At 43.0% G+C, this 67,560-nt stretch overlaps 4 protein-coding genes and 1 long non-coding RNA gene across 5 annotated transcripts in view; 1 reads left to right on the top strand and 4 right to left on the bottom strand.

Annotated features, from left to right (window-relative positions):
• The first annotated feature begins 7,646 nt into the window (after positions 1-7,646).
• Positions 7,647-25,241, top strand: LOC116987488. Its single transcript, XR_004415720.1, has 3 exons — positions 7,647-7,664; positions 11,643-11,644; positions 25,160-25,241. It is a non-coding gene; the product is annotated as an uncharacterized LOC116987488 (long non-coding RNA).
• Positions 9,758-12,114, bottom strand: LOC116987487 (immunoglobulin lambda-1 light chain-like). Its single transcript, XM_033043551.1, has 3 exons — positions 12,054-12,114; positions 11,584-11,928; positions 9,758-10,187 (listed from the first exon to the last, which is right to left on the bottom strand). Exons 1-3 carry the CDS (start codon positions 12,100-12,102, stop codon positions 9,865-9,867), a joined length of 717 nt encoding a protein of 238 aa, XP_032899442.1. The 5' UTR covers positions 12,103-12,114; the 3' UTR covers positions 9,758-9,864.
• Positions 25,242-27,573: 2,332 nt separating the features above from the next.
• LOC116987486 (immunoglobulin lambda-1 light chain-like) lies at positions 27,574-30,064 on the bottom strand. Its single transcript, XM_033043550.1, has 3 exons — positions 29,952-30,064; positions 29,482-29,826; positions 27,574-28,126 (listed from the first exon to the last, which is right to left on the bottom strand). The coding sequence occupies exons 1-3, from the start codon at positions 29,998-30,000 to the stop codon at positions 27,804-27,806; spliced, it is 717 nt and encodes a 238-aa protein (XP_032899441.1). The 5' UTR covers positions 30,001-30,064; the 3' UTR covers positions 27,574-27,803.
• An 11,251-nt stretch (positions 30,065-41,315) lies between these two features.
• Positions 41,316-57,114, bottom strand: LOC116987482 (immunoglobulin lambda-1 light chain-like). Its single transcript, XM_033043545.1, has 3 exons — positions 57,009-57,114; positions 43,947-44,291; positions 41,316-41,968 (listed from the first exon to the last, which is right to left on the bottom strand). Exons 1-3 carry the CDS (start codon positions 57,055-57,057, stop codon positions 41,646-41,648), a joined length of 717 nt encoding a protein of 238 aa, XP_032899436.1. The 5' UTR covers positions 57,058-57,114; the 3' UTR covers positions 41,316-41,645.
• A 7,844-nt stretch (positions 57,115-64,958) lies between these two features.
• The window catches only part of LOC116987165 (immunoglobulin lambda-1 light chain-like), a 2,816-nt gene continuing 214 nt past the window's right edge, over positions 64,959-67,560 (bottom strand). Inside the window, exons 2-3 of the mRNA XM_033043040.1 lie at positions 67,258-67,560; positions 64,959-65,317 (exon numbers count right to left, since the gene is read on the bottom strand). The exon at positions 67,258-67,560 is cut by the window's right edge and continues 42 nt beyond it. Coding sequence (XP_032898931.1) covers positions 64,995-65,317; positions 67,258-67,560 — 626 coding nt within the window. The 3' untranslated portion in view covers positions 64,959-64,994. The remainder of the gene's footprint in view (positions 65,318-67,257) is intronic.

Here is a 67,560-nt window from a genome sequence, read left to right as displayed (position 1 = left end):
TAGTCATCGTACCAGTTTCACTGTCGTCCCGGTGAGTTTCATTGAATGCATGGTAGACAACAATGCTGGAGAAACTCCGCGGGTGAGGGAGCATCGATCGAGCGAAGGAATGGGTGACTATTCGGGTCGAGACCCTTCTTTAGACAAATAAATTGAAGGCATAACTCGCTATCACCTTGCCCACCGCCAACAATGCAGCTCCACCTTTCCTTGATCACCGTTACTTTTTTTGCATATCTTTCATTCATTTGTTCTATATGCACCTCTGTATCACCGTCTATATCTCTCGTTTCACTTTACCTGGCTCAGTCTGAGGAAGGGGCTCAACCCGAAGTGTGACCTATTCCTTTTCTCCGGAGATGCTGCCTGACCCGCTGAGTTACTCCGGCCCTTTGTGTCTATCTTAGGTTTAAAGCAGCATCTGCAGTTCCTCCCAACACAAACATTGACCCACTGTGGTTGAGTTTTACTAGGGGGGTCTTCACTCTTGACTGGGGTGTGAGCTGCCAAGCGAAATATGAGGTGCTCTTCCTCCAATTTGCGCTGGGCCTCATCCATTGTCAGAGTGAGGCCCACTTACCTGGCAGGGGAATGACCGTGATCAAAAAGGCAATTCTGCCTGGAAGAGTCTATCCCATTCGATCCAATTTGAGATACCAGCTACCAAGCCTGATGTGTTCAGCATTCTTCCCCTGCACAATTAAAGCATGGAATAGTCTTCACCCTACCATAGAAACATAGAAATTAGGTGCAGGAATAGGCCATTCGGCCCTTCGAGCCTGCACCGCCATTCAATATGATCATGGCTGATCATCCAACTCAGTATCCTGTACCTGCCTTCTCTCCATACCCTCTGATCCCCTTAGCCACAAGGGCCACATCTAACTCGCTCTTAAATATAGCCAATGAACTGGCCTCGACTACCCTCTGTGACAGAGAGTTCCAGAGATTCACCACTCTCTGTGTGAAAAAAGTTCTTCTCATCTCGGTTTTAAAAGATTTCCCCCTTATCCTTAAGCTGTGACCCCTTGTCCTGAACTTTCCCAACATCGGGAGCAATCTTCCTGCATCTAGCCTGTCCAACCCCTTAAGAATTTTGTAAGTTTCTATAAGATCCCCTCTCAATCTCCTAAATTCTAGAGAGTATAAACCAAGTCTATCCAGTCTTTCTTCATAAGACAGTCCTGACATCCCAGGAATCAGTCTGGTGAACCTTCTCTGCACTCCCTCTATGGCAATAATGTCCTTCCTCAGATTTGGAGACCAAAACTGTACGCAATACTCCAGGTGTGGTCTCACCAAGACCCTGTACAACTGCAGTAGAACCTCCCTGCTCATATACTCAAATCCTTTTGCTATGAAAGCTAACATACCATTCGCTTTCTTCACTGCCTGCTGCACCACTTTCAATGACTGGTGTACCATGACGCCCAGATCTCGCTGCATCTCCCCTTTTCCTAGTCGGCCACCATTTAGATAATAGTCTGCTTTCCTGTTTTTGCCACCAAAATGGATAACCTCACATTTATCCACATTATACTGCATCTGCCAAACATTTGCCCACTCACCCTATAGTTACCCAACCAGACGCAACTACATTTAAGGTAGCTCTTCTTCTCCAAGGGCCCTTTTTTGCTTAAGTCCACCCTCCGCCACCTCCAGCTTAAATTCCATTTGGAATATTTTGGAGAACCAAGAACCAAGAACCAAGAAGAAGAACACATGACTCCCGGTGAAGCCTTGAACAACTTACTTATTCCTTCTTCTTATGTTCCCGGTTTGAATTTGGCAAAAGAGAGACACGTGACAATAATAATAAACTACAAACAAACATAGCATATTAGTTTCATCAGAAATATGATGCAAGCCACTTGCTTTGTTGTTGGACAGCTTGTTCATGACATGATACACCTCATGTGACATAATCATCACTGAGCCATTACTCTCAATATTGTCCACCCTATACAAATCACCTTGGACACAGTTGAATAAAGTGCTATTGTCACATTCTGCCCTCTCCTCATTCTCATCCACTTCACCTCCCAGTAATTTTCCACCGGTCCCTCCATCTCCTCACCTGCCTGCCTGCCACTCCCCTCTCATCAGCCCAACTCTCCTCACCTGTTGCACTCAGTTGCCTCTGATCACCAATTAACCCGGTATATAGACTCTCCTCACCGTTCACACAATGCCAGATTGTTCTCAGCCTTCATGCAAGACTCTCCAGCGATTTCCCGACTTCCTGCCTGGCTTCGACTCTCCTTTCGTCTGTCCCTCGCTGGTTTGTTTGCATCGTGTGTTGGATCTCCTGGTTACCGGACCTTCCGCTACCCCGACTACGTCTCCTGCCTGCCCCTCTTCGGAACCCTCGCTCAATCCTGAGCCTCTGTGTGAGTACGGTGTACCCATTCCTGTGTTACTACTCTGTGTTACAGTATCGTAATGAAGTTCGTTACCAACTATACCTGCCTGATTCTGTGCTGCTATTGGGTCCAAGCTATACCCGTTACAGCTATAATGTTGTCGCCATAACTCCGCGATATTAGCTGTCCCGGAGATTCCATCCACAGTGCATGGTAGAGATGTTTTGTAACTGTTAAGAGCTCTCACGTCTTTCCAAAAATCAGTATCATTGTTACTTAGCAGCTTCTTAGTCATGGAATCAGCCCTCATAGTTTGCTCATTTTTACAGATGAAGCGAACAGCATACTTGTATCTTGTATTAGTGAGCTTCATTTACTCAAACACATGTGTAGAAAACTGGATGAGGTCCTAAAGAGGAGTAAAAAGATTTGGGGGAAAAAAGTTAGGAAAAGGGAATGGGTCCTGTGGAGAGAATATAGGGAGTTCAGCAAAATATAACGAAGAGCAATGAGGTCCCACGGAGTGTCTATGGGGAGTTAGGTAAAAGGTTAAAATTCCCACCTGGTGGGTGGTAATCTCTAGATTACTACAGTTACCACGTTAGTGAGGGTAGCAATAGGAGGATAGGACAGATGAATGTACGACTGAGGGGTTGGTGCAGGGGAAAGGATTCAGATTGTAGACCATTGAGATTTCTATTGCCGTGAAGGCGACCTGCACAAGAGGGACAGGTTGCACTTGAACTGAAGGGACACCAACATCCTTGCAGTGAAGTTTGCTCGTACTACTGTGGATAATTTAAGATGGAATGGACAGAGAATGGGAACGAAAGGAGCAAGTTTGCAAATGGAAAGGCTGACGAGAAGTGGAGGTTATAACAAGTAATGCTCAAAGGAAAGATGAGCAGGGAGTGGTTCATGATTATGTGGCAATTAGTGGATGAAATGTTTACTTCAGTGCAGGGATTATTGTGGACAAAGCAAAATGAACGTAGATAGTCGAGATCAGTGCTTGGAGTAATAAAGTTGTGACCATTATGGAAACTTGGTTGTTGGAGAGACATGACTGGCAGTTCAATGTATCAGGGCTTCGATATTTGAGATGGTGGTAATCAGAGGGGACATACTGGAGCGTACATCTATTGAGGCATATGGGGTGTGCATAAAAATAAGAAAGGAACAGTCTCTCTAATGGGATTATATTATGGGCCACCCAATAATCAGCGGAAGAAGGACCGGATATGCAAACAAACTACAGTGTTGTTGTAGTGGGTATCGTTAACTTCCCCAACATTGACGGTTTTATGTTCAGTGGATGTGGGTTAAATGAGGCAGAATTTATGAAGTATATCCAAGAAATCTTCCTTAAACGGTGTTTGGGTAGTCTGAATCCAGGGGGGACGATACTGCACATTGTGTTGGGAAATGAACTTGGCCAGGTGACTGGTGGTATGCTGGAAGAGTGGCCTACTCCTGCACCTATTTTCCATCTTTCTATGTTTCTATGTAAGAGCACTTGGCAATAGTGACCACAACTTTACATAGAAACATAGAAACATAGAAAATAGGTGCAGGAGTAGGCCAATCTGCCCATCGAGCCTGCACCGCCATTCAATATGATCATGGCTTATCATCCAACTCAGTATCCTGTACCTGCCTTCTCTCCATACAATAGATCCCTTTAGCCACAAGGGCCACATCTAACTCCTTCTTAAATATAGCCAATGAACTGGCCTTAACTACATTCTGTGGCAGAAAATTCCAGAGATTCGCCACTCTGTGTAAAAAATGTTTTTCTCATCTCTGTCCTGAAAGATTTCCCCTTTATCCTTAAACAGTGACCCCTTGTTCTGGACTTCCCCAACATCGGGAACAATCTTCCTGCATCTAGCCTGTCCAACCCCTTAAGAATTTTGTAAGTTACAAGGTTTAATATTTGTTTGAATAAGTATTGGTCTGGATCTTCACAGAAGCAAAACAGATTAAAATGTCATTAGGCAGGAGCTTGGGAGCAGTTGTTATTGAGTATGTTCACAGCTAACATATGGGAGTTATTTAACCAAAGTACAGGATCAGCATGTTCCAGTAAGGAGGATGGATAACGATGGCATGGTAAGGGTACCGTGAATGACCACGGAGGTTATAAACATTTTCAGAAACAAAACGGAAGCTATGACAGATTTAACAAAGTGGCATCATACGGGGATTATGAGGAATGGCAAGTGGGAAATAGCTCAACCGAGTGATTAGTAGGGCCAAACTGGTCATGAAATGTAATTGATGAGTTGGGTTTCGGAAAATCCTGCGGCTTTTTATACATATGTTAAAAACAAGAAGGATGCCAAGAGATACGGTAGGCCTGATCAAGGATAACGGATATAGCGGAATTGTTAAGCGAATGTGTACTGCATCTGTATTCACCAAGGAGAAAGACGTGGATGACGGTGAGATCAGTATGGAGAAAACTAATATGCTATGTTTGTTTGTAGTTTATTATTATTGTCACGTGTCTCTCTTTTGCCAAATTCAAACCGGGAACATAAGAAGAAGGAATAAGTAAGTTGTTCAAGGCTTCACCGGGATTCATGTGTTCTTCTTCTTGGTTCTTGGTTCTTGGTTCTCCAAAATATTCCAAATGGAATTTAAGCTGGAGGTGGCGGAGGGTGGACTTAAGCAAAAAAGGGCCCTTGGAGAAGAAGAGCTACCTTAAATGTAGTTGCGTCTGATGGGTAACTATAGGGTGAGTGGGCAAATGTTTGGCAGATGCAGTATAATGTGGATAAATGTGAGGTTATCCATTTTGGTGGCAAAAACAGGAAAGCAGACTATTATCTAAATGGTGGCCGACTAGGAAAAGGGGAGATGCAGCGAGATCTGGGCGTCATGGTACACCAGTCATTGAAAGTGGTGCAGCAGGCAGTGAAGAAAGCGAATGGTATGTTAGCTTTCATAGCAAAAGGATTTGAGTATAGGAGCAGGGAGGTTCTACTGCAGTTGTACAGGGTCTTGGTGAGACCACACCTGGAGTATTGCGTACAGTTTTGGTCTCCAAATCTGAGGAAGGACATTATTGCCATAGAGGGAGTGCAGAGAAGGTTCACCAGACTGATTCCTGGGATGTCAGGACTGTCTTATGAAGAAAGACTGGATAGACTTGGTTTATACTCTCTAGAATTTAGGAGATTGAGAGGGGATCTTATAGAAACTTACAAAATTCTTAAGGGGTTGGACAGGCTAGATGCAGGAAGATTGCTCCCGATGTTGGGAAAGTTCAGGACAAGGGGTCACAGCTTAAGGATAAGGGGGAAATCTTTTAAAACCGAGATGAGAAGAACTTTTTTTCACACAGAGAGTGGTGAATCTCTGGAACTCTCTGTCACAGAGGGTAGTCGAGGCCAGTTCATTGGCTATATTTAAGAGCGAGTTAGATGTGGCCCTTGTGGCTAAGGGGATCAGAGGGTATGGAGAGAAGGCAGGTACAGGATACTGAGTTGGATGATCAGCCATGATCATATTGAATGGCGGTGCAGGCTCGAAGGGCCGAATGGCCTATTCCTGCACCTAATTTCTATGTTTCTATGGTAGGGTGAAGACTATTCCATGCTTTAATTGTGCAGGGGAAGAATGCTGAACACATCAGGCTTGGTAGCTGGTATCTCAAATTGGATCGAATGGGATAGACTCTTCCAGGCAGAACTGCCTTTTTGATCACGGTCGTTCCCCTGCCAGGTAAGTGGGCCTCACTCTGACAATGGATGAGGCCCAGCGCAAATTGGAGGAAGAGCACCTCATATTTCGCTTGGCAGCTCACACCCCAGTCAAGAGTGAAGACCCCCCTAGTAAAACTCAACCACAGTGGGTCAATGTTTGTGTTGGGAGGAACTGCAGATGCTGCTTTAAACCTAAGATAGACACAAAGGGCCGGAGTAACTCAGCGGGTCAGGCAGCATCGCCGGAGAAAAGGAATAGGTCACACTTCGGGTTGAGCCCCTTCCTCAGACTGAGCCAGGTAAAGTGAAACGAGAGATATAGACGGTGATACAGAGGTGCATATAGAACAAATGAATGAAAGATATGCAAAAAAAGTAACGGTGATCAAGGAAAGGTGGAGCTGCATTGTTGGCGGTGGGCAAGGTGATAGCGAGTTATGCATTCAATTTATTTGTCTAAAGAAGGGTCTCGACCCGAATAGTCACCCATTCCTTCGCTCGATCGATGCTCCCTCACCCGCGGAGTTTCTCCAGCATTGTTGTCTACCATGCATTCAATGAAACTCACCGGGACGACAGTGAAACTGGTACGATGACTAGCATGGGAGAGGGCCGGGGAGAGAGGTGATGCAAGGGTTACTTGAAAAGTTAGAGAAATCAATATTCATTGATTTCCTGGTTGTAATCAGCCCAAGCAGGTGCTGTTCCTCCACTTTACACCTAGCCTCACTCTGACAGTGGAGGAGGCCCAGGACAGAAAGGTCAGTGGGGGAATGGGAAAGGAAGTTGAACGTTTAAACAAACTCCAGTGTCACGCCCTTTTCCCAACTCCCTTGAATCGCTTAAAGTTCTTTCGATATCAATCTGTTTGAGTATCGGCAAGCATATGGAGTAAAGTATCCAAAACATTATAATTGCATCCAGCCAAGAATACTTTTCTTTTCAGTCCTGATGACCCAGCCCATTATCTGAAGATGAAATCAGGCAGAAATATAAAATCGAGTTGGAAATAACTTAAGCGGTCGATTAGAAGAGCCAAAAGGGGGCATGAAACGGGTTTGTCGAGCTAGATTAAAGAAGTTCGCAAGGTTTATGTACCTAATTTAAATGCAAGAGAGTAGCCAGAAAGATGGTAACTCGAGGTTAAAGGGAGGAATTTGTGCTTTGAGTCAAGGGATATAGGCGAGATGGTAAATGAATGCGTTGTATGTCTTTTCACCAAGGAGAAGGACAAGGAGGAGAGTGAGATCAATGTGGCGAATATTCATATGCAAGGGCACTGTGTGATTAAGAAGTAGGTGCTGGGTGTCTTGAGGGGCAGTGTGCATGAATGGACAGATTATTGAGAGACACAACAGACAAAGATCTCTGCACCTTCCCTAGCAGTTAATACGTTTACAGATGACAGCTAGATTGTTTGGGTTGCGGACAGTGAGGAAGGCTGTCAAAGCAAACAGCAGGATAGGTATAAAAATGAGAGATGAAATGATAGATGCAGATTGACCAGAGCATTGAAGTGCTGGGGGAGGGGTCGATTGTGAGGGGAAATATACGAGACGCTGCCTGACCCGCTGAGTTACTCCAGCATTTTGTATCTACTTTCGATTAATAACAACACTATTGATGTAACGAGGAATTTCGGGAGCCAAGTCTATATCTCCCTCAGTGGCAACTCGGTGCTACTTTATTAAGCCCCTGTCCCACTTAGGAAACCTGAACGGAAACCTCCGGAGACTTTGCGCCCCACCCAAGGTTTCCGTGCGGTTCCCAGAAGTTGCAGGTGGTTGCCGGAGGTTGCAGGTAGTGGAAGCGGGTAGGGAGACTGACAAAAACCTCAAGGAACCTCCGGGAACCGCATAGAAACCTTGGGTGGGGCACAAAGTCTCCAGAGGTTTCCGTTCAGGTTTCCTAAGTGGGACAGGGGTAAAGCACTTTTGCTAGGCTGCATTTCGGGTACTGCCATCATTTCCTTCGCCCCAACACTAGATGGAAGTGGAGGCCTTGGAAAAGGCGCAGAGGATGTTTACCAGCATGATACCTGAATTAGGGGTATTAACTACGAGCACAGGTTGGACAGAATCGGGTTGTTTTTTCTGTAACCGTTAACGATGAAGGGTGACCTGCTAGAAATATATAAAATTATGAGAGTCATAGATAGGGCAGAGAATCATTACCATTTCCCCCCAGAATGGAAATATCAAGGACTAGATGACATAGCTTTAAGGTGAGAGACGCATGGACATTTTATATACAGAGGTTGGTGTGGACCCGGAATGCGTTGGCGAGGATGGTGGTGGCGGCACAAGCCACAGTGGCATTTGTAAGATTTCTGGATCCGGATCACGTGCACGCAGATAAGATTTGGTTTTGGCATCATGTCGACAGAGACATGGAGTGCGGAAAGGCTTGTTCGTGTGCTTTGCTGTACTATGTTGTGCGCTTTGTGGATACTGCAAATTATAGTTTGCACTCATCAATCAGGAGAAATGACGTCTGCACCTTTCCTGCCAAGACCACTACGAGATTTATATATTACAGTGGCTGATATATTATATATTGTGGGGCGGCACAGTGGCGCACCTGGTAGAGCAGCTGCCTCGACAGCGCCAGAGACCAGGGTTCGATCCTGAGCTCAGATGCTGTCTGTGAGGAGTTTACACGTTTCCCATTAGGTGCCGTGGTTTGCTTCCCACATCCCAAAGATTGCGGGTTCCTAGCTTAATTGACTTCTGTAAAATTGCCCCCCCATCCCCCCCCACTGTGTAGGGAGTGGATGAGAAGGTAGGCTACACTTCTCAGTCGTTCCTCGCAGCGTGCACTTATCCCGCTAATCAGCTCAGCAAGAACCAACCAAGAACCTCAGTATCTCTATTAGGCGAGGAAAGTAAAACTATATGTGATACTCCATGTATGCTAGCGCCCTATATAAAGGCAGAAATACCATATTCTGCCAGACAATGAGGCCAGTTCATTGGCTATATTTTAGAGGGAGTTAGATGTGGCCCTTGTGGCTAAAGGGATCAGGGGATATGGAGAGAAGGCAGGTACAGGATACTGAGTTGGATGATCAGCCATGATCATATTGAATGGCGGTGCAGGCTCAAAGGGCTGAATAACCTACTCCTGAACCTATTTTCTATGTTTCTATGTTTCTATATTACTCTCACTCATCACCAGCCCCACTCAGTTAGTTCACAGATGAAATAGGTTGGAATTGCTCAGTGAATAGTGTTAGCAAGGTCACATATAACGATTACTGTCTGTCCTCGAATACGTTTCTACATGAGCGCCCCATTTTGTTCGTGTGTGTACGTCTGCGCGCGCGCGGCTCTATGAACCAATTCATCATCACACCAGTTTATAACACAACGTTCGGCAACATTTATAACCGGTTCTTCCATAAGGTAAAATAATGAAGGTTGATTAAATACATTTGATTTTCTCTGATCAGAAATAGAAATCCAACAAATCTTAAGATTGAATTCTTGATTTTAGTCGAGAGTTCTACTTGAAAATGTTTGTCACGTGGGTAAACAAAACAAACCTGAATGTAATCTTTAGACCACTGTCTTTTAATGAATATTTAGGAATGCATTTAACAGATTGAATAGCATTGGAGATTCGATTCAGAACGAGTTGCATCAATTGAATGACGTTTACAAACAGCGAGACAAAGAACAATTTTACCGCAAATGCTAGTCGATAACAGAAAATATTTTTATATCAATTTTTGACAAATGAAAGACGGAGCAAAAATATTTGTCAGTTTGATTAGTTGGAATCTAGAAGTTTCACAGACAGCTGGACCTGGCGATGTTTCCCTGCAGCGGGTTAGCCTGGGTCTCGTGTTTAACCACACAGGAGTAAAGCTCGTGTGAGTTCCACACTGTGGCTGGCAGAGTCAGGTAACTGCTCGCACTGAACGTGTTGTCCGCCTCCTGTTGGATCCGGCTGGTTTCAACGCCATCACTTCTCGCACTGCCGTCCACGATCCAGTCAATTTCCACAGCGCCCGGATTAAACCCGTTCACCAAACACACCAGGGTGGCCGTTCCCTTTCCCGTCAATTCTTGCGCTGAAGGCCCAAGCACGGACACCGCGGGGGGCTGAGGATCTATTTAAAATAAAGTCACAGATTAGTAGGGCTGGCAGAACTGCTTCGGTTAAAACATTATCTTTGTTAAAAATACAGTTGGTATTGCATGGATTCATTCGTTCCAAGTGAGATCTCCAAAAAATAACTGCTATTTATGGCAATGGGACAGAATATGTCAAGGTATGTCAATGTTGCAGCTGCGTAAAATATATTATTTCGGAAGTGTTTTGAATTGATCACCAGTGTATTATTTTCGCTGGCTCCAACTACAATAAAAAAACAAAACAGTGTTTTACCCGACAGCCAGTTGCGGGTTTTCATTGCTGCCAAAGTTCCACTAAACTCGCTTAAAACTTTAGTTTTTTTTAAATACCTTCCCTTAATTCATCTGTTCATTTATTAAGACCAGATACCGAAATGTTACTAATGGTTGGATTTTAGCGACAAGAATATTTTGCCGTTTTAACCATCAATGAACAGACTAGATTTGCAGTCACGTTAAATTTACCGTTTCTCGCATTGTACATAGTCATTGATATGATTTACATTAATGCTGAAACCGATATGTTTGTTTTTCTCGACCCGTCTCTTCTCTTTGAAGTAATAATTCTGCTCAGATTTCTGAAGTTGAATAGCGAATCTTATTCCTTTCGCATAATGGCACCACAGCAAAATGCGTTATAAGATGTCACACGGAACAAAACTGATTTGAAGAAGGGACCCGAACCGAAACACCTATCCATGTTCACGAGAGTTGCCGCCTTACCCGCTGAGTCACTCCAGAGCTTTGTGTCTTTTTTTGTAAACCAGCATCTGCAGTTCCTTGTCCCTCCAAAGTTATTTCCCGTTCCCTTGCTCTCGGTCTAATTCTTAATTATTAGCTCGTTGTCCGCAAAGTAATTAAGAATAATAACACAGCCGGACAGCCATTTCGTCCTTTCATTGCTGTTCTTAACTAATTTGCCAAAAAAGACGCAATCGTGGCAGGGAATTAAAAAAAATAATCAGCATTTATTTAAAGTTATTTAGTGTAAAATATACAAACAGCCGTTCTAACATCTGGGCCCTTTGATAGAGCTACGTCTAATAATTTGCAAAAGGAATCTCGACTTTAGTCGAACGCTGAACATATTAGCGTTAAAAGCTTTTCCTTTGAACCATCGATTAGCGAGAGAAAACCAATTACTTTTCACTGCTATATCATTAACCCAAAGACAGAATATGCAGGAAGGAACTACAGAGCCTTTCATTCCCTACAGAGATGCTGCCAGTCCAGCTTGTGTCTATCTTCGGTTTAAACCAACATCTACAGTTCCTTCCTAAACCCCTTTCCTTCTCTCCAGAGATGCTGCCTGTCTCGCTGCGTTACTCCAGCTTTTTGTGTCTACGCAAAGATAGAAGTTATTTCACTTACTGCCAACACCCAGCCTCGTTCCTTTGCCGAAGATTAAAGCATTTTTCCACACAGCACAGTGGTAATCAGCAACGTCTCCCGACTGCACGTTCGATATTGTCAATGTTGCAGTGTTGCCTGACACTGATCCAGAGAAACGTTCAGAAACTCCCGAGCCTCTGGAAATGCTGCTGCCCGAGTAATAGTAGAACAAATATCGCGGAACCGCTCCTGGAATCTGCTGGTACCAGGAAACGTCACTGTTACCTAAACTGCCGCCAGACAGGGTACAGGGTATTTCCACGTTCTGTCCCAGAGATGTGGATTTTGAAGACGGCTGATTTACTGCAAATTGCGCATTTATATCTGGAAAACAAACCAGATAAAAGTAGTATATTAACTAATATCAGATACACAGTAGAATTATCACGGATAAAAAGGTTTAACCGTACTCGAGATTAAATATCATGTCGGTTGAAGTAAATACTCACAAGCTGCGGAAAACGCTAACGCATAGACTAGAGAGATCCAGCAAGACATTGTAATGAATTGTGCGGAAAACGCCAGGTGAAGTGGCTCCTCAGTGTTTCTTTCCTGGTCGCTTATGAACCGTGTGACAAGGCGTCACCTCGAGTTCCTTATCTACCCATCCACAGTCAAATCAGAATGCGTGTTGCGCCAATCAGAAGTTGCCAGATTCTTCCTGGGTCAAATTATTTCCAAAGTAAATAATGTTTTGGTGTCGAATATCTCGGTACAATTTATCTCCGTACATTTGTACCTCGGGACGATTTAATATAGACTCAAGCACATAAGAGTCTTTGTTTAGTTTGAAAGGAGGTGTTGAATTATTCCTTTTTATTTATTCTGAATCTTTTGCTGTGCAGTTGCACGGCATGCGCCTACAAATAAATTAATCGAATAACCTCATCATAATTCCTAGCGACTGTTTATTCACTCTTGAAAATGAAGGGATACATTCAAACAGGGGCTGAAGAATCCGATCTCATGGTCTCGCACTACTGTACGCGACATGTATCTTCACCCTTTTAGTTGCACACCCACATTGTATTTGAAACTGGTAAATATTCTGGTGAAAATGGTGTGTAGGAAATCTTTCAAAGCGCAATGTGAAGAAGCAATTGTCCTCAAAATTATTTACGAATTTGCAAATTTGGGTGTCAATGCACCGTCAAAACCGCTGTAATTCTGGAAAGCATGCTTGCTAGCAGCACACATGTTCACTGGTTTACCACGGGTAATTGACTCAATTGAGAAAAAAAAATTGAGAAACATGTTTAATCGACCAGGGAGTGCTGGCGAGTTTTATATATTAAAGACGTCGATGTCTGCACGTGCTTGCATTACTATGATATTAATTCTGTCCAACTTCATCTGACATATGAAATCATATTTACATGCAACCAGCGTTGCCTTATACTTGATCTAATGTACGCAGATTTTATATCGCAATCTAGTCGCGCTAGTTGTCGCGGCAGCGCTCATTTCGCTTTGTGGATTATCCCTGCAGGGTAGTAACACCGGGTGAATCAGTGCTAACGGCTATGAACAAGAAAATACAGTCAAAAAACAGTCTACATTTTCAAAATGTTGACATTTGGACTAACGATTTCGCTGGCAATTAATCAAAGGAGACCGGGCTGTTCTGCTGATGTGTCTGGACAGTTAATACTCGCATCTCATAAAAGTCCTCAGATCGATGACATTGGCGGAAAAAATTAGATCTGAACCTGAAATATATGGCTATAATACTGATACAACAATTAATAAAATTTCTTTATATGCAGATGATGTTTTGATTTATATTACAAAACCGGAAATTAGTATTCCCAACCTGCTAAACATTATAACTAAGTTTGGTGCATTTTCTGGGTATAGGATTAATTGGGATAAAAGCGAGATTATGCCAATAACAGGAATAAATCTAAATACATTACAACAATACCCATTAAAAGTAGTTACAGACAAACTTAAATATTTAGGGATTAACGTAACTAAAACTCATAACTCATTAATAAAATCCAACTATCCTCAACTATTAGATAAACTTAGAAAAAATATTTTATATTGGAAAACACTTCCTATATCCATGATTGGTAGAATAAGTGCCATAAAGATGGTATTTCTACCACAGTTGTTATATTTGTTTCAGGCTATTCCTTTTTTTCTTCCGAAAACTTTAAAAAAAAAAATTGATAATATTGTTAATATTGGGATTATAAAATCACAGAATAAATAAAAAACATCTATGCAAAGCTAAGATAAATGGAGGATTAGCACTTCCAAACTTTTTATATTATTTTTGGGCTGTTCAGATTAAGAATATGAATTTCTGGTGGGTAAATATGGATCATGAACCGACATGGTTAAATATAGAAAAGGAAGACTGTCTACCTTTCAATGTAGGTTCGATAATTTTTGCACCAACGGAAGTACAAAATTTTTTTTATAAAGACAACCTAATAATATATAATAATAGACGTATTTGGAAACAAATAGTTAAGACACTGCATTTGGATAATCTCTCATTTAGATTACCAATTAGGAATAACCCATTGTTTAAACCTGCTATATTAGATGGGGGGTTTAAGCAATGGGATGATTTAGGAATTATAAGGATAGAACACCTTTATAGAAAAGGAAAATTTCTTTTATTCCAGGAGTTACAAGATATTTATGGATTGTCTCCACAACATTTGTTTAGGTATTTACAAATTAGAGATTATATTAAATCCAATACACAAGATTATAAAAATAAAGAAGCAGGACTGTTAGACGAACTGTTTAATTTAAATCCAAATACAGAAAAATTAATAGCCTATATATATAACATCATTTTGGATAAGGAGAATCCAATAACGGAAATATATCGTCAAGCATGGGAAAATGAAATGGGATTGGCTATAACAAAAGAAAACTGGGAAGAAAGTCTACAACGAATACACCGGTGTTCATTAAACGCCAGACATATATTGATACAATTTAAAGTATTATATAGGTTACATTATTCGAAAACTAAATTAAATAGTATTTTTCCGAATCTCTCCGCTATTTGTGATAAGTGCAAGAAAGCAGAGGCAAATTTAATACATAGTTTTGTTACATGTCCTAAATTGAATTATTACTGGACAGAAATTTTAAAAGTTATTTCTGAAGTCATCAAAGTTAAATTGGACCCTAACCCAAAGCTAATAATATTTGGAATTCCGGATTTACATCTATCACTTACAGTAAATCAAAGAAATTTCTTTGATCACTGTTTGATAATTGGGAAAAAAATCATATTGAAATTTTGGAAGGGAACATTATCCCCCACAACCAAAATGTGGGCAGCAGAGATGATGGAGACGTTACATCTGGAAAGAATTAGATTTGTCCTATTGGACAAGTATAATTCTTTTGAACAGATATGGTCTCCATATATACAGTATTTAGAGAAGTAGCTGTTCTTGGCAACACAGCTCGGCGTGCACCCTGCGGGATTTGGTGAGAATAATTCATTTTTATATTGGAATTAACATATATGTCTTTATTGATACTATCACTTGTAGTAGTGTTATTAACAATACATATTGTGGTTTTTCATTTTTTTTTTCTTTTTTTTTTTCGTTTCTCTTTTCTTTCTTATATATAATCAAATTATTATTTAATCACTCTCTTAATGATTTATAACTGTTCTATTCTTTTTCTATCATTATTTCTAAAAAAAAATAGTAGATAAGTATTATTAGTGTTTTACTTAACGCAAATTGAATTAATTTGATATAAAGTTGTTTGAAGCATTGATTACCTTTAATACAAAAATATATTACAAAAAACAGTCTACATTTTCAAAATGTTGACATTTGGACTAACGATTTCGCTGGCAATTAATCAAAGGAGACCGGGCTGTTCTGCTGATGTGTCTGGACAGTTAATACTCGCATCTCATAAAAGTCCTCAGATCGATGACATTGTAAACAGGTCAAGCAAAGGCATCAATGTCTCAAACATTGTTTCCGAAATTGTGCTACTCTTCGGTATTTCGGAAATGCTATCTCTGTTGGAACAGGGGAATCATCCCTGTGATACCGTGGCGTGATTATGCAGCATTTAACTGGCATTAACAATATTTTAGTTGAAACGATGAGATCAGAATATGTTTCAGTGCGTAACCATGACACCCGTACCGAGCCCTATTACCAATGTGCGTTGCCTTTGCTAAGTTATCCTCTGATCTCTACACATGAACGCTTTACATAAACTGGATACATTGGACAATTCCCCATGCAGTAAATCAACAAGCAAGTAGTTGAACTACATCCAGAAGAAAGTAATCTTTTAGTAGTCCTTTTGGCGAAGATACAGCTCCAAACCACCAGGAATACCATTCCAGAATTTACTTCTTACAAAGCTATTGAAATCGACCTTCTTGCAATTCAGAAACCTAATTTCGCGACCATTCTTACCCCTTCCTATGCATACTTTAAGGGTAAAATGCAATGGTTTCGGACCCTTAAACTATCAGCCCACTGATGCTTCATCCTCTTACCCGGCGTCATTTATTGTCAGTGGGTCTAGCACTGGCACAGAAAGCACTCCTAGCTATTATTTTATCCACAACGTCCATTCCTTTCACAGGCCTGTGATCACAAATGATATTAGAGGTATTTTGGCGAAGTAGTATTTCTTTTAAGTGTATTGTCCAAAGAAGGAAAACGATGCATGTACTCGAGGCCATATGCTATCGTAAATCGAATGCTAGCTATCATGAAACGGAGAGTAGGCAGAATTGGGTCTGGTTCTGATTTGTAAGGACTACCACTGTCGTGTTGCAAGTAAGGGTGTGTGCCCTCAACCTCAGCTTCGGTTTCCTTACAATATATTTGAATTCCATATGATCTGATCTCTGATGTAGCAACACGGTCATATTCCTTTATTCATACCATTGATTGTTCTGTTGATTGTTTTTATTTTGCCACAGAGAATTCGACCATCCCTTCAGTTGTGTTCCACATTAAGTCACTATAGTCCAGAATATAGTTCTTTTCAGAGTTATGCTTATCTGAATATTGGTTAATCTTCTCTATCGAGAAATATCTCTATCGTTATTTGCGGGCAAGTGTCACAGCTTGGTTATTTGGCTAAATAACAGTCAATAAACTGAAGGTAAACTTAAGTGGAGCGGCCATATTGAGATTGGTTTATTGAGGCTTAAGCTCAAGAGGCTTCTGTGAGGGTTACCCGAGGATAAGGTTTGGTCTGTCACTTTATGTTTGCTTTGCAGCACAACCTGGTCTTGGTGTCATAGAGATGGAGGCTAGTGTGCTCAGCATGTGGGATGTTGGAACTGAAGAAAACGTAGTGTCTCTGAACATTACATCTGCAGGACGTGTGTCCAGGTGCAGCTCCTGAAAGATTAGTGATCGTGTTCGTCCAGACAGTGAGCAAGTCATAGTGAGGTGCTCATACCTGTGGTGAGGACAAAGAATAGATGGGTGACAACCAGCAAAGGGAATAGGCAGAGGGTTCAGGAATCCCCCGTAGACATTTCCCTGCAAAACTGCTATGTTCTTTTGCAACTGTTGAGGGGACAGCAGCAGCAGTCAGGTCTGTGGCACTGGGCCTGTCTCTGATGTGCAGCGGTATAAAGTCAGACAGAGTGATTGTGATAAATACATTGGTGAGGTGGACAGGAGCAAATAGGCCTCATGGATGGACTGTTGCCTCTCTGGTGCAAGGATCTAGGATGTCCTGGAATAGCTGCAGATCATTTTCAAAGTGGTGGGTGGACAGACAGAAGTCGTTTTGCATGTCAGCACAAATGATATAATAATAATAATAAACTTTATTTCGGACTCAAGGTCCAGACAAGGGACAACATTACATAAAAATACATTGCATATAAAAAACATAAAATACATATAAAATCTTAGTATGTCACATAATAGCATCATACATTATATATAAAAAAAACACAATACATGATTTAAAATCCAGAATAAAATGATCAATGCCAACAACGAGACAGCGATACCAGTGTCTCCACAAGTGGGATTCGTAGCATGTAGAGCTAAACGTTATGTTTGACAAAGCCACGATAATTACATTTTCAAGTCATTTATCCTGCCAATTAATTTATACATATGATTTCTTAGGATAGGTCCTGCAGCCACAAACATGTTACTAGCAATACACCATCTAGGTTTCCTTAGCATTGTTCTCATGGCATTATTATAGGCCACCTTTTGTCTCTGCAAACTTGTCTTTCAGTAGTTCAACCACAGGTGTGCAGTATAGAGTGGTGTGCAGTATGCTCTAAACAGCGACATCTTCACCACATCAGGACACGCACCAAACTTATGCAAGAGAATATTCACCTGTACATACAGCATAGTCGTTGGCTATAAATATCCCCATAGAAACTTAGAAACATCGAAAATAGGTGCAGGAGTAGGCCATTCGGCCCTTCGAGCCTGCACCGCCATTCAATATGATCATGGCTGATCATCCAACTCAGTATCCTGTACCTGCCTTCTCTCCATACCCCCTGATCCCTTTAGCCACAAGGGCCACATCTAACTTAAATATAGCCAATGAACTGGCCTCAGCTACCTTCTGTGGCAGAAAATTCCAGAGATCCGCCACTCTCTGTGTGAAGAATGTTTTCCTCATCTCATGTCCTAAAAGATTTCCCCCTTATCCTTAAACTGTGACCCCTTGTTCTGGACTTCCCCAACATCGGGAACAATCTTCCAGCATCTAGCCTGTCCAACCCCTTAAGAATTTTGTAAGTTTCTATAAGATCCCCCCTCAATCTTCTAAATTCTAGCGAGTACAAACCGAGTCTATCCAGTCTTTCTTCATATGAAAGTCCTGACATCTCAGGAATCAGTCTGGTGAATCTTCTCTGTACTCCCTCTACGGCAAGAATGTCTTTCCTCAGATTAGGAGACCAAAACTGTACTCCAGGTGTGGTCTCACCAAGACCCTGTACAACTGCAGTAGAACCTCCCTGCTCCTATACTCAAATCCTTTTGCTATGAAAGCTAACATACCATTCGCCTTCTTCACTGCCTATGGCACTTGCATGCCTACTTTTAATGACTGATGTACCATGACACCCAGGTCTCGTTGCATCTCCCCTTTTCCTAATCGGCCACCATTCAGATAATAGTCTGCTTTCCTGTTTTTGCCACCAAAGTGGATAACCTCACATTTATCCACATTATACTGCATCTGCCATGCATTGGCCCACTCACCCAGCCTATCCAAGTCACCTTGCAGCCTCCTAGCATCCTCCTCACAGCTAACACTGCCCCCCCCAGCTTCGTGTCATCCGCAAACTTGAAGATGTTGCATTCAATTCCCTCGTCCAAATCATTAATACTGTATATATCGTAAATAGCTGGGGTCCCAGCACTGAGCCTTGCGGTACCCCACTAGTCACTGCCTGCCATTGTGAAAATGACCCGTTTACTCCTACGCTTTGCTTCCTCTCTGCCAGCCAGTTCTCTATCCACATCAATACTGAACCCCCAATTCAGTGTGCTTTAAGTTTGTATACTAATCTCTTATGTGGGACCTTGTCGGACGCCTTCTGAAAGTCCAGATATAACACATCCACTGGTTCTCCCTTATCCACTCTACTAGTTACATCCTCGAAAAATTCTATAAGATTCGTCAGACATGATTTACCTTTCATAAATCCATGCTGACTTTGTCCAATGATTTCACCACTTTCCAAATGTGCTGCTATCCCATCTTTAATAACTGATTCTAGCAGTTTCCCCACTACCGACATTAGACTAACTGGTCTGTAATTCCACGTTTTCTCTCTCCCTCCCTTTTTAAAAAGTGGGGTTACATTAGCTACCCTCCAATCCTCAGGAACTACTCCAGAATCTAAAGAGTTTTGATTCATCATCTGTCATTTGTTCTGTAATAACATGCCCAAGATATTTTACCTTATTACAGACACTAAGATTATTGTCAGACAATTTATAATCAGGAAATGTTAGACATTTATCCCCTTTGGTTCTACAGATCATAACAGCAGTCTTACAAGCGTTATATTTAATATCATGTTCCACACCATACACAGAACATTAAGTAAGGAGCTGCTGCAGACCAGCGCTAGATGGACTAAAGATCTGCATACATAATATGGTTCACTAAAATATTACCAATCATGCACCCAGTATTACAGGCTTTCAATTGCTTGGACAGATCATCAATATAAAGATTAAAAAGGACTGGGGAGAAAATTCCCCCTTGTCTAACACCATTGGCAACCCTAAATGAGGGTGAGACCCTATTGCCCCATTTTATTTGCATAATCTGGTGCACATAACAGTAAACCAGAATTCTCACAATGTATTTAGGCACCGCCCTCTGACTCATTTTAACAAACAGCTTTCTATGATTAACATGATCAAAAGCTTTGGAAGCATCAATAAAGCACATAAGAATTGAAGTTTTTGCCTCTATATTTGTTTGCAATCTCCTTTAGGTCGTATATGCACAAGTCAGTGTCATGTTTAGCTTTGAAACCAAACTGGTTATCTGTGGAGTTAACAAACTCATTTACTCTATCCGGCAGAATTATTTCTAAGACTTTTGACAATATGCTGGCTAAGGCTATGGGCCTGTAATTATTTAGGCTGCCTATTTTACCAGCTTTGTCCTTAATGACCGGCAGTAGCAGAACAGACAACATTGAGGCTGGTAACAAGCCATGAATCATAAAGCCAGTAAAACCAATAGCAAGTAGAGGAGCTATCCTCATACTCGCATACTTAAGATGTTCAGCAGAAATATGATCCAAGCCACTTGCTTTGTTGTTGGACAGCTTGTTCATGACATGATACACCTCATGTGACATAATCATCACTGAGCCATTACTCTCAATATTGTCCACCCTATACAAATCACCTTGGACACAGTTGTATAAAGTGCTATTGTCACATTCTGCCCTCTCCTCATTCTCATCCACTTCACCTCCCAGTACTTTTCCACCGGTCCCTCCATCTCCTCACCTGCCTGCCTGCCACTCCCCTCTCATCAGCCCAACTCTCCTCACCTGTTGCACTCAGTTGCCTCTGATCACCAATTAACCCGGTATATAGACTCTCCTCACCGTTCACACATGCCAGATTGTTCTCAGCCTTCATGCAAGACTCTCCAGCGATTTCCCGACTTCCTGCCTGGCTTCGAATCTCCTTTCGTCTGTCCCTCGCTGGTTTGTTTGCATCGTGTGTTGGATCTCCTGGTTACCGGGCCTACCGCTATCCCGACTACGTCTCCTGCCTGCCCATCTTCGGAACCCTCGCTCAATCCTGAGCCTCTGTGTGAGTACGGTGTACCCATTCCTGTGTTACTACTCTGTGTTACAGAATCGTAATGAAGTTCGTTACCAACTATACCTGCCTGATTCTGTGCTGCTATTGGGTCCAAGCTATACCCGTTACAGCTATAATGTTGTCGCCATAACTCCGCGATATTAGCTGTCCCGGAGCTTCCATCCACAGTGCATAGTAGAGATGTTTTGTAACTGTTAAGAGCTCTCACGTCTTTCCAAAAATCAGTATCATTGTTACTTAGCAGCTTCTTAGTCATGGAATCAGCCCTCATAGTTTGCTCATTTTTACAGATGAAGCGAACAGCATACTTATATCTTGTATTAGTGAGCTTCATTTACTCAAACACATGTGTAGAAAACTGGATGAGGTCCTAAAGAGGAGTAAAAAGATTTGGGGGAAAAAAGTTAGGAAAAGGGAATGGGTCCTGTGGAGAGAATATAGGGAGTTCAGCAAAATATAACGAAGAGCAATGAGGTCCCACGGAGTGTCTATGGGGAGTTAGGTAAAAGGTTAAAATTCCCACCTGGTGGGTGGTAATCTCTAGATTACTACAGTTACCACGTTAGTGAGGGTAGCAATAGGAGGATAGGACAGATGAATGCACGACTGAGGAGTTGGTGCAGGGGAAAGGATTCAGATTGTAGACCATTGAGATTTCTATTGCCGTAAAGGCGACCTGCACAAGAGGGACAGGTTGCACTTGAACTGAAGGGACACCAACATCCTTGCAGTGAAGTTTGCTCGTACTACTGTGGATAATTTAAGATGGAATGGACAGAGAATGGGAACGAAAGGAGCAAGTTTGCAAATGGAAAGGCTGACGAGAAGTGGAGGTTATAACAAGTAATGCTCAAAGGAAAGATGAGCAGGGAGTGGTTCATGATTATGTGGCAATTAGTGGATGAAATGTTTACTTCAGTGCAGGGATTATTGTGGACAAAGCAAAATGAACGTAGATAGTCGAGATCAGTGCTTGGAGTAATAAAGTTGTGACCATTATGGAAACTTGGTTGTTGGAGAGACATGACTGGCAGTTCAATGTATCAGGGCTTCGATATTTGAGATGGTGGTAATCAGAGGGGACATACTGGAGCGTACATCTATTGAGGCATATGGGGTGTGCATAAAAATAAGAAAGGAACAGTCTCTCTAATGGGATTATATTATGGGACACCCAATAATCAGCGGAAGAAGGACCGGATATGCAAACAGAACTACAGTGTTGTTGTAGTGGGTATCGTTAACTTCCCCAACATTGACGGTTTTATGTTCAGTGGTTGGGGGTTAAATGAGGCAGAATTTATGAAGTATATCCAAGAAATCTTCCTTAAACGGTGTTTGGGTAGTCTGAATCCAGGGGGGACGATACTGGACATTGTGTTGGGAAATGAACTTGGCCAGGTGACTGGTGGTATGCTGGAAGAGTGGCCTACTCCTGCACCTATTTTCCATCTTTCTATGTTTCTATGTAAGAGCACTTGGCAATAGTGACCACAACTTTACATAGAAACATAGAAACATAGAAAATAGGTGCAGGAGTAGGCCAATCTGCCCATCGAGCCTGCACCGCCATTCAATATGATCATGGCTTATCATCCAACTCAGTATCCTGTACCTGCCTTCTCTCCATACAATAGATCCCTTTAGCCACAAGGGCCACATCTAACTCCTTCTTAAATATAGCCAATGAACTGGCCTTAACTACATTCTGTGGCAGAAAATTTCAGAGATTCGCCACTCTCTGTGTAAAAAATGTTTTTCTCATCTCTGTCCTGAAAGATTTCCCCTTTATCCTTAAACAGTGACCCCTTGTTCTGGACTTCCCCAACATCGGGAACAATCTTCCTGCATCTAGCCTGTCCAACCCCTTAAGAATTTTGTAAGTTACAAGGTTTAATATTTGTTTGAATAAGTATTGGTCTGGATCTTCACAGAAGCAAAACAGATTAAAATGTCATTAGGCAGGAGCTTGGGAGCAGTTGTTATTGAGTATGTTCACAGCTAACATATGGGAGTTATTTAACCAAAGTACAGGATCAGCATGTTCCAGTAAGGAGGATGGATAACGATGGCATGGTAAGGGACCCGTGAATGACCACGGAGGTTATAAACATTTTCAGAAACAAAACGGAAGCTATGACAGATTTAACAAAGTGGCATCATACGGGGATTATGAGGAATGGCAAGTAGGAAATAGCTCAACCGAGTGATTAGTAGGGCCAAACTGGTCATGAAATGTAATTGATGAGTTGGGTTTCGGAAAATCCTGCGGCTTTTTATACATATGTTAAAAACAAGAAGGATGCCAAGAGATACGGTAGGCCTGATCAAGGATAACGGATATAGCGGAATTGTTAAGCGAATGTGTACTGCATCTGTATTCACCAAGGAGAAAGACGTGGATGACGGTGAGATCAGTGTGGAGAAAACTAATATGCTATGTTTGTTTGTAGTTTATTATTATTGTCACGTGTCTCTCTTTTGCCAAATTCAAACCGGGAACATAAGAAGAAGGAATAAGTAAGTTGTTCAAGGCTTCACCGGGAGTCGTGTGTTCTCCTTCTTGGTTCTTGGTTCTCCAAAATATTCCAAATGGAATTTAAGCTGGAGGTGGCGGAGGGTGGACTTAAGCAAAAAAGGGCCCTTGGAGAAGAAGAGCTACCTTAAATGTAGTTGCGTCTGGTTGGGTAACTATAGGGTGAGTGGGCAAATGTTTGGCAGATGCAGTATAATGTGGATACATGTGAGGTTATCCATTTTGGTGGCAAAAACAGGAAAGCAGACTATTATCTAAATGGTGGCCGACTAGGAAAAGGGGAGATGCAGCGAGACCTGGGTGTCATGGTACACCAGTTATTGAAAGTGGGCATGCAGGTGCAGCAGGCAGTGAAGAAAGCGAATGGTATGTTAGCTTTCATAGCAAAAGGATTTGAGTATAGGAGCAGGGAGGTTCTACTGCAGTTGTACAGGGTCTTGGTGAGACCACACCTGGAGTATTGCGTACAGTTTTGGTCTCCAAATCTGAGGAAGGACATTATTGCCATAGAGGGAGTGCAGAGAAGGTTCACCAGACTGATTCCTGGGATGTCAGGACTGTCTTATGAAGAAAGACTGGATAGACTTGGTTTATACTCTCTAGAATTTAGGAGATTGAGAGGGGATCTTATAGAAACTTACAAAATTCTTAAGGGGTTGGAGAGGCTAGATGCAGGAAGATTGCTCCCGATGTTGGGGAAGTTCAGGACAAGGGGTCACAACTTAAGGATAAGGGGGAAATCTTTTAAAACCGAGATTAGAAGAACTTTTTTCACACAGAGAGTGGTGAATCTCTGGAACTCTCTGCCACAGAGGGTAGTCGAGGCCAGTTCATTGGCTATATTTAAGAGGGAGTTAGATGTGGCCCTTGTGGCTAAGGGGATCAGAGGGTATGGAGAGAAGGCAGGTACAGGATACTGAGTTGGATGATCAGCCATGATCATATTGAATGGCGGTGCAGGCTCGAAGGGCCGAATGGCCTACTCCTGCACCTAATTTCTATGTTTCTATGGTAGGGTGAAGACTATTCCATGCTTTAATTGTGCAGGGGAAAAATGCTGAACACATCAGGCTTGGTAGCTGGTATCTCAAATTGGATCGAATGGGATAGACTCTTCCAGGCAGAACTGCCTTTTTGATCACGGTCGTTCCCCTGCCAGGTAAGTGGGCCTCACTCTGACAATGGATGAGGCCCAGCGCAAATTGGAGGAAGAGCACCTCATATTTCGCTTGGCAGCTCACACCCCAGTCAAGAGTGAAGACCCCCCTAGTAAAACTCGACCACAGTGGTTCAATGTTTGTGTTGGGAGGAACTGCAGATGCTACTTTAAACCTAAGATAGACACAAAAGGCCGGAGTAACTCAGCGGGTCAAGCAGCATCTCCGGAGAAAAGGAATAGGTCACACTTCGGGTTGAGCCCCTTCCTCAGACTGAGCCAGGTAAAGTAAAACGAGCGATATAGACGGTGATACAGAGGTGCATATAGAACAAATGAATGAAAGATATGCAAAAAAAGTAACGATGATCAATGAAAGGTGGAGCTGCATTGTTGGCGGTGGGCAAGGTGATAACGAGTTATGCATTCAATTTCTTTGTCTAAAGTCACCCATTCCTTCGCTCGATCGATGCTCCTTCACCCGCGGCGTTTCTCCAGCATTGTTGTCTACCATGCATTCAATGAAACTCACCGGGACGACAGTGAAACTGGTACGATGACTAGCATGGGGGAGGGCCGGGGAGAGAGGTAATGCAAGGGTTACTTGAAAAGTTAGAGAAATCAATATTCATTGATTTTACTGGTTGTAATCAGCCCAAGCAGGTGATGTTCCTCCACTTTACACCTAGCCTCACTCTGACAGTGGAGGAGGCCCAGGACAGAAAGGTCAGTGGGGGAATGGGAAAGGAAGTTGAACGTTTAAACAAACTCCAGTGTCACGCCCTTTTCCCAACTCCCTTGAATCGCTTAAAGTTATTTCGATATCAATCTGTTTGAGTATCGGCAAGCATATGGAGTAAAGTATCCAAAACATTATAATCGCATCCAGCCAAGAACACTTTTCTTTTCAGTCCTGATGACCCAGCCCATTATCTGAAGATGAAATCAGGCAGAAATATAAAATCGAGTTGGAAATAACTTAAGCGGTCGATTAGAAGAGCCAAAAGGGGGCATGAAACGGGTTTGTCGAGCTAGATTAAAGAAGTTCGCAAGGTTTATGTACTTAATTTAAATGCAAGAGGGTAACCAGAAAGATGGTAACTCGAGGATAAAGGGAGGAATTTGTGCTTTGAGTCACAAATAAAGGGATATAGGCGAGATATTAAATTAATGCGTTGTATGTCTTTTCACCAAGGAGAAGGACAAGGAGGAGAGTGAGATCAATGTGGCGAATATTCATATGCAAGGGCAATGTGTGATTAAGAAGTAGGTGTTGGGTGTCTTGAGGGGCAGTGTGCATGAATGGACAGATTATTGAGAGACACAACAGACAAAGATCTCTGCACCTTCTCTAGCAGTTAATACGTTTACAGATGACAACTAGATTGTTTGGGTTGCGGACAGTGAGGAAGGCTGTCAAAGTAAGCAGGATAGGTATAAAAATGAGAGATGAAATGATAGATGCAGATTAACCAGAGCATTGAAATGCTGGGGGAGGGGTCGATTGTGAGGGGAAATATACGAGACGCTGCCTGACCCGCTGACTTACACCAGCATTTTGTATCTACTTTCGATTAATAACAAAGGTATTGATGTACAGAGGAATTTCGGGAACCAAGTCTACATCTCCCTCAGTGGCAAGACTACTATATAGAGTGGTGAGAAGGCATATTTCATCTTTTGCTTCATTGAGCAGAGCATTCAGGATAAGGGCAGGCGAGTCATGATGCTACTTTATGCCCCTGTACCACTTAGGAAACTTGAACGGAAACCTCCGGAGACTTTGCGCCCCACCCAAGGTTTCCGTGCGGTTCCCAGAAGTTGCAGGTGGTTGCCGGAGGTTGCAGGTAGTGGAAGCGGGTAGGGAGGCTGACAAAAACCTCAGGGAACCTCCGGGAATCGCACGGAAACCTTGGGTGGGGCACAAAGTCTCCAGAGGTTTCCGTTCAGGTTTCCTCAGTGGGACAGGGGTAAAGCACTTTTGCTAGGCTGCATTTCGAGTACTGCCATCATTTCCTTCGCCCCAGTACTAGATGGAAGTGGAGGCCTTGGAAAAGGCGCAGAGGATGTTTACCAGCATGCTACCTGAATTAGGGGTATTAACTACGAGCACAGGTTGGACAGAATCGGGTTGTTTTCTCTGTAACCGTTAACGATGAGGGGTGACCTGCTAGAAATATATAATTCAATTCAATTCAATTCAATTTATTGTCATTTGGACCCCTTGAGGTCCAAACGAAATGCCGTTTCTGCAGCCATACATTACAAACAAATAGACCCAAGACACAACATATTTTATATAAACATCCATCACATTGCTGTGATGGAAGGCCAAAAAATACCATATTCTGCCAGACAATGAGGCCAGTTCATTGGCTATATTTAAGAGGGAGTTAGATGTGGCCCTTGTGGCTAATGGGATCAGGGGGTATGGAGAGAAGGCAGGTACAGGATACTGAGTTGGATGATCAGCCATGATCATATTGAATGGCGGTGCAGGCTCTAAGGGCCGAATAGCCTACTCCTGCACCTATTTTCTATGTTTCTATATTACTCACGACCAGCCCCACCCAGTTAATTCACAGATGAAATAGGTTGGAATTGCTCAGTGAATAGTATTAGCAAGGTCTCATATAACGATTACTGTCTGTCCTCTACTACGTTTCTGCATGAGCGCGTCATTTTGTTCGTGTGTGTGGGTGTGCGCGCGCGCGGCTCTATGAACCAATTTATCATCACACCAGTTTGTAACATAACGTTCGGCAACATTTATCCCCGGTTCTTCCATAAGGTAAAATAATGAAGTTTGATTAAATACATTTGATTTTTTACTGATCAGAAATAAAAATCCAGCACATGTATTGCTCTTAAGATTGAATTATTGATTTTAGTCGAGAGCTGTATTTGAAAATGTTAGTCACGTGGGTAAACAAAACAAACCTGAATGTAATCTTTAGACCACTGTCTTTTAATGAATATTTGGGAATGCATTTAACAGATTGAATAACATTGGAGTTTCAATTCACAATGAGTTGCATCAATTGAATGACGTTTGCAAACAGCGAGACAAAGGACAATTTTACCGTAAATGCTAGTCGATAACAGAGAATATTTTTATATCAATTTTTGACAAATGAAAGACGGAGCAACAATATTTGTCAGTTTGATTAGTTGGAATCTAGAAGTTTTACAGACAGCTGGACCTGGCGATGTTTCCCTGCAGCGGGTTAGCCTGGGTCTCGTGTTTAACCACACAGGAGTAAAGCTCATGTGAGTTCCACACTGTGGCTGGCAGAGTCAGGTAACTGCTCGCACTGAACGTGTTGTCCGCCTCCTGTTGGATCCGGCTGGTCTCAACGCCATCACTCCTCGCACTGCCGTCCACGGTCCAGTCAATTTCCACAGCACCCGGATTAAACCCGTTCACCAAACACACCAGGGTGGCCGTTCCCTTTCCCGTCAATTCTTGCGCTGATGGTCCAAGCACGGACACCGCGGGGGGCTGAGGATCTATTTAAAATAGTCACAGATTAGTAGGGCTGGCAGAACAGCTTCGGTTAAAACATTATCTTTGTACAAAATATAGTTGGTATAGCATGGATTCATTCGTTCCAAGTGAGATCTCCAAACAATAACTGCTATTTATGGCAATGGGACCGAATATACGCAGCAGCGTAAAATATATTATTTCGGCAGTGTTTTGAATTGATCTCCAGAGTATTATTTTCGTTGGCTCCAGCTACAATAAAAAAAAAACAGTGTTTTACCCGACAGCCAGTTGCGGGTTTTCATTGCTGCCAAAGTTCCACTAAATTCGCTTAAAACTTTAGTTTTGTTTAAACACTTTCCCTTAATTCATCTGTTCATTTGTTAAGACCAGATACCGAAATGTCACTAATGGTTGGATTTTAGCGACAAGAATATTTTGCCGTTTTAGCCATCAATGAACAGAGTAAATTTACCGTTTTCTGGTATTTTAAATAGTCGTTGATATGATTTACATTAATGCTGAAACGTATATGTTTGTTTTCAGCTCAGATTTCCGAGGTTGAATAGCGAAACATATTCCTTTCGCTTAACGGCACAACAGCAAAATGCGTTATAAGATGTCACACGGAACAAAACTGATGTGAAGAAGGGACCCGAACCGAAAGTCACCTGTCCATGTTCACCAGAGATGCTGCCCTACCCGCTGAGTCACCCCAGAGCTTTGTGTCTTTTTTTGTAAACCAGCTCCTGCAGTTCCTTGTCCCCCCCAAAGTTATTTACCGTTCCCTTACGTTCGGTCTAATTCTTATCCAGGTTTGATAATTGTCAACTTGCCGTCAGCAAAGTAATTAAGAATAAAAAAAAGAGCTGGACAGCCGTTTCGTCTTTTCATTGCTGTTGTCAACTAATTTGTCAAAAAAGACTCGATCGTGGCCGAAAATTTAAAACATATCGGCTTTAAATACATTTTATTTTAGCTATTCAGTGTAAAAAATACAAACATCAGTCATAGCATCAAGCCCTTTGATAGAGCTACGTCTAATAATTTGCCAAAGGAAACTCGACTTTAGTCGAACGCTGAACATAGATAATAGCGTTAAAGGCTATTCCTTTGAACCATCGATTAGCGACAGAAAACCAATTACTTTTCACTGCTATATCATTAACCTAAAGACCGAATATGCAGGAAGGAACTGCAGACCCATTCATTTCCTACAGAGATGCTGCCTGTTCAGCTTGTTGTGCCTATCTTCGTTTTAAACCAACATCTGCAGTTCCCTCCTACAACCCTTTCCTTCCCTCCAGAGATGCTGCCTGTCTCGCTGCGTTACTCCAGCTTTTTGTGTCTCCCCAAAGATAGAAGGTATTTTACTTACTGCCAATACCCAGCCTCGTTCCTTTGCCGAAGATTAAAGCATCTTTCCACACAGCACAGTAGTAGTCAGCAGCGTCCCCAGACTGTAAGTTCGATATTGTCAATGTTGCAGTGTTGCCTGACACTGATCCGGAGAAACGTTCAGAAACTCCCGAGCCTCTATTAATGCTGCTGCCCGACCAATAGCGGAACAAATAACGCGGAACCGCTCCTGGAATCTGCTGGTACCAGGAAACGGTGCTAGTACTTAAACTGCCGCCAGACAGGGTACAGGCAATTTCCACGTTCTGTCCCAGAGATGTGGATTTTGAAGACGGCTGATTTAGTGAAAATTGCGCATTTATATCTGAAAAACAAACCAGAAAAAAGTAGAATATTAACAAATATCAGAGAAACAGCAGAATTGTCACAAATAGAAAGGTTTAATCGTACTCGAGATTAAATATCATGTCGGTTGAAGTAAATACTCACAAGCTGCGGAAAACGCTAACGCATAGACGAGAGAGATCCAGCAAGACATTGTAATGAATTGAGCGGAGAACGTCGGGTGAAGTGTTTCTCTCCGGGTCTCTTATGAACCGTGTGACAAGGCGTCACCTCGAGTTCCTTATCTATCCTTCAACAGTCAAATCAGAATGCGTGTTGCGCCAATCAGAAGTTGCCAGATTCTTCCTGGGTCAAATTATTTCCAAAGTAAATAAAGATTTGGTGTCGAATATTTCGCTACAATTTATTTCGGTACATTTGTACCTCGGGACGATTTAATATAGACTCAAGCACATAAGAGTCTCTGTTTAGTTTGAAAGGAGGTATTGAATTATTCCTTTTCATTTATTCTGAATCTTTTGCTGTGCAGTTGCACGGCATGCGCCTACAAATAAATTAATCGAATAACCTCATCATAATTCCTGGCGACTGTTCATTCACTCTTGAAAAATGAAGGGATGCATTCAAACAGGGACTGAAGAATCCGATCTCATGGTCTCGCACTACTGTACGCGACATGTATCTTCACCCCTTTAGTTGCACACCCACATTTTATTTGAAACTGGTAAATATTCTGGTGAAGACGCAATGTCTTTCAAAGCGCAATGTGAAGAAACAATTGTCTTCAAATGTGAAGAAACAATTGTCTTCAAAATTATTTACGAATTTGCAAATGTGGGTGTCAATGCACCGTCAAAACCGCTGTAATTCTGGAAAGCATGCTTGCTAGCAGCACACATGTTCACTGGTTTAGCACGGGCAATTGACTTAATTGAGAAAAATAATTGAGAAACATGTTTAATCGACATGTTAGTAGCTGCTGGCGAGTTTTATATATGAAAGACCTCGATGTCTGCACGTGATTGCATTGCTATGATATTAATTCTGTCCAACTTCATCTGACATATGAAATTATATTTACATGCAACCAGCGTTGCCTTATACTTGATCTAATGTACGCAGATTTTATATCGCAACCCAATCGCGCTAGTTGTCGCGGCAGCGCTCCTTTCGCTTTGTGGATTATCCCTGCAGGGTAGTAACACCGGGTGAATCAGTGCTAACGGCTATGATCAAGAATATACAGTAAAAAAAAGTCTACATTTTCAAAATATTGATTACGCTGGTAATTAATCAAAGGAGACCGGGATGTTCTACTGATGTGCCTGGACAGTTAATACTCGCATCCCATAAAAGTCCTCAGATCGATGACATGCAAACAGGTCAAGCAAAGGCATCAATGTCTCAAACATTGTTTCCGAAATTGTTCTACTCTTTGGTGAAATGCTGTCTCTGTTGGAACAGGGGAATCATTCCTGTGATACCGTGGCATGATTATGCACCATTTAACTGGCATTAACAATATTTTAGTTGAAATTATGACATCAGACTATGTTTCAGTGCGCAACCATGACACCCGTACCGAGCCCATTACCAATGTGCGTTGCCTTTGCTCAGTTATCCTCTGATCTCTACACATGAACGCTTTACATAAACTGGATACATTGGACAATTCCTCATGCAGGTAACACAACAATCAAGTAGTTGAACTACATCCAGAAGAAAGTAATCAGCTTTTTGATACTTTCCTCACTAAATATTCATCCCCTCCCAAGTAACAATATATTGCCACGATTCTCTTGGCAATACGTAAAATACATTACAATTATGCCTAGGACTCACGGACAACACCTCCGTGCCGAATCAGGATAAGAGCAAAGGGTGTGCATAGGAGCACCTCTCTTGCTAGACAAGTCACAGGAGATGTTGAGTGCGAAATACATTGCTATGCTTTGCGATTGTTGGGCCCATTTCTTGGAAATCCCTTTCTAATTGCAGGATTTGGGTCCTATCGCCAGAATACTTCAGTGATTCAAGAAGCTTACCAGTGCATACTAATCCGCATCTTGCTATCAATGTTGATTAAAATTTGGCGTATTGATGGAACTTTAGGTTTTGGAAACAAAAGGAGATTATAGGGTAATAGAATTGTTCTACTCGTCTTGTTGGAGTTTGGCAGAATATTATTTCTGCTTGATCCATAGTGTAACTCTACGTGCGAGCATTATGGTAAGAACAACGAGAGAGAGAGAGAGAGAGAGAGAGAGAGAGAGAGAGAGAGAGAGAGAGAGAGAGAGAGAGAGAGGCGTAGACAGGCAGACTGAAAGTCTCAAAAGATTAACATTTGTAATGAAATGTTGAACAGAACGGGGTTGTGACGTTCAATGAGATGAGACTGTGAGATGCTGGGATCTTCAGTAACACGCACAATGCTGGAGTAGATGGTCTCGTAAGGACATTTCGGATCGAGAACCTTCTTTAGACTCTGGAACAGGGTCTCCGCCAAAAACATAACATATCCATGCACTCCAAAGATGCTGCCCTATCTGCTGAATTACTCTAGCACTTTGACAATGAAGTAGACGTTCATCACATTAACAAATTAATGGAAGTGAAGTATTAAAGCAACCTAGATATTCTCTAAAATAAATAAGATTACGTATTTAAATATAGTTTTATCGTTTTACGCAGGGAAGATGTACATTGCATAGAAGCCACAGCTGAAGAATAACGGGGTTAATGACTAACAAACATTCACTTCAGTGTGGAATGTTTCCTGTAAGCGAAGCGCGCTTCCAAATTGCTCGGTTGGAGCAAAACTGCACACATTGTGATGACCCAGCTAGGGGCAGCGTTACCAGGGCAGCCTGGTCGAGAAGCAATCTGTTCGCGTTGGTTATCCCGGAGATTATGTAGCAGTGCAATTTCAGGTAAAGATGAAAGGACAGAAGACTGTGATCCTTAATACGTTAAATATAGGGATGTGATGTGGACTCTGTAATCGTTAAGGACCACCTTCTCTGGAATTGATGCAGTCCTTTTGGCGAAGATACAGCTGCAACCCACTAGGACTCCATTCCAGAATTTACTTCTTACAATGTTACTGAAATCGGCCTTCTTGCAATTCGGAAACCTGATTTCGGGACTATTCTTATTCATTCCAATACATTCTTAACGGGTAAAATGCAATGGTTTTGTACCCACAAAATATCAGCCCACTGATGCTTCATCCTCTTACCTGGCCACTTATTTTCAGTGGGTCTCGCACTGGCACAGAAAGCACTCCTAGATATTCTTTTATCCACCACGTCCATGCCTTTCACAGGCCTGTGATCACAAATGATATTAGAGGTATTTTGCCGACGTGGTATTTCTTTGGCTGCTTTAGATCAAATTTGACGAGAATAAGCGTCATAGTAGGATATTTGGAAACGTGAATTTTATTGAATATTAAAACTATCACATGCGTTTGTGCCGAAGTGCTCAAGCAACTTGGCAGGCAACGTACGTCTAATGTATTGGAATACTTTGAAGATTAACGTGCAATTTCCAAAGAAGGAAAATGATGCATGTACTAGAGGTCACATGCTATCGTGAAGCGAAGGCTAGCTTCATGAAACAGAGAGTAGGCAGAATTGGGTCTGGTTCTGATTTGTAAGGACTACCACTGTCGTGTTGCAAGTAAGGGTGTGTACCCTCAACCTCAGCTTCAGTTTCCTTACAATATTTTTAAAAACTGTCATATGATCTGATCTCTGATGTAGCAACACAGTTATATTCCTTTATTAATACAATTCATTGTTCTGTTGATTTGGTTTTTTTTGCCACAAAGAATTCGACCATCGCTTCAGTTGTGTTCCACATTAAGTCACTATAGTCCAGAATATAGTTCTTTTCAGAGTTATGCTTATCTGAATATTGGTTAATCTTCTCTATCGTTAATAAACTTTATTTCGGACTCAAGGTCCAGACAAACGACAACATTACATAAAAATACATTGCACCTAAAAATACATATAAAATCTGAGTATATCACATAAACACATCATAAATTATATATTGAAAAAAACACAATACATGATTTAAAATCCAGAATAGAAAAGAACAATGTCCCACCACGAGACAGCGATACCAGTGTCTCCGTAGCGTGTAGTGCTAAACCTCATATTTGACAAGGCATCGTTAATTACATTTTTAGAGTCGTTTATCCGGCAAATGAATTTATACATATGATTTCTTAGGATAGAAACATAGAAACATAGAAACATAGAAAATGGGTGCAGGAGTAGGCCATTCGGCCCTTCGAGCCTGCACCACCATTCAATATGATCATGGCGGATCATCCAACTCAGTATCCTGTACCTGCCTTCTCTCCATACCCCCTGATACCTTTAGCCACAAGGGCCACATCTAACTCCCTCTTAAATATACCCAATGAACTGGCCTCAACTACCTTCTGTGGCAGAGAATTCCACAGATTCACCACTCTCTGTGTGAATTATTTTTTCTCATCTCGGTCCTAAAAGATTTCCCCCTTATCCTTAAACTGTGACCCCTTGTTCTGGACTTCCCCAACATCATGAACAATCTTCCTGCATCTAGCCTGTCCAACCCCTTAAGAATTTTCTAAGTTTCTATAAGATCCCCCCTCAATCTTCTAAATTCTAGCGTGTACAAGCCGAGTCTATCCAGTCTTTCTTCATTTGAAAGTCCTGCCATCCAGGAATCAGTCTGGTGAACCTTCTCTGTACTCCCTCTATGGCAAGAATGTATTTCCTCAGATTAGGAGACCAAAACTGTACGCAATACTCCAGGTGTGGTCTCACCAAGACCCTGTACAACTGTAGTAGAACCTCCCTGCTGTTATACTCAAATTCATTTGCTATGAATGCTAACATACCATTTGCTTTCTTCACTGCCTGCTGCACCTGCATGCCTACTTTCAATGACTGGTGTACCATGACACCCAGGTCTCGTTGCATCTCCTCTTTTCCTAATCGGCCACCATTCAGTTAAAAGTCTACTTTCCTGGTTTAGCCACCAAAGTGGATAACCTCACATTTATCCACATTATACTACACCTGCCATGCATTTGCGCACTCACCCAACCTATCCAAGTCACCTTGCAGCCTCCTAGCATCCTCCTCACAGCTAACACTGCCCCCAGCTTCGTGTCATCTGCAAACTTGGAGATGTTGCATTCAATTCCCTCATCCAGATCATTAATATATATTGTAAATAGCTGGGGTCCCAGCACTGAGCCTTGCGGTACCCCACTAGTCACTGTCAGCCATTCTGAAAATGACCGGTTTACTCCTACTCTTTGGTTCCTGTCTGCCAGCCAGTTCTCTGTATCTGGACTTCCAGAAGGCTTTCGACAAGGTCCCACATAAGAGATTAGTATACAAACTTAAAGCACACGGCATTGGGGGTTCAGTATTGATGTGGATAGAGAACTGGCTGGCAAACAGGAAGCAAAGAGTTGGAGTAAACGGGTCCTTTTCACATTGGCAGGCAGTGACTAGTGGGGTACCGCAAGGCTCAGTGCTGGGACCCCAGCTATTTACAATATACATTAATGATCTGGATGAGGGAATTGAAGGCAATATCTCCAAGTTTGCGGATGACACTAAGCTGGGGGGCAGTGTTAGCTGTGAGGAGGATGCTAGGAGACTGCAAGGTGACTTGGATAGGCTGGGTGAGTGGGCAAATGTTTGGCAGATGCAGTATAATGTGGATATATTTGAGGTTATCCATTTTGGTGGCAAAAACAGGAAAGCAGACTATTATCTAAATGGTGGCCGACTAGGAAAAGGGGAGATGCAGCGAGACCTAGGTGTCATGGTACACCAGTCATTGAAAGTGGGCATGCAGGTGCAGCAGGCAGTGAAGAAAGCGAATGGTATGTTAGGTTTCATAGCAAAAGGGTTTGAGTATAGGAGCAGGGAGGTTCTACTGCAGTTGTACAGGGTCTTGGTGAGACCACACCTGGAGTATTACGTACAGTTTTGGTCTCCAAATCTGAGGAAGGACATTATTGCCATAGAGGGAGTGCAGAGAAGGTTCACCAGACTGATTCCTGGGATGTCAGGACTGTCTTGTGAAGAAAGACTGGATAGACTTGGTTTATACTCTCTAGAATTTAGGAGATTGAGAGGGGATCTTATAGAAACTTACAAAATTCTTAAGTGGTTGGACAGGCTAGATGCAGGAAGATTGCTCCCGGTGTTGGGGAAGTCCAGGACAAGGGGTCACAGCTTAAGGATAAGGGGGAAATCCTTTAAAACCGAGATGAGAAGAACTTTTTTCACACAGAGAGTGGTGAATCTCTGGAACTCTCTGCCACAGAGGGTAGTCGAGGCCAGTTCATTGGCTATATTTAAGAGGGAGTTAGATGTGGCCCTTGTGGCTAAGGGGATCAGAGGGTATGGAGAGAAGGCAGGTACGGGATACTGAGTTGGATGATCAGCCATGATCATATTGAATGGCGGTGCAGGCTCGAAGGGCCGAATTGCCTACTCCTGCACCTAATTTCTATGTTTCTATGTTTCTATCCACATCAATACTGAACCCCCAATACCGTGTGCTTTACGTTTGCATACTAATCTCTTATTGGGACCTTGTCGAAAGCCTTCTGAAAGTCCAGATATAACACATCCACTGGTTCTCCCTTATCCACTCTACTAGTTACATCCTCGAAAAATTCTATAAGATTCGTCAGACATGATTTACCTTTCATAAATCCATGCTGACTTTGTCCAATGAATTCACCACTTTCCAAATGTGCTGCTATCCCATCTTTAATAACTGACTCCAGAATTTCCCCCACCACCGATAATAGACTAACTGGTCTGTAATTCCCCGTTTTCTCTCTCCCTTTTAAAAAAAGTGGGATTTCATTAGCTACCCTCCAGTCCTCAGGAACTACTCGAGAATCTGAAGAGTTTGGAAAAATTATCACTAATGCATCCACTATTTCTGCGGCTACTTCCTTATGTACTCTGGGATGCAATTTATCTGGCCCTGGGGATTTATCATCCTTTAATCCATTCAATTTACCTAACACTACTTCCCGGCTAATCTGGATTTCACTCAGTTCCTCCATCTCATTTAACCCCCAATCCCTTGCTATTTCCGGCAGATTATTTATGTATTCCTTAGTGAAGACAGAACCAAAGTAGCTATTCAATTGGTCTGCCATGTCCTTGTTCCCCATGATCAATTCGCCTGTTTCTGACTGCAAGGGACCTACATTTGTTTTAACTAATATTTTCCTCTTCACATATCTATAAAACCTTTTGCAGTCAGTTTTTATGTTTCCTGCAAGTTTTCTTTCATAATCTATTTTCCCTTTCCTAATTAAGCTTTTTGTCCTCCTCTGCTGGACTCTGAATTCCTCCCAGTCCTTTGGTAGGCTGCTTTTTCTGGCTAATTTGTGCGCTTCATCTTTTGTTTTGATACTATCCCTGATTTCCATTGTTATCCACGGATGCACTACCTTCCCTGATTTATTATTTTGCCAAACTGGGATGAACAATTGTTGTAGTTCATCCATGCAGTTTTTAAATGCCTCCCATTGCATATCTACCGTCAACCTTTTAAAAATCAATTTCCAGTCTATCTTGGCCAATTCACGTCTCATACTCTCAAAGTCACCTTTCTTTAAGTTCAGGACCCTTGTTTCTGAATTAACAATGTCACTCTCCATCCTAATGAAGAACTCAACCATATTATGGTCACTCTTGCCCAAGGGGCCAGGCACAACAACACTGCTAACTAACCCTTCCTCATTCAAGATGGCGGCGCTGGCTTAACAGCTGCGGCCCACCTGCAGTCCGTCTGTTTTTTTTCTTTCGTTTTGTTCCTTGTCATATTTTAGTTAATTTTGTTTTATTAAGTTGTGTATGTGTGTGGGTGGGGTGGGAGAAACATGCTTTGGTCTCTTCCTTCGGGGGATGCGACTTTTTCTTCGGTCGTATTCCCCGTCTCCGTCTGCGCCGAGGCCTAATGGAGTAATGGCGGAGCTGGCGGCATCGGCGCTGTAGCAGCGGCAGCAGCGGCGGAGACCCGACTCGGCATCGAAGCTGTGGCGGCGGCGGCAGCAGCAGCGGCGGCAGCAGCAGCGGCAGCGGAGACCCGACTCGGCCCAGAAGCTGTGGCGGCAGCAGCAGCGGCAGCGGAGACCCGACTCGGCCCCGAAGCTGTAGCGGCGGCAGCAGCAGCGGAGACCCGACTCGGTCCTGGAGCTGTGGCGGCGGCAGCGGCAGCGGCTGCGGTAGCGGAGACCCGACTCGGCCCCGAAGCTGTGGCGGAGGCGGCGGAGACCTGACTCGGCCCCGAAGCTGTGGCGGAGGCAGCGGCAGCGGAGACCCGACTCGGCCCTGGAGCTGTGGCGGCGGCAGCGTCTGCAGCAGCGGCAGCAGCGGTAGCGGAGACCCGACTCGGCCCCGAAGCTGTGGCGGAGGTAGCGGCAGCGGATACCCGAATCGGCCTCGGAGCTGTGGCGGAGGCAGCGACCACCCGCGGAGAACAAAGAGGGAAGAGACAGAGACTTTACGATTTTGCCTTCCACCACAATGAGGAGGTGTTTGGTGAACTCACTGTGGTGGATGTTAAATTTGTGTTGATTGTGTGTTTTGTCATTTTTTAAATTATATGTATGACTGCAGGGAAACAAAATTTCGTTCAGACCGATAGGTCTGAATGACAATAAACGAATCTAATCTAATTACTCAATACCCAGTCTAGAATAGCCTGCTCTCTCGTTGGTTCAGAAAACTATCCCGCATACATTCCAATAAATCCTCTTCCTCAGCACCCCTGCCAATTTGATTCACCCAATTTGAAGTCACCCATTATAACTCTTTTACCTTTGTTGCACGCATTTCTAATTTCCTTTTTGATGCCATCCCCAACGCCACTACTACTGTTAGGTGGCCTGTACACAACTCCCACTAGCGTTTTCTGCCCCTTAGTGTTTCGCAGCTCTACCCATATCGATTCCACAGCCTCCAAGATAATGTCCTTCCTTTCTATTGCGTTAATCTCCTCTCTAACCAGCAACGCTACCCCTCCTCCTTTTCCTTTCTGCCTATCCCTACTGAATATTGAATATCCCTGGATGTTCAGCTCCCCGCCTTGGTCACCCTGGAGCCCTGTCTCCGTGATCCCAACTATATCATATTAATTAATAACTATCTGCACTCATCCACTCATTCAACTCATCCACCTTTGCATTCAGATACAAAGCCTTCAGGCTTATTTTTACAACACTCTTACCCCTTATACAATTATGTTGAAATGTGCACAAAATTGCTGGGGAAACTCAGCGGGTGCAGCAGCATCTAAGGAGCGAAGGAAATAGGCGACGTTTCGGGACGAAACCCTTCCTCAGACTGATGGGTGGTGGGAGAAAGAAGGAAAAGTGGAGGAGGGGGAGGAGCCCGAGGGCGGGCGGATGGGAGGTTGGGAGGAGACAGCTAAAGGGTTAAGGAAGGGGAGGAGACAGCAGGGGCTAGCAAAATTGGGAGAATTCAATGTTAATGCCATAAGGACGCAAGGTCCCCAGACGGAATATGAGGTGCTGTTCCTCCAATTTCAGCTGTTGCTCACTCTGGCAATGGACGAGACCCAGGACAGAGAGGTCGGATTGGGAATGGGAGGGGGAGTTGAAGTGCTGAGCCACCGGGAGTTCAGTTGTTGAAATGTGGCTCTTTTTGATTTTTGCCCTGGATTTGTCTGCCTGCCACTTTTACTTTTCACCTTGCTACCTATTGCTTCTACCCTCATTTCACACCCCTCCGTCTCTCTGCTCTTGCACCCATCCCCCCGCCGCATTAGTTTAAATCCTCCCCGACAGCACTAGCAAACACTCCCATTAGGACATTGGTTCCATTCCAGCCCAGGTGCAGACCGTCCTGTTTGTACTGGTCCCACCTCCCCCAGAACTGGTTCCACTGCCCTAGACATTTGAATCCCTCCCCCTTGCACCATTTTTGAAGCCACGTATTCATCTGCAATATCCGTCTATTTCTACTCTGACTAGCCCGTGGCACTGGTAGTAATCCAGAGATTATTACCTTTGAGGTCCTACTTTTAAGTTTATCTCCTAACTCCCTAAATTCACCTTGTACCTCATACCTTTTTTTTACCTATATCGTTGGTGCCAATGTGCACCACGACAAATGGCTGTTCATCCTCCCCCTCCAGAATGTTCTGCAGCCGTCCAGTGACATCCCTGACCCTTGCACCAGGGAGGCAACATACCATCCCGGAGTCTCGTTTGCGGCCGCAGAAACGCCTATCTATTCCCCTTACAATTGTCTCTCCCTCTTAACCCCGTTGTTAGCTGATCATTGGGTGAAGACGGGAAGCTGGTGCGACTTGGGTGGGGGAGGGATAGAGAGAGAGGGAATGCCAGGATTACTTGATGTTAGGTACACAAAAATGCTGGAGAAACTCAGCGGGTGCAGCAGCATCTATGGAGCGAAGGATATAGGCGACGTTTCGGGCCTTCTTCAGAGTTTCTCCAGAGTTTCTCCAGCATTTTTGTGTACCTTCGATCTTCCAGAATCTGCAGTTCGGAGACGAGGGAGGAGATATACGGACGGGTGTTGTATCTCCTGCGGTTGCAGGTGAAGGTACCTGGGGAGGGGGTGATTTGGATGGGAAGGGATGAGTTACCCAGGGAGTTGCAGAGGGTCTCTGTGGAAGGCGGAAAGGGGTTGAGATGGGAAGATGCGACTATTGTTGGGATCCCATTGGAGGTGGCGAAAATGTTGGAGGATTATGGCTGATGGGGTAAAAGGTAAGGACAAGGGGGACTCTGTCTCTGTTGCGACTAGGGGAAGGGGAGCAAGGGCGGAATATGGGTACTGAGGAGACACGAGTGAGGGCATCATCTATGATGGGAGAGGGGAACCCCGTTCACTAAAGAATGAGGACATCTCGTATGTCCGGGTATGGAACACCTCATCTTGTGCGCAGACGCGGTGCAGACGGACGAATTGGGAGTGGGGGATAGTCTTTGCAGGAAGCCGGGTGGGAAGTAGTGTAGCCGTGATAGTTGTGGGAGTCACTGGGTTTGTAATAGACGTCAGTCGATGGTCTATCTCCTGTGATATAGATTGAGATCAAGAAAGGGGAGGGAGGTGTCGGAGATGGTCCTTTAGTTTTAGCATCATGTTCGACATTGATTCCTAATTGATTAGTAGGCCCGTATATATTGTTCAGCCGCCCTCACTAGAATGAGATTCCATATGAACGCTCCATAGAGAGAGAGAGAGAGAGAGAGAGAGAGAGAGAGAGAGAGAGAGAGAGAGAGAGAGAGAGAGTTTCTGTTACCTATGGGCGAGCGCTGGGTAAAGTGAACCAACTTAAAGTAACCGTTTTTAAATTATGTTCGACAACCTAAATCGCTGTTTCGTCTATCAGGTCAAAAACAATAAATCTTAATTTCATACATTTGACTGCTTCCGCATCAGAAATAATAGTCACGAAAATGTATTGCTCTTAATAATGGACTATTGATTTTATTTGACAGTCGTGTTTGACTTTATGATAGCAGTAAGCAAACATCCAGAATACAATCTTCAGACCACTGAATATTAATGAATATTTGAAGATGCATCAGCTGAGATTGAATAACATAGGTGGTTCAATTAACAATTTGATTGCTTTAATGGAATGGCGCTCACAATTGGCAAGCCAAACGACGATTTTAAACGCAAAGACTGGTCGAAAAACAAACAATATGCCCAGACCAATTTCTCACAGATATAGAAAGAAAGAAGGATCAAAATATATCACTTCAGCTCCATTAGGTGGAATTGAGGAATTTTAGATACAGCCGGTTCTGGTGATGTCTGCCTTAAGCGGGTTAGTGTGGGTTTCGTGTTTAACCACACAAGAGTAAAGCTCGTTTGAGTTCCAGACTGTGACTGGCAGAGTCAGGTAACTGCTCGCACTGAACGTGTTGTCCTTCTCCTGTTGGATTCGGCTGGTCTCAACGCCGTCACTTCTCGCACTGCCGTCCACGGTCCACTCAATGTCCACTGCACCCGGATTAAACCCGCTCACCAAACACACCAGGGTGGCCGTGCCCTTTCCCTTGATTTCTTCCGCTGAAGGTCCGAGGACGGACATTGCGGGGGCGCGAGGTGCTGTTTAAAATAATATCACAGATTAGTGGGGGTTGAAGAACTGCTTCGGTTAAAACATAGTTAAAAATACCATGGATCCATTCATTTTAATGAATACACATTTTTCCTCTACTTGTTTCAAATTGTTCAATTGCGCACGTGAGATATTTTCCAGGTGTGATCGCCGAAGATTAATTGATATTTATGACAATGGGACACGTTCTATTTTGTGGTTTAACATAAATTATTTCGTCAGTGTTTTTAATTGATCTCCAGAGTATTATTTCCATTGGCTCCAGTTGAAATAAAAATCGTGTGTTGGACCCGACAGCCATTTGCAGGATTTAATAAATTATGGAACTATTGTGCCAATTTCAACTGAACTCGCTTAAAACATGTCTTATTTAGATACTTTCATTTATTAAGACCAAAGAACGAAGTGTCATGAAGGATTCGATAAAAGAGACACGAAACATTTGCCATTTTACCCATCGATGCATAGACTAGTTCCGGTATTTTTTTTAAATTGATTTTGACATGATTTACGTTTATGTTGAAACGTATACGTGTCTTCTTTTTGAAGTAAAAAAAAAGCTCAATTTCAGAATTTGATCATCGAATCTCACTCCGTGCACTCAATGACAAAAAAAAGAATCGGCTGTAATCACCTACAATAAAACTGATTTCAACTGATATGTTTGGGAAATTCAATGCCCAAATTGCTTTCACATTTTCAGTTATTTTTCGTGTAAAATTGAAATATTCGCTGTCCCATTGATTCAAGAATCCGCATGCTCTAAGTGTAATGACGATTACATCTGGCAACAAAACTCATAGGTACCGGAATTTAAAATCACGGAATGAATTCAATATCGCATTAGCAGCAAATCATTGGCCAGCAGTATGTTTGGGTACATTGACTTTGAATATGTCCGGGTGACACAATTAAACAAACATTTGAAAGCATAACAATTAATACAAAAAACATATTTTATAACGATGGACGATTTCAAATGCAATGTCGCTGCACTACACCTCTCACCGCGTTATTGTTTGCGTCCGATGTTTATCCCAGCTAAATATTGGCCATGACATTCTTTAGCACTTACAAAAAAAACATACAAGCAATACTTTAGCAGTTTTAAAAGTATAAAAGAGGACAAAGATAAATGTGGCAGTTAGTCCTCTCGAAATAGGATTTAATTTATTTGTACCCCATGCACTCACGGGGAGAACGTACAAACTACGTGCAGACAGCACCCGTAGTCGGGATGGAACCGACTGGGTTACAGCGCTAAACCGCTGCGCAACCGTGCCGATTCTTGGATGAGAACCAATGATTTTCAAGAATCCACATTTCTCCATGTTCATGATGTTGGGAAAAGTCTATCAGGGTCTAGTGATCCGCAGAATCCCCACATTTTACATTTCGTGATGGAATATCAACAAAAAATGGGCTATTAAAGAAGGTGCATTTTCCGTTAGAATTCTAGGCGCCATTAAAGGCAAGAAATAATTTCTCGAAAGATGCACAACGTGATGGATTAACTTAGCGGTTCGGGAGCTACCCTGGAGAAGATGGATGAGGCGTTTCGGGTCGGCACCAATCTATGTTCACCAGAGATGCCGCCTGACCCACTGAGGAACTCCTCTGCTTTTTTGGGTGTTTTTATTTTTTAAATCAGCATCTGCAGATCCTTGTCACTCTAATGTTAATTCCCGTTTCCATACCGTCGGTTTTATTAGTACCCTGGCTTGGTCAATGTTAGCTCATCGTCCGAAAAGTAATTAAGAATTTAAAAAAAACAGCTGGACAGTCATTTCGTCCTTTCATTGCTGTTGTCAACCAATTTGCCAAAGGAGATTCGATCTTGGTCGGGCATTCTTTAAAAAAAATCAGCTTTAAAAGCCTTTTATTGGAAACATCAATCAGCGACAAAAAACGAATTATTTTTCACGGCAGTATCAATGACCCATAGGTAGAAGAAAGTTTACTTACTGCCAATACCCAGCCTCGTTCCTTTGCCGAAGATTAAAGCACTTATCCACACAGCACAGTGGTAGTCCGCAGCGTCCCCAGACTGCACATTCGCTATTGTCAATGTTGCAGTGTTGCCTGACACTGATCCCGCGAAACGGTCAGAAACTCCCGAACCTCTAGTAATGCTGCTGCCCGACCAATAGTAGAACAGAAACCGCGGAACCGCTCCGGGAATCTGCTGGTACCAGGAAACAGTGTAGGTACTTAAACTGCCACCAGTCATGATACAGGATATTTGCACGTTTTGCCCCAGAGACGTGGATTTTGACGACGGCTGATTTAGTGTAACTTGCGCATTTATGCCTGGAAAACAAACCCGAAAAAAAACAAAATTTACCAATATATTAGCGAAACAGCAGAAGTGTCAGATATCTAAACGTTTAATCGCACTCCAGAATAAATAACATTGAAAGTAAAATACTCACACGCTGCGGAAAATGCTAACGCACAAACCAGTGACACCCAGCAAGACATTGTAATTGTTTGGGTGGAGGGCGCCAGATGAAGTGGTTGATCAGATGTCTCTCCATGTCGCTTATGAACCCTGTTGCGAGGCGTCACTGTCTTCCTTAATTATGCAAAACACTTAAATCAGAATGGATGCTGCGCCAATCAAATGTTGCCGGATTGTTCCTGTGTCAAATTATTTCCGAAATGTTAGGTAGATAAGGATTTAGTTTCCAATTATGTATCTCGGCACAATTTAATATATTTCCAAGCACGTTAGAGATTCTGTTTTGATGTCTCTATTTCCCTCTAAGTCTGAAGAAGGGTCGCAACCCGAAACGTCACCTATTCCATTTTAAGCCCAGCAATGTGTGCTTATCTTCGGTGTAAACCAGCATCTGCAGTTCCTTCCTACAACTGGAGATTTTGTTTTATTTGAAACTTGACATTTAATTATGGTTTTGCATTTAGTTTGAATCATTTTCTATGTGGTTGCAGAGAGTGTATATTGAAATAAATTATATTCGTGGAAGTAACTCATCATATCCAGCGCTGATTAATCTGATCTCACTGTGTTGTCCTACTGCGCGGGACTTGTACCTTCATCCCTTTAATTGCACATTGTATTTGAAGCTGGTGAATATTATGATGAAGATAGCGACTATGAGATGTCTGAAAGCGAATTTGCAATTGACTGCAAATTATTTATGATTTTTTTAAAATCTCGGTGTCAATTCTGACCATCTTACTGTCTACGCAAGTCACTGTCAAAACCAATGCAAAGATTTTTGAGTTATTTTTGGAAACCATGTTTGCTCGTCGCACCCAAAGTTAGTTCAGGTTCACTGACGTGAAATTGAGAAATATATTTCATCGCCAAGGTAGCTTTATCCGTTAAAAAGGTGAAGTGAGTCTGTAGGTGTTTGGATTGCCATGGTATGAATTCTCTCAACCTTCATTTGATATATGGAATTATATTTAGATGTGAACAGCGTTGCTTGATATGACGTACGCACATTTCTTACTGCGAACCAATCGCTCTATTTATAGCGAAAGCCTCTTTTCATATTAAGGATTGCTACAGCATCGTGTGAATCAATGCTAAAGCATATCAACAAGAAAATACAGCCTAAAGAACCGAAAAATATCAGCATTTTCTTATTTGGACTCTTACAATTCGGCTGACAATTAATCAAAAGAGAGCGGTCCTTTCCACTAGTGTGCCTGTACAGTTAAAACTCTCACCTATAAGGTCCTCAGATCGGTGACTTGTAAACAAGCCAAATGGAGGCATCAATGTCTCAAGCTTTGTTTCCGATTTTTTAAATACTGCTTAGTACTTCTGAAATGCTTTCAGCTTACCTGGATGTGTGCAGCTCCGACAGCAATCAATTAATTGAACTTAATTCACAGCAAAATAATCCGCTTTATTTGACACTTGCCACATTCTATATGTTCACTCGCTGCAAGTAACAATGAATCACGACACTGTTTGCGTATACTAAATACATTGCAATTACATTGCATTACAAACGGACAGAGTTATGCTTATTTGAATATTGGTTCACCTTCTCTATCGTTATTTGCGGGCAAGTGTCACACTTGGTTATTTGGCTAAATAACAATTGCCAATAAAATGAAGGTAAACATAAGTGGAGCGGCCCTATATAGTAAGATTGGTTTATTGAGGCTTAAACTCAAGAGGCTCCTGTGAGGGTTACCTTAGGATACGGTTTGGTCTGTCACTTTATGTTTGCTTTGCAGCACAACCTGGTCTTGGTGTCATAGAGATGGAGGCTAGTGTGCTCAGCCTGTGGGATGTTGGAACTGAAGAAGACGTAGTGTCTCTGAACATTACATCTGCAGGAGGTGTGTCCAGGTGCAGCTCCTGAAAGACCCTGTTAGTGATCTGCAGTTGCAATTGGATGACCTAATGTTCGTCCAGAGAGTGAGCAAGTCATAGTTAGGTATTATAGTGAGTGCGGACAAATAATCGAAGAGTGAACACCAGCACAGGGAGTAGGCAGTGGGTTCAGGAATCCCCTGTAGACTTTCCCCTGCAAAATAGCTATGTTATTTTGCAACTGTTGAGGGGGTAACCGTTCAGGGGACAGCAGCAGTAGTCAGGTCTGTGGCACTGGGCCTGTTTCTGATGTGCAACAGTATGAAGTCAGGCAGTGATTGTGATAAAAACACATTAGTGCGGGCGACAGAGAGGATCAAATAGGCCTCGTGGATGGACTGTTGCCTCTCTGGTGCAAGGATCTAGGATGTCCTGGGTCGACTGCAGAGCATTTTCGAGCTGGTGGGTGAACAGACAAAAGTCGTTGTGCATGTCCGCACAAATGATATGTAGGAAACTGGATGAGGTCCTACAGAGTCAGGATAAAGAGATGGGAAAAGAGTTAGGAAAAGGGATGGAGTCCTCTGGAGTGAATATAGATAGATCAGCTAAATATAACGATGAGCAATGATGTACCACGGAATGTCTATTGGGATTTAGGAAAATGTGAAAATTACCACCTGCGTGGCGGTAATCTCTAGATTACTACAGTTGCCACGTGTTAGTGAGGGTAGCAATAGGAGGATGGGACAGATGAATGCATGGCTCAGCAGTTGGTGCAGGAGAAATTATTCCGTTTGTAGACCATTGAGATTTCTGTTACCGCAAAGGCGACCTGCACAAGAGGGACAGGTTGCATTTGAACTGAAGGGGCTCCAACATCCTTGCAGTGAAGTTTGCTTGTACTAATCTGGAGAATTTAAGCTAAAATGGACAGAGAATGGGAACGAAAGGAGCAAGTCTGCAAGTGGGAAGGTTGATGAGAAGGTGGAGGTTATAACAAGTAATTCTCAAAGGAAAGATGGGCAGGGAGTGGTTCATGATTATGGGGCAATTAAGGGATAAAATGTTTACTTCAATGCAAGGAGTATTGTGGATAAAGTTAAATGAACGTAGATAGTCGAGATCAGTGCTTGGAATAATAATGTCGTGGCCGTTATGAAAACCTGGTTGTGGGAGAGACATGTATCAGGGCTTCGATATTTGTGATGGCGGTACTCAGAGGGGACATACTGGAGCGTACATCTATTGAGGCATATGGGTTGTGCTTAAACATATGAAAGGAACAGTCTCTCTAATGGGAGTATATTATGGGACACACAATAATCAGAGGGAGATGGGTCGGATTTGCATACAGATGCATGAACTGCAGTGTTGTTGTAGTGGGTATCGTTAACTTCCCCAACATTGACTGTATTTTGTTCAGTGCAAGAGGGTTAAACGGGGCAGAATTTATGAAGTATATACAAGTAATTTGCCTTAAACGGTGTATGGATAGTCTGAATCCAAGAGGGACGATACTGGACTTTGTACTGGGAAAATCAGCTTGGCCAGGTGACTGGTGGTATGCTGGAAGAGCACTTGGAGATAGTGACCACAACTTTACAAGGTTTAATATTGGTTTGGATAAGGATTGGGCTGGATGTTGACAGAAGCAAAACAGATTAAAATGTCACCAGGCAGGAGCTTGGGAGCAGTTGTTATTGAGAATGTTCACAGCTAACCTATGGGAGTTATTTCAAGGCCAGCTGACCAAAGTACAAGATCAGCATGTTCCAGTAAGGAGGATGGATAAGGATGGCATAGTGAGGGATCCGTGAATTCCTACGGAGGTTATAAACATCTTCAGAAACAAAACGGAAGCGTATGTCAGATTAAGCAAAGTGGCATCATACGGGGATTATGAGGAATGGCAAGGAGCAAAGGGCTCAACCGGGTGATTAGTAGGGTCAAACTGGTCATGAAATGTAATTGATGAGTTGGGTTTCAGAAAGCCCTGCGTCTTTTTATACATGTGTTAAAAACAAGAAGGGTGCCGAGAGATACGTTACGTCTGATCAATTCAATTCAAATCAATTTAACTTTATTGTCATTGCACAGATACAAGTATGGGTACAACGAAATGCAGTTTAGCGTCAGTCCGTAATAATAGTGCAATATAGAAATAAAAATACAGAATAAGCAAACAATGTGGACGGAGAGACTGGAGAAATCTATCGGCGGGACTCCGAGTTCAGCAATGTGATAGTGTTGTTGTAGAAGCTGTTCCTCATCCTACTAGTACGAGACCTGAGGCTCCTGTACCACCTCCCTGATGGGAGGAGGGCAAACAGTCCATGGTTAGGGTGGGAGGGATCTTTGATGCTCTTCCCGGCCCGTCTCAGACACCGTTTTCGGTGGAGGGCATCCATGGCAGGGAGCGGGCACCGATGATGTACTGAACGGTTTTCACCACCCGTTGTAGTGCCTTCCTGTCCGCTACGGTGCAACTGCTGTACCATACCGTGAAGCAGGTGGTCAGGATGCTTTCGATGGTACAGCGGTAAACGTTGGTCAGGATCTGGGGGGACAGGTGGGCTTTCTTGAGCCTTCTCAGGAAGTAAAGGCGCTGCTGCGCCTTATTGATCAGCTTGGAGGTGTTGAGGAACCAGGACAGATCCTCCGAGATGTGTGCCCCGAGGAATTTGTAGTTGGAGACGCGCTCCACCTCAGTCCCGTTTATATGGATGGGGGTATGTCTGCCCCCTCTGTTCTTCCTGAAGTCAACAATAATTTACTTCGTCTTCTTGGAGTTGAGGACGAGGTTATTGTTGGCACACCAGGTTGTCAGGTGCTGGACCTCATCCCTGTAGGCTGACTCGTCGTTGTCACTGTTCAGTCCTACCACCGTGGTGTCGTCGGCAAATTTAATGATGGCGTTGGAGCCATTCTTAGGGATGCAGTCATGGGTGAAGAGGGAGTAGAGGAGAGGGCTGAGCACACAGCCCTGTGGCACGCCGGTGTTCAGTGTTATAGTGGAGGAGGTGAGGTTGTTGACCCTAACAGACTGTGGTCCGTTGGTGAGGAAATCCAGTGTCCAATTGCAGAGGGAGGTGGAGATGCCAAGTCCGCTTAGTTTGGTGATCAAGCTAGCGGGGATGACAGTGTTAAAGGCAGAGCTGAAATCAATGATAAAGGATGTAGCTGAATTGTTAAAAGAGTGTGTTTTGCCAAGGAGAAGGACGTGGATGACGGTGAGATCAATGTGGAGAATACAAATATGCTAGGGCACATCTGCTGGGTCTTGAGATCGAAAAGAACGACAGAGAGGTTCTTGAGGAACATTGAGTTGGATAGGTCCCCTGCACCCGTTGGTATTTATCCCAATTTATTGAGGGAGGCAAGAGAGGTGATTCCAGGGGTCCTGAAAAGAATCTTTGCTTCTACTCTAGCCACAGGCGAGCACCAAGAGGACTGGAAAATGTCCAGTTGTTCCTTTGTTGATTGAGACGTAGAAAGAATCCAGCGAAATTAAGGCCGGTGAGACTCACGTCAATGGTAGGAAACTATTGGAGATAATTCATTGAGATTTACTCCCATTTGAAGGTTAATGAGCTAGTTAGCGTTAGACATGGCTGTGTAGTTGACAATAGACAATAGACAATAGGCGCAGGAGTAGGCCATACGGTCCTTAAAGCCATCACGGCCATTCAATGTGATCATGGATGATCATCCACAATCAGTACCCTGTTCCTGCCTTCTCCCCATATCCCCCTGACTCCACTATCTTCAAGAGCCCTATCTAGCAATCTCTTCATAGTTTCCAGAGAGCCGGCCTCCACCGCCCTCTGAGGCAGAGAATTGCACAGACTCGCAACTTTCAGTGTGAAAAAGTGTTTCCTCGTCTCCGTTCTAAATACCTTACCCCTTGTTCTTAAACTGTGGCCTCTGGTTCTGGACTCCCCCAACATCTGGAACATGTTTCCTGCCCCTAGCGTGTCCAAACCCTTAATAAACGTATATGTTTCAATAAAATATCCTCTCATCCTTCTACATTCCAGAGTCGACAAGCCCAGCCGCTCCATGCTCTAGACATATGACAGACCCACCGTCCCTGGAATCAACTTTGTTAGGCTGTGGGCCGAGGAGCTTTATTCTGCAGTTTCGTGACCCAAGTCACTAAACTACATGAAATGTTCACATATTGTGTACATTTTTTAATATAAATCACCCCTGAAGCTCGATATGAAGAATACTTGGACATTTTTATTAAATTAGAGAAAAAACGGTAACATTTCGGGAATTTTTTAGTCCAATCAAAGCACGTTTAACATTGAGTTGTCTGCCAGTTGGCCAATCACGCGCTATGCTTCAGGCTAGCACACAAAATGGCTGAGGGGCTTCACAGATGCCTGTTTTACTGGAGATTATTCACATTATAAAAGGGTGCAATTAAATTAATTAAAGTCCATACAGATAGATTTTCATAAATTCAGACGTTAGATCTTACCTTTCAATTAGAGTTGATTCCCTCCTGGCTGTCTTAATCTTTGTGTTCCTGCACATCAGCAGGGACTGCTTTCAAGGCTTTCTTCCACTTCCATCCACTTATCAGCACTTTCTTCAGCCTTTTTTAATGCTTTTCTTACTAAATACAAGTGCTGCAAGTGTCCACGACATTTATTCCACAGAACAACACATCGGAATCTCCAGTAAAACAGGCATCTGTGAAGCCCCCTCAGCCATTTTGTGTGCTAGCCTGAAGCAAAGCGCGTGATTGGCCAACTGGCAGACAACTCAATGTTAAATGTGCTTTGATTGGACTAAAACATTCCCGATATTTTTCCGGTTTTTCTCTAATTTAATAAAAATGTGCAAGTCTTCTTCATATCGAGTTTCAGGGGTGATTTATTATAATTGTTTTTACACAATATGTGGAAATTTCATGTAGTTTGGTGACTTGGGTCACGAAATCCTATTTCTAGACACATTTTTGATGCTCGGCCCACAGCCTATGTGAACCTACGCTGCACTCCCTCAATAGCAAGAATGTCCTTCCTCAAATTTGAAGACCTAAACTGCACACAATCCTCTAGGTGTGGTCTCACTACAGCCCTGTACAACTGCTGAAGAAACACTTTGCTGTATACTCAACTCCTCTTACCATGCCATTTGCCATGCCTTCTGTACCTGCATGCTTGCTTTCATTGATTGATGAACAAAGACCCCCAGATCCCGTAGTACTTCCCCTTTTCCCAAATTGACACCATCTAGATAATAATCTTTCTTTCTGTTTTTGCTACCTAAGTAGGTAACCTCACATTTATTCACATTAAACTGCATCTGCCATGCATCTGCCCACTCACCCAACCTGTCCACGTCACGCTGCATTCTCAGAACATCCACTTCACATTTCACACTGCCACCCAGCTTTGTTTCATCTGCAATTTGCTAATGTTACGTTGAATCCCTTTGTCTAAATCATTAATATATATTGTAAATGGCTACGGTCCCAGCACCGAGCCTTGCGGTACCCCACTAGTCACTTCCTGCCATTCTGAAAGGGGCCCGTTAATCCCTACCGCGCGGACCAGTGATAAGGTCATAAGGTCGTAAGGAATAGTAGAATTACGCCACGACCCATCTTCAACCCATCATTCAATCATGGTTGATTTGTCTCTCCTTCTTAACCCCGTTGTTAGCTGAGCATTGGGCGAAGCTGGTGTGACTTGGGTGGGAGAGGGATAGAGAGAGAGGGAATGTCAGGATTACTTGATGTTAGATAAATCAACATTCATTCCACTTGGCTGTAGGCTGCCCAAGCGAAATATGAGATGCTGTTCCTCCAATTTGCATTTCGCCTCACTCTGACAATGGAGGAGACCTCGGTCAAAAAGATCAGTGTGGGAATGGGGGAGAAAATGTGTTGTATCTCCTGCGGTTGCAGGAGAAGGTACTTGGGGAGGGGGTGATTTGGATGGGAAGGGATGAGTTATCCAGTGAGTTGCAGAGGATCTCTGCGGAAGGCAGAAAGGGGTGGAGATGGAAAGATGTGACTAGTGTCGGGATCCCATTGGAGGTGGCGAAAATGTTGGAGGATTATGTGTTGTATGCGTCGGCTGATGGGGTAAGGATTTAAGGATCAGGGGAACTCGGTCTCTGTTGCGACTGGGGGGAAGGGGAACAAGGGCGGAGCTGCGGGTACTGAGGAGACACGAGTGAGGGCATCATCTATGATGGGGGAAAGGGACCCCCGTTCACTAAAGAATGAGGACATCTCGGACGGACGAATTGGGAGTGGGTGATAGTCTTTGCAGGAAGCAGGGTGGGAAGTAGTGTAGCCGAGATAGTTGTGGGAGTCAGTGGGTTTGTAATAGACGTCAGTCGATGGTCTATCTCATAGAAACATAGAAACATAGAAAATAGGCGCAGGAGTAAACCATTCAGCGCTTCGAGCCTGCACCGCCATTCAATACGATCATGGCTGATCATCCAACTCTATCCCATCCCTGCCTTCTCTCCATACCCCCTGATTCCTTTAGCCACATGGGCCACATCTAACTCCCTCTTAAATATAGCCAATGAACTGGCCTCAACTACCTTCTGTGGTAGAGAATTCCACAGATTCACCACTCTCTGGTTAAAACATGATTTATCATCACGGTCCTAAATGACTTCCCTCTTATCCTTAAAATGTGACCCCTTGTTCTGGACTTCCCCAACATCGGGAATAATCTTCCTGCATCGAGCCTGTCCAACTCCTTAAGAATATAAGATCCCCCGTCAATCTTCTAAATTCTAGCGTGTACAAGCCGACTCTCTCCAGTCTTTCTTCATATGAAAGTCCTGCCATCCCAGGAATCAGTCTGGTGAACCTTCTCTGTACTCCCTCTATAGCAAGAAGGTATTTCCTTCGATTAGGAGACCAAAACTGTACGCAATACTCCAGGATTGATCTCACCAAGACCCTGTACAACTGCAATAGAACCTCCCTGCTCTCAAATCCTTTTGCTATGAATGCTATCATACCATTTGCTTTTTTCGCTGCCTGCTGCACCTGCATGCCTACTTCCAACGACTGGTGTACCATGACACCCAGGTCTCGTTGCATCTCCCCTTTCCCTAATCGGCCAACATTCAGATAATAGTCTACTTTGCTGTTTTTGCCACCAACGTGGATAACCTCACATTTATCCATATTATACTGCATCTGCCATGCATTTTCCCCACTCACCCAACCTATCCAAGTCACCTTGCAGCCTCCTAGCATCCTCCTCACAGCTAACATTGCCCCCCAGCTTCGTGTCATCCGCAAACTTGGAGATGTTGCATTCAATTCCCTCATCCAGATCGTTCTCTCTCCTGTGATAGAGATTGAGATCAGGAAAGGGGAGGGAGGTGTCGGAGGTGATCCTTTAGTTTTAGCATCGTGTTCGACATAGATTCCTAATTGATTAGTAGGCCCGTATATGTTGTTCAGCCGCCTTCACTCGAATGAGATTCCATATGAACGTTTGTGTGTGTGTGCGTGTTTGTTACATATGGGCGAGCGCTGGGTAAAGTGAACCAACTTAGAGTCACCGGTTTTAAATAACGTTCGATAACCTAAATCGCTGTTTCGTCTATCAGGTCAAAAACCATAAATCTTGATTTCATACATTTGACTGCTTCCGCATCAGAAATAATAGTCACGGAAATGTATTGCTCTTAATAATGGACTATTGATTTTATTTCACAGTCGTGTTTGAATTTATGATAGCAGTAAGCAAACATCCAGAATACAAACTTCAGACCACTGAATATTAATGTATATTTGTAGATGAATCAGCTGAGATTGAATAACATAGGAGGTGCAATTAACAATTTGATTAGTTAATGGAATGGCGTTCACAATTGGCAAGACAAACGACGATTTTAAACGCAAAGACTGGTCGAAAAACAAACAATATGCCCAGACCAATTTCTCACAAATAAAGAAAGAAAATATATCACTTCAGCTCCATTAGGTGGAATTGAGGAGTTTTAGATACAGCCGGTTCTGGTGATGTCTGCCTTAAGCGGGATATCCTGGGTTTCGTGTTTAACCACACAGGAGTAAAGATCGTTTGAGTTCCAGACAGTGACTGGCAGAGTCAGGTAACTGCTCGCACTGAACGAGTTGTCCTTCTCCTGCTGGATTGGGCTGGTCTCAACGCCGTCACTTCTCGCACTGCCGTCCACGGTCCACTCAATGTCCACTGCACCCGGATTAAACCCGCTCACCAAACACACCAGGGTGGCCCTGCCTTTTCCCTTGATTTCTTCCGCTGAAGGTCCGAGGACGGACAATGCGGGGGCGCGAGGTGCTGTTTAAAATAATATCACAGATTAGTGGGGGTTGAAGAACTGCTTCGGTTAAAACATAGTTAAAAATACCATGGATCCATTCATTTTAATGAATAAACATTTTTCCTCTACTTGGTTCAAATTGTTCAATTGCGCACGTGAGATATTTTCCAGGTGTGATCTCCGAAGATTAATTGGTATTTATGACAATGGGACACGTTCTATTTTGTAGTTTAACATAAATTATTTCGTCAGTGTTTTTAATTGATCTCCAGAGTATTATTTCCATTGGCTCCAGTTGAAATAAAAATCGTGTGTTGGACCCGACAGCCATTTGCAGGATTTTATTATTATGGAACTATTGTGCCAATTTCAACTGAACTCGCTTAAAACATGTCTTATTTAGATACTTTCATTTATTAAGACCAAAGAAGGAAGTGTCATGAAGGATTCGATAAAAGAGACACGAATAATTTGCCATTTTACCCATCGATGCATAGACTAGTTCCCGCATTTTTTAATTGATTTTGACATGATTTACGTTTATGTTGAAACGTATACGTGTCTTCTTTTTGAAGTAAAAATTTAGCTCAATTTCTGAATTTGATCATCGAATCTCTCTCCGTGCACTCAATGGCAAAAAAACTAAATCGGCTGTAATCACTTGCTGATTACTGATATGGTTGGGAAATTCAATGCGCAAATTGCTTTCACATTTTCAGTTATTTTTCGTGTAAAATTGAAATATTCGCTGTCCCTTTGATTCCAGAATCCGCATGCTCTGAGTGTAATGACGATTGGCAACAAAACTCATAGGTACCGGAATTTAAAATCACTAAATGAATTAAATATCGCATCAGCAGTAAATCATTGGCAGCATACATTGACTCTGAATATGTACGGGAGACACAATTAAGCAAACATTTGAAAGCATAAAAATTAAAACAAAAAACATATATTCATAGCGATGGACGATTTCAAATGCAATGTCGCTGCACTACACCTCGCACCGCGATATTGTTTGCGTCCGATGTTTATCCCGGCTAAATATTGGCCATGACATTCTTTAACACTTACAAAAAAAGCATACAAGCAATATTTAAGCAGTTTAAAAATATAAAAGAGGACAAAGATAAATGTGGCAGTTAGTCCTCTCGAAATAGGATTTACTTTTTCTGTACCCCATGCAGTCACGGGGAGAACGTACAAACTCCGTGCAGACAGTACCTGTAGTCGGGATGGAACCGACTGGGTCACAGCGCAAAACCGCTGCGCCACCGTTCCGATTCTTGGATGAGAACCAATAATTTTCAAGAATCCACATTTCTCCATGTTCATGATGTTGGGAAAAGTCTATCGGTGTCTAGCGATCCGCAGAATCCCCCACATTTTACATTTCGTGATGGAATATCAGCAGAAAATGTGTTATTATAGAAGGTGAATTTCCATTAGAATTCTAGGCGCCATTAAAGGCAAGAAATAATTTCCCGAAAGATGCACAACCTGATGGATTAATTTAGCGGTTCGGGAGCTTCTCTGGAGAAGATGAATGAGACGTTTCAGGTCGTCGCCAATCTATGTTCGCCAGAAATGCTGCCTGACCCACTGAGGCACTCCAGTGCTTTTTTGGGTGGTTTTCTTTGTGTAAATCAGCATAAGCAGTTCCTTGTCACTCTAATGTTAATTCCCGTTTCCATACGGTCGGTTTTATTAGTACCCCGGCTTGGTCAATGTTAGCTCATCGTCCGAAAAGTAATTAAGAATTTTAAAAAAACAGCTGGAAATTCATTTCGTCCTTTCATTGCTGTTGTCAACCAATTTGCCAAAGGAGATTCGATCATGGTCGTGTATTGTTAAAAAGTCAGCTTTAAAAGCCTTTTATTGGAAGGATCAATCAGCGACAAAAAAATAATTATTTTTCATGGCATATCAATAACCCATAGGTAGAAGATAGTTTACTTACTGCCAATACTCAGCCTCGTTCCTTTGCCGAATATTAAAGCACTTATCCACACAGCACAGTAGTAGTCCGCAGCGTCCCCAGACTGCACATTCGCTATTGTCAATGTTGCAGTGTTGCCTGACACTGATCCCGCGAAACGGTCAGAAACTCCCGAACCTCTAGTAATGCCCGAGTAATAGTAGAACAGAAACCGCGGAACCGCTCCGGGAATCTGCTGGTACCAGGAAACATAATTACTACTTAAACTGCCACCAGTCGAGATACAGGATATTTGCACGTTTTGCCCCAGAGACGTGGATTTTGAAGACGGCTGATTTAGTGCAACTTGCGCATTTGTGACTGGAAAACAAACCAGAAAAAAAGTACAACATTAACCAAGATATTAGCGAAAGAGCAGTAGTGTCAGATATCTAAACTTTTAATCGCACTCCAGATTAAATAACTTTGGAAGCAAAATACTCACACGCTGCGGAAAATGCTAACGCACAAACCAGTGACATCCAGCAAGACATTGTAATTATTTTGGTGGAGGGCGCCAGATGAAGTGGCTGATCAGGTGTCTCTCCAGGTCGCTTATGAACCCTATTGCGAAGCGTCACTGCCTTCATTAATTATGCAAAACACTCTAATCAGAATGGACGCTGCGCCAATCAAATGTTGCCAGATTGTTCCTGTGTCAAATTATTTCCGAAATGTTAGGTAGATATGGATTTAGTTTCCAATTATGTATCTCGGTACAATTTAATATATTTCCAAGCACGTAAGATATTCTGTTTTGATATCTCTAGTTTCCCTCTCAGTATGAAGAAGGGTCGCAACCCGAAACGTCACCTATTCCATCTTAAATCCAGCAATGTGTGCTTTTCTTCGGTGTAAACTAGCATCTGCAGTTCCTTCCTACAACTGGAGATTTTGTTTTATTTGAAACGGGACATTCAATTCTGGTTTTGCATTTAGTTTGAATCCTTTTCTGTGTGGTTCCAGAGAGTGTGTGTTACAATAAATTATATTGAAGGAGGTAACTCATCATTTTCAGTGCTGATGAATCTGATCTCACTGTGTCATCCTAATGCGCGGGACTTGTTCCTTCGCCCTTTTAATTGCACATTGTATTTGAAACTGGTGAATATTATGATGAAGATAGCGATTAGGAGATGTCTGAAAGCTAATTTGCAATTGACTGCAAATTATTTATGATTTTTTAAATCTCGGTGCCAATACTGACCATCTTACTGTCTACGCAAGTCACTGTCAAAACCAATGTAAAGATTTTGGAGTTATTTTTGGAAACATGTTTGCTCGTCGCACCCAAGGTTAGTTCAGGTTCACTGACTTGAGTGCACGTGAAACTAAGCTGCACGTGAAATTGAGAAGGAAATTGAGAAATATATTTAATCGCCGAGGTAGCTTTATCCGTTAAAAAGGTGAAGTGAGTCTGTAGGTGTTTGGATTGCCATGGTATGAATTCTGTCAACCTTCATTCGATATATGGAATTATATTTAGATGTGAACAGCGTTGCTTGATATGACGTACGCACATTTCTTACTGCGAACCAATCGCTCTATTTATAGCGAAAGCCTCTTTTCATATCATGGATTGCTACAGCCTCGTGTGAATCAATGCTAAAGCACATCAACAAGTCAATACAGCCTAAAGAACCGACAAATATCAGCATTTTCTTATTTGGACGCTTACAATTCGGCTGACAATTAATCAAAAGAGAGCGGTCCTTTCCACTAATGTGCCTGTACAGTTAAAACTCTCACCTATAAGGTCCTCAGATCGGTCACTTGTAAACAAGCCAAACAGAGGCATCAATGTCTCAAGCTTTGTTTCCGATTTTTAAAATACTGCTTAGTACTTCTGAAATGCTTTCAACTGACCTGGACGTGTGCAGCCCCGACAGCAATCAAGTAATTGAACTTCATTCACAGCAAAATAATCCGCTTTATTTGACACTTGCCCCATTCTATGTGTTCACTCGCTGCAAGTAACAATGAATTACGAAGACACTGTTTGCGTATACAAAATCCATTGTAATTGCTTTCCCAGGACAAACGGACAGAGTTATGCTTATTTGAATATTGGTTCACCTTCTCTATCGTTATTTGCGGGCAAGTGTCACACTTGGTTATTTGGCTAAATAACTATTGCCAATAAAATGAAGGTAAACATAAGTGGAGCTGCCCTATATAGTAAGATTGGTTTATTGAGGCTTAAGCTCAAGAGGCTCCTGTGAGGGTTCCCTTAGGATACGGTTTGTTCTGTCACTTTATGTTTGCTTTACAGCACAACCTGGTCTTGGTGTCATAGAGATGGAGGCTACTGTGCTCAGCCTGTGGGATGTTGGAACTGAAGAAGACGTAGTGTCTCTGAACATTACATCTGCAGGAGGTGTGTCCAGGTGCAGCTCCTGAAATACCCTGTTAGTGATCTGCAGTTGCAATTGGATGACCTCGTGTTCATCCAGAGAGTGAGAAAGTCATAGTTAGGAGTCATAGTGAGGTGCTCACACCTGTGGTGCGGACAAAGAATAGAAGAGTGACCACCAGCACAGGGAGTAGGCAGAGGGTTCAGGAGTCCCCTGTAGGCTTCCCCTTGCAAAACAGCTATGTTCGTTTGCAACTGTTGAGGGGGCAACCGTTCAGGGGACAGCAGCAGTTGTCAGGTCTGTGGCACTGGGCCTGTCTCTGATGTGCAGCGGCATGAAGTCAGGCAGTGATTGTGATTAAAACACATTAGTGCGGGTGACAGACAGGAGCAAATAGGACTCATGGATGGACTGTTGCCTCTCTGGTGCAAGGATCTAGGATGTCCTGGAACGACTGCAGAGCATTTTCGAGCTGGTGGGTGAACAGAGAGAAGTCGTTGTGCATGTCCGCACAAATGGTATGTAGGAAACTGGATGAGGTCCTATAGAGTCAGTATAAAGAGTTGGGAAAAGAGTTAGGAAAATGTATGGGGTCCTGTGGAGTGAATATAGGTAGATCAGCAAAATATACCGAAGAGCAATGAGGTCCTACGGAGTGTCTATTGGGAGTTAGGTAAAAGGTTAAAATTACCACCTGCAGGGCGGTAATCTCTAGATTACTACAGTTGCCACGTGTTAATCAAGGTAGCAATAGGAGGATGGGACAGATGAATGCATGGCTGAGGAGTTGGTGCAGGGGAAATGATTCGGATTGTAGACCATTGAGATTTTTGTTATCGCAAAGGCAACCTGCACAAGAGGGACAGGTTACATTTGAACTGAAGGGACACCAATATCCTTGCAGTGAAGTTTGCTCGTAATAATCTGGAGAATTTAAGGTAAAATGGACAGAGAATGGGAACGAAAGGAGCAAGTCTGCAAATGGGAAGGCTGATGAGAAAGTGGGGGTTATAACAAGTAAGCCTCAAAGGAAAGATGGGCAGGGATTGGTTTATGATTATGGGGCAATTAAGGGATGACATGTTTACTTCAATGCAAGGAGTATTGTGGATGAAGTTAAATGAACGTAGATAGTCGAGATGAGTGCTTGGAATAATAATGTCGTGGCCATTATGAACACCTGCTTGTGGGAGAGACATGTATCAGGGCTTCGATATTTGGGATGGCGGAACTCAGAGGGGACGTACTGGAGGGGACATCTATTGAGACATGTGGGTTGTGCTTAATAATAAGAAAGGACCAGTCTCTCTAATGGGATTATTTTATGGGACATTCAATAATCAGCGGGAGATCCATCCGTCCATCTATTAGATTAGATCTAATCTAATCTAATCGAATCTAATAGATGGATCGGATATGCATACAGATGCATGAACTACAGTGTTGCTGTAGTGGGTATCGTTAACTTCCCCAATATTGACTGTATTTTGTTCAGTGCAAGGGGGTTAAATTAGACAGAATTTATGAAGTATATCCAAGAAATTTGCCTTAAACGGTGTATGGATAGTCTGAATCCAGGAGGGTCGATACTGGAGCTTGTGTTGGGAAATGTGCTTGGCCACGTGACTGGTGGTATGCTGGAAGAGCACTTGGGGATAGTGACCTCAACATTACAAGGTTTAATATTGGTTTGAATAAGGATTTGGTGTGAATGTTGGCAGAAGCAAAACAGATTAAGACGTCATTAGGCAGGAGCTTGGGAGCAGTTGTTATTGAGTATGTCCACAACTAATATATGGGAGTTATTTAACCAAAGTACAGGATCAGCACGTTCCAGTAAGGAGGATGGATAATGATGGCATGGTAAGGGATCCGTGAATGACCACGGAGGTTATACACCTTTTAAGAAACAAAACGGAAGCGTATGCCAGATTTAACAAAGTGCCATCATACGGGGATTATGAGGAATGATGAGTAGCAAAGAGCTAAACTGGGTGATTAGTCGGGCCAAACTGGTCAAGAAATGTAATTGATTTGTTGGGTTAAGGAAAATACGGCGGATTTTTATACATATGTTAAAAACAAGAAGGGTGTAAGGGATACGGTAGGTCTGATCAAGGATAAAGGATGTAGCGGAATTGTTAAACGAGTGCGTTCTGCATCTGTATTCACCAAGGAAAAAGACGTGGATGACGGTGAGATCAGTGTGGAGAAAACAAATATGCTAGGGCACATATGCTGGGGCTTGAGGTTGAAAAGAGCAGCAGTGAGGCTCTTGAGGAACATTGAGTTGGATAGGTCCCCTGCACCCGTTGGTGTCTATCCCATTTTATTGAGGGAGGCGAGGGGTGATTCCAGGGGTATTGAGAATATTTGCTTCTTCTCTTGCCACAGGCGAGCATATAGAGGGCTGGAAAAATGACCAGTTGTTCCTTTGTTGATTGAGACGTAGAAAGAATCCAGGGAAATAGAGGCCGGTGAGACGCACGTCAGTGGTAGGAAACTATTGGAGATAATTCATTGCGATTTACTCCCATTTGAAGGAGAATGAGCTAGTTAGCTATAGGCATGGCTGTGTAATAGGCAATAGACAATAGGTGCAGGAGTAGGCCACACCGCCCTTCAAGCCAGCACGGCCATTCAATGTGATCATGGATGATCATCCACAATCAGTACCCTGTTCCTGCCTTCTCCCCATATCCCCCTGACTCCGCTATCTTCAAGAGCCCTATCGAGCAATTTCTTGAAGGTTTCCAGAGAACCGGCAGAGAATTCCACAGACTCGCAACTCTCAGTGTGAAAAAGTCTTTCCCCATCTCCGTTCTAAATTGCTTACCCCTTATTCTTAAACTGTGGCCCCTGGTTGTGGACTCCCCCAACATCGGGAACATATTTCCTGCCTCTAGCGTGTGCAAACCCTTAATAATCCTATATGTCTCAATAAGATACCCTCTCATCCTTCTAAATTCCAGAGTAGACAAGCCCAGCCGCTCCATTCTCTCAGCAGATGACAGTCGCGCCATCCCGGGAATTAACCTTATGAACCTACGCTGCACTCCCTCAATAGCAAGAATGTCCTTCCTCAAATTTGAAGAACAAAACTGCACACAATCCTCCAGGTGTGGTCTCACTACAGCCTTGTACAACTGCAGAAGGAACTCTTTGCTCCTTTACTCAACTCCTCTTGTTATGAAGGCCACCATACCATTCGCTTTCTTCACTGCATCCAGTACCTGCATGCTTGCTTTCATTGACTGATGAACAAAGACCCTCCAGATCCCGTAGTCCTTCCCCTTTTCCCAACTTGACACGATTTAGATAACAATCTTTCTTTCTGTGTTTGCTACCGAAGTGGGTAACTTCACATTTATTCACATTAAACTGCACCTGCCATGCATCTGCCCACTCAACCAACCTGTCCACGTCACGCTGCATTCTCATAGCATCCACTTCACATTTCACACTGCCACCCAGCTTTGTATCATCTGCAATTTGCTAATGTTACTTTTAATCCCTTCATCTAAATCATTAACATATATTGTAAATAGCTGCGGTCCCAGCACCGAGCCTCGCGGCACCCCACTAGTCACTTCCTGCCATTCTGAAAGGGACCCGTTAATCCCTACCGCGCGGACCAGTGATAAAGTCATAAGGTCGTAAGGAATAGTAGAATTACGCCACGACCCAACTTCAACCCACCATTCAATCATGGTTGATTTGTCTCTCCTTCTTAACCCCGTTGTTAGCTGATCATTGGGTGAAGACGAGAAGCTGGTGTGACTTGGGTGGTGGAGGGATAGAGGGAGAGGGAATGTCAGGATTACTTGTTGTTAGTTAAATCAACATTCATTCCACTTGGCTGTAGGCTGCCCAGCGAAATATGAGATGCTGTTCCTCCAATTTGCATTTCGCCTCACTCTGACAATGGAGGAGACCTATGTCAAAAAGATCAGTGTGGGAATGGGGGAGGAAAGGTGTTGTATCTCCTGCGGTTGCAGGATAAGGTACCTGGGGAGGGGGTGATATGGATGGGAAGGGATGAGTTATCCAGGGAGTTGCTGAGGATCTCTGCGGAAGGCGGAAAGGGGTGGAGATGGAAATATGTGACTAGTGTCGGGATCCCATTGGAGGTGGCGAAAATGTTGGAGGATTATGTGTTGTATGCGCCGGCAGATGGGGTAAAATTTAAGGACCAGGGGAACTCTGTCTCTGTTGCGACTGGGGGAAGGGGAACAAGGGCGGAGCTGCGTATACTGAGGAGACACGATTGCGGGCATCATCTATGATGGCGGAAGGGGACCCCCGTTCACTAAAGAATGAGGACATCTCGGACGGACGAATTGGGAGTCGGTGATAGTCTTTGCAGGAAGCAGGGTGGGAAGTAGTGTAGCCGAGATAGTTGTGGGAGTCAGTGGGTTTGTAATAGACGTCAGTCGATGGTCTATCTCATAGAAACATAGAAACATAGAAAATAGGCGCAGGAGTAAACCATTCAGCGCTTCGAGCCTGCACCGCCATTCAATACGATCATGGCTGATCATCCAACTCTATCCCATCCCTGCCTTCTCTCCATACCCCCTGATTACTTTAGCCACATGGGCCACATCTAACTCCCTCTTAAATATAGCCAATGAACTGGCCTGAACTACCTTCTGTGGTAGAGAATTCCACAGATTCACCACTCTCTGGTTAAAACATGATTTATCATCTCGGTCCTAAATGACTTCCCTCTTATCCTTAAACTGTGACCCCTTGTTCTGGACTTCCCCAACATCGGGAATAATCTCCCTGCATCTAGCCTGTCCAACTCCTGAAGAATATAAGATCCCCCGTCAATCTTCTAAATTCTAGCGTGTACAAGCCGAGTCTCTCCAGTCTTTCTTCATATGAAAGTCCTGCCATCCCAGGAATCAGTCTGGTGAACCTTCTCTGTACTCCCTCTATGGCAAGAAGGTCTTTCCTTCGATTAGGAGACCAAAACTGTACGCAATACTCCAGGAGTGATCTCACCAAGACCCTGTACAACTGCAGTAGAACCTCCCTGCTCTTATTCTCAAATCCTTTTGCTATGAATGCTATCATGCCATTTGCTTTTTTCGCTGCCTGCTGCACCTGCATGCCTACTTCCAATGACTGGTGTACCATGACACCCAGGTCTCGTTGCATCTCCCCTTTCCCTAATCGGCCAACATTCAGATAATAGTCTACTTTGCTGTTTTTGCCACCAACGTGGATAACCTCACATTTATCCACATTATACTGCATCTGCCATGCATTTTCCCCACTCACCCAACCTATCCAAGTCACCTTGCAGCCTCCTAGCATCCTCCTCACAGCTAACACTGCCCCCCAGCTTCGTGTCATCCGCAAACTTGGAGATGTTGCATTCAATTCCCTCATCCAGATCATTTTCTCTCCTGTGATAGAGATTGAGATCAGGAAAGGGGAGGGAGGTGTCGGAGATGATCCTTTAGTTTTAGCATCGTGTTCGACATAGATTCCTAATTGATTAGTAGGCCCGTATATGTTGTTCAGCCGCCCTCACTCGAATGAGATTCCATATGAACGTGTGTGTGTGTGTGCGTGTTTGTTACATATGGGCGAGCGCTGGGTAAAGTGAACCAACTTAAAGTCACCGGTTTTAAATAACGTTCGATAACCTAAATCGCTGTTTCGTCTATCAGGTCAAAAACCATAAATCTTGATTTCATACATTTGACTGCTTCCGCATCTGAAATAATAGTCACGGAAATGTATTGCTCTTAATAATGGACTATTGATTTTATTTGACAGTCGTGTTTGAATTTATGATAGCAGTAAGCAAACATCCAGAATACAAACTTCAGACCACTGAATATTAATGTATATTTGAAGATGCATCAGCTGACATTGAATAACATAGGAGGTGCAATTAACAATTTGATTAGTTAATGGAATGGCGTTCACAATTGGCAAGACAAACGACGATTTTAAATGCAAAGACTGGTCGAAAAACAAACAATATGCCCAGACCAATTTCTCACAAATAAAGAAAGAAAATATATCACTTCAGCTCCATTAGGTGGAATTGAGGAGTTTTAGATACAGCCGGTTCTGGTGATGTCTGCCTTAAGCGGGATAGCCTGGGTTTCGTGTTTAACCACACAGGAATAAAGATCGTTTGAGTTCCAGATTGTGACTGGCAGCGTCAGGTAACTGCTCGCACTGAACGTGTTGTCCTTCTCCTGCTGGATTCGGCTGGTCTCAACGCCGTCACTTCTCGCACTGCCTTCCACGGTCCACTCAATGTCCACTGCACCCGGACTAAACCCGCTCACCAAACACACCAGGGTGGCCGTGCCTTTTCCCTCGATTTCTTCCGCTGAAGGTCCGAGGACGGACATTGCGGGGGCGCGAGGTGCTGTTTAAAATAATATCACAGATTAGTGGGGGTTGAAGAACTGCTTCGGTTAAAACGTAATTAAAAATACCATGGATCCATTCATTTTAATGAATAAACATTTTCCCTCTACTTGTTTCAAATTGTTCAATTGCGCACGTGAGATATTTTCCAGGTGTGATCTCCGAAGATTAATTGGTATTTATGACAATGGGACACGTTCTATTTTGTGGTTTAATATAAATTATCTCGTCAGTGTTTTCAATTGATGTCCAGAGTATTATTCCCATTGGCCCCAGTTGAAATAAAAATCGTGTGTTGGACTCGACAGTCATTTGCAGGTTTTTATTATTATGGAACTGTTGTGCCAATTTCAACTGAACTCTCTTAAAACATGCCTTATTTAGACACTTTCATTTGTTAAGACCAAAGAACGAAGTGTCATGAAGGATTCGATAAAAGAGACACGAATAATTTGCTATTTTACCCATCGATGCATAGACTAGTTCCCGCATTTTTAATTGATTTTGACACGATTTACATTTATGTTGAAACGCATGCGTTTCCTCTTTTGAAGTAAAAAATTAGCTAAATTTATGAATTTGATAATCGAATCTCACTCCGTGCACTCAATGACAAAAAAGAAAATCGGCTGTAATCACCTGCAATAAAACTGAATTCAACTGATATGGTTGGGAAATTTAATGCGCAAATTGCTTTCACATTTTCAGTTTTTTTGTCGTGGAAAATTGAAATAATCGCGGTCCCATTGATTCCAGAATCCGCATGCTCTAAGTGTAATGACAATTACATCTGGCAACAAAACTCATAAGTACCGGAATTTAATATCGCATTAGCAGTAAATCATTGGCCGCATACATTGACTTTGAATATGTCCGGGTGACATAATTAAGCAAACATTTGAAAGCATAAAAATAAAAAATAAAACCATAGATTCAAAACGATGGACGATTTCAAATCCAATGTCGCTGCACTACACCTCGCACCGCGATATTGTTTGCGTCCGATGTTTATCCCGGCTAAATATTGGCCATGAGATTCTTTAGCACTTACAAAAAAAGCATACAAGCAATATTCAAGCAGTTTAAAAGTATAAAAGAGGACAAAGATAAATGTGGCAGTTAGTCCTCTCGAAATAGGATTTAATTTATTTGTACCCCATGCAGTCACGGGGAGAACGTACAAACTCCGTGCAGACAGCACCCGTAGTCGGGATGGAACCGACTGGGTTACAGCACTAAACCGCTGCGCCACCGTGCCGATTTTTGGATGAGAACCAATCATTTTCAAGAATCCACATTTCTCCATGTTCATGATGTTGGGAAAAGTCTATCAGGGTCTAGTGATCCGCCGAATCCCCACATTTTACATTTCGTGATGGAATATCAACAGAAATGAGCTATTATAAAAGGTGCATTTTCCATTAGAATTCTAGGCGCCATTAAAGGCAAGAAATAATTTCCCGAAAGATGCACAACGTGATGGATTAACTTAGCGGTTCGGGAGCTTCTCTGGAGAAGATGAATGAGGCGCTTCGGGTCGTCGCCAATCTATGTTCACCAGAGATGTTGCCTGACCCACTGAGGCACTCCAGTGCCTTTTTGGGTGTTTTTTTTGCTGTAAATCAGCATCTGCAGTTCCTTGTCACTCTAATGTTAATTCCCGTTTCCATACGGTCGGTTTTATTAGTACCCTGGCTTGGTCAATGTTAGCTCATCGTCCGAAATGTAATTAAGAATTTAAAAAAACAGCTGGACAGTCATTTCGTCCTTTCATTGCTGTTGTCAACCAATTTGCCAAAGGAGATTCGATCTTGGTCGGGCATTCTTAAAAAAAATCAGCTTTAAAAGCCTTTTATTGGAAACATCAATCAGCGACAAAAAACTAATTATTTTTCACAGCAGTATCAATGACCCATAGATAGAAGATAGTTTACTTACAGCCAATACCCAGCCTCGTTCCTTTGCCGAAGATTAAAGCACTTATCCACACAGCACAGTAGTAGTCCGCAGCGTCCCCAGACTGCACATTCGCTATTGTCAATGTTGCAGTGTTGCCTGACACTGATCCCGCGAAACGGTCAGAAACTCCCGTACCTCTAGTAATGCTGTTGGCCGAGTTATAGTAGAACAGAAACCGCGGAACCGCTCCGGGAATCTGCTGGTACCAGGAAACATAATTACTACTTAAACTGCCGCCAGTCAATATACAGGAAATTAGCGCGTTTTGCCCCGGAGACGTGG

The sequence above is a fragment of the Amblyraja radiata genome, chromosome 25 (genome assembly GCF_010909765.2).
Source record: "Amblyraja radiata isolate CabotCenter1 chromosome 25, sAmbRad1.1.pri, whole genome shotgun sequence".
Classification (NCBI taxonomy): Eukaryota; Metazoa; Chordata; class Chondrichthyes; order Rajiformes; family Rajidae; genus Amblyraja; species Amblyraja radiata.
Note: the sequence above shows the minus strand (reverse complement) of the source record. Positions and strands in the feature narration are given on the sequence as shown.

What these genes read in the sequence shown, in the direction of transcription:
- LOC116987482 (XM_033043545.1), bottom strand. Translation starts at nt 57,057, where the DNA reads ATGTCTTGCTGGATGTCACTGGTTTGTGCGTTAGCATTTTCCGCAGCG. An exon ending in GTTAGCATTTTCCGCAGCGT is followed by an intron (nt 44,292 to 57,008) that starts GTGAGTATTTTG and finishes TTTGTTTTCCAG; the next exon opens with GCATAAATGCGCAAGTTACA. An exon ending in AACGAGGCTGGGTATTGGCA is followed by an intron (nt 41,969 to 43,946) that starts GTAAGTAAACTT and finishes TATTTTAAACAG; the next exon opens with CACCTCGCGCCCCCGCAATG.
- LOC116987486 (XM_033043550.1), bottom strand. Translation starts at nt 30,000, where the DNA reads ATGTCTTGCTGGATCTCTCTCGTCTATGCGTTAGCGTTTTCCGCAGCT. An exon ending in GTTAGCGTTTTCCGCAGCTT is followed by an intron (nt 29,827 to 29,951) that starts GTGAGTATTTAC and finishes TTTGTTTTTCAG; the next exon opens with ATATAAATGCGCAATTTTCA. An exon ending in AACGAGGCTGGGTATTGGCA is followed by an intron (nt 28,127 to 29,481) that starts GTAAGTAAAATA and finishes TATTTTAAATAG; the next exon opens with ATCCTCAGCCCCCCGCGGTG.
- LOC116987487 (XM_033043551.1), bottom strand. Translation starts at nt 12,102, where the DNA reads ATGTCTTGCTGGATCTCTCTAGTCTATGCGTTAGCGTTTTCCGCAGCT. An exon ending in GTTAGCGTTTTCCGCAGCTT is followed by an intron (nt 11,929 to 12,053) that starts GTGAGTATTTAC and finishes TTTGTTTTCCAG; the next exon opens with ATATAAATGCGCAATTTGCA. An exon ending in AACGAGGCTGGGTGTTGGCA is followed by an intron (nt 10,188 to 11,583) that starts GTAAGTGAAATA and finishes TATTTTAAATAG; the next exon opens with ATCCTCAGCCCCCCGCGGTG.